Below are 51,654 nucleotides of genomic sequence, written 5' to 3' on the forward strand. Positions count from 1 at the left end.
TGGAACACTGCAGAACTGAGAATCAGATTGCAGACATCATGACAAAGGGAGTGCAGGTCGAAGTGTTCAGAAGGCTAAGAGCTATGATGAATGTAGATAGCTTAAACATAATGAATTAGGTTATGTGTTTAATTATAATTCCTTGTGTCGAAGCAGGTTGCTCGACAGAGCAATGAAGTGTCCAACCACCTAGTGTGTTAAGTAGTGTTAGCTATTTTGGGCTTTTATAATTTTGGGTTTTTATAGTTTTGGGCTTTGCCTTGAGGTCCAAGTTAACCTAAATCTATAAATAGAGGGAGTAACCCTTATTTTCATATAGAGGTGAATAGAGTATTCACTCCCTTATTTTGAGTATTCATAGTTTGTGGGCATAGAGAAACTCGGCAGAATTATATTACTCTTCTCATCGTTCTATACACTCTCTCTTTCTCCATTGTTCTTCTCTTTTCGTTATTATTGTGTGGATAATAACAATCTTGTTCATCAAGATCGATTGAAATTCTCCATAGATTTTGGAGGATTTCCAACAATTATTTCTATGATAATTCGTATTGTCTCGAATCTTGCAACTAGTGCAAAGAATTCATTAAAATCTAAATCACATTTTTGAAGAACCCTTTTTCCACTAGTCTTATCATATTTTGCCTTAGATTTATATTATATGTCCATTTTATATCAACTGGTCTCTAGTTGACTTGCCTCTAGTTGACGGGTTGTGCGTTAACTCCCAATTTTTTTTCAATTGTCTTGAGTTGATCCTTCATAGCTTCTACCCAATTTAAACCATTCAAAACTTTATCAAAATTGATTGCCACTAATTATGCAATCGTGGTGTCATTAATTAATCCACTATATGTTGTGATTTCTTGATCGAGAAACACATCTTAATCATCTATCTATAATAATAATAATAATAATAATAATAATAATAATAATTGTTAATTGCAATTAAATTCTGTTATTACCCTTCCAAAACTAACAGAATTTATTTGTAGAGTCACTTTAGTTGTATTTTTGAGTTGTATCATTTTATTCTCTCAATGTATAAATACTCTTGTAATATTCTCAATTCCAATTAATGCCAAAATTACTATTCATTCAATATTACTCTTTTCTCTCTAATTCTCTCTCATCTTCCCCAATTTTCTATCTTCCACCATTGTCAAACCTTCAATTTGAGTTTTATGTTCTAACATTTGGCATCAAAAGCCTTGGTTATCGATCCTAATCCGCTGCAACAATGGCAACCCTTTCCAATGATCGAATTCCCATCAATCTCCCGATTCTTGATTCGAAAAACTATGATAAATGGGCGAAACAAATGAGGGTCTTGTTTGGTTATCAAGAGGTGCTTGAGATCGTCGTCAATGGAGTTACACAATTAGGGGCATAGGCTACCGACATTCAAAGAGCTACACACAAAGAAGAGAAGAAGAAGGATTACAAAGCCCTATTCTTGATTCATTAGTGTGTTGATAACGACAATTTCTAGAAGGTTGGTGATTGTGAATCGGCGAAGCAAGCATGGGAAATCTTGGAGAAAGCATATGCCGGTGCCGTCAAAGCGAAGGTTGTAAGGTTACAAACTTACAAGCGACAATTTGAGTTAACAAAAATGGAAGACAAAGAAACGATCAACGACTACATTACGCGCATTACCCGGTTAGTTAATCAAATCAAATCTTATGGGGAAACGATTCTTGAGCAGAATGTTGTATCGAAAGTATTGCATTTGTTAACGTCGCGTTTCGACAACATAGTTGTGGCTATTGAAGAATCAAAGGATCTAACAACTTTGAGCAAGGATGAATTGCAAAGTTCGTTAGAGGCACATGAATAAAGGATGGATGAGAGAGGTGCCGACAAAGCCAAAGCGGAGATTGCTTTGCAAGCGCGTTTCAATGAAAAGAATAAGAGGTCGAAAGGAAAATTTGCGGCGAGAGGTAAATCAAATTTTCAGAATTTTGGTTCAAACGATTCGTAAAATTTAAAGCATTCGACGAGTGAAAAGGGTGAAAGTAGCTCCAAGGATAGTGGTCATAGCAATGGTTTTAAGAAGCGTGATGTGAGTAAGGTGCAATGCTACAAGTGTAGAAAGTTTGGACACTTTGCAAATTCGTGTCGTGGTAAATGAATGAGAATCACAATAATGAAGCCAAGGTTGCTAGGGAAGAGGTAGATGATGACGACACACTTCTAGTAATGATCACGAAGGAGAGTTATGGCATTACGGATGTCCCGGGCAGCAACTACAATAGTGACAGTTTGCGGGACAGCAACTGTATTATTCCAGAAAATAGCGAGAAAACGCATTCGGATCGAAGTGCATTGGTTACCGTTCATGATGGAGTCCAAGGGAGAGATGAGTGGTACTTGGATTCCGGTTGTTCAACACATATGACGGGTTGAAAAGATTGGTTTGTGCAAATCAATCAAGCGGCAAAAAGTAAAGTCAAATTTGCCGACGACACCACTTTAAGCGCCGAAGGGGTAGGAGATATTTTGATCGAAAAAAGGAATGGTGGACATTCAAGGATCAAAGATGTCTTGTATATACCGGGAATTAAGTGTAATCTTTTAAGCATTGGCCAATTACTTGAAAGAGGATACAAAATTCGTTTGGAGGACAAGATTTTACGCGTTTTGGATTCAAATGCTGTGTTGATTCTAAAAGCGCCGATGGCTGCCAATAGAACCTTTAAGGTTGAGTTAAAGGTTATGGAACATCGTTGTCTAGCTACTGCGGCAAGTAGAGATGAGTGGTTACGGCATTACCGTCTTGGTCACCTTAATTTTAGGGATCTAAGAAAGTTGCAACAAAGTGAAATGGTAACGGGGCTGCCACACATAAGTATTCCAACTGAATTGTGTGAGGAATGTGTGAAGGCTAAACAGCACAAGAATGTGTTTAGCAAAGACGCGGGTCGAAGAACCAAAGGCTTACTTGAGGTGGTATGTTTCGACGTTTGAGGACCGATGCAAGTAGAGACTTATGGTGGCAATCGATATTTTGTTACGTTCATTGACGGTTTTAGTAGGAAGCTTTGGACATACCTTATCAAGAGAAAAGATGAGGTATTTGGAGTTTTTAAGAATTTCAAATCCATGGTGGAGCGCCAAAGCGGTCGGAAGCTCAAAATTCTCAAAGCGGATGGTGGAGGTGAGTATACCTCTAGTGAGTTTGGGAAGTTTTATGATCTTGAGGGAATTGTACGTGAGGTGGTGCCTCCGTATACGCCTCAACAAAACGGGGCTGCCGAGAGGAAAAATCGTACAATAATGAACATGGTGCGTAATATGCTTTGTGGGAAAAATTTGCCTAAGGAATTGTGGGGTGAGGCCATGTCTACAGCCACCTACTTGTTGAATAGGTGTCCCACTAAGAAGCTGGAGAAACTCACACCGAAAGAGGCTTGGAGTGGCTTCAAACCGAATTTGAATCATTTGTACGTTTTTGGATCGATTGCATATCGTCATATACTGGACCAACTTCGGAAGAAATTGGATAATAAGGGTGAGAAGATGATATTTGTAGGATATCACTCTACTGGATGGTACAAGTTGTTCGATGGAAAAAATCAGAAGATCGTCATAACCCAGGATGTGACTTTTGATGAAGTTAAAAATGCAGAAAATGCAGCAGTAACCGATTACCCTAATAGCAGTAATCGATTATTCACAGAAAAACAGCAGCAGCAGTTTTTTGAAATCACTGATCCAGAGGCTTCCGACACCGCTGTACCAGCACCTAAAGTATCGCAAAATGATGTTGTTAATAATGGTAGACCAGTGAGGCAAAGAGCCTTGCCTCATAGACTCTGAGATTATGAAAGATTCCAAGATAACGAAGTGAACAACGATGGTGATTTTGTTCATTTCGCGCTTATGGTCGAATCCGAACCGGTAAATGAGGAAGAAGCCTTAAGTGATCCTAAGTGGATATGTGCAATGAAAGAGGATTTGGAATCTATTGAGAAAAACGGTACTTGGGAGTTGGTCGATTTACCACTTGGAAAGAAACCGATAGGTGTGCGATGGGTCTATAAGGTTAAAGCAAATCCCAAAGGTGAAGTAATCAAGCACAAAGCTCGATTAGTAGCGAATGGATTCTTGCAACGAGAAGGTATAGACTATGAGGAGGTATTCGCACCGGTGGCTAGATTAGAGACTATTCGTTTGTTTGTTGGTATTGCGCATAGCAACAATTGGATGGTTTACCAAATGGATGTCAAATCTGCGTTTTTGAATGGTCCTCTTGTTGAGGAAGTCTATGTGGGGCAACCACCCGGTTTTGTGATAAAAAATCAAGAGATGAAGTATTACAAGCTACACAAGGCGTTGTATGGTTTGAAATAAGCTCCAAGAGCTTGGAACAAACGTATTGACGGCTCTCTTATTGACATTGGTTTCAAACGATGTGTATCCGAACATGGAGTTTATGTGAGATCGGATACGAATGATGGTGTTATTATACTTTGCTTGTATTTTGATGATCTCTTGATTACGGACAGCCATGACAAAAGTGTTTCAAGGTTCAAAAGTGAGCTCATGAGAGAGTTTGAGATGACGGACCTTGTTGTCATGAATTACTTCCTTGGCATAGAGTTTCACAAGTCAAAAGTGGGGTTGCTTATGCACCAAAGGAGGCATGCTCTAGATATTTTGAAAAAGTGTGATATGGAGCATTGCAATGCTTCTATTAACCTTGTGAGGCTAGAGTGCAGCTGTCCAAAAGTGATAAGGAGGATGATGTCGATCCAACGCTTTACCGGAGCTTGATTGGATCGTTAGGGTATTTGTGCAATACGCGATCGAATTTGGCTTTTAGTGTCGGTATTGCGAGTAGATTCATGGAGAGACCAAAGGTGTCTCACTTGGCGGCGGTCAAGAGGATCCTTAGATATGTGAAAGGTACTCTTGGTTGCGGAATTCTCTTTCCCGCATCGGACACGGGGCGTAAGTGCAATTTACTTAGCTACACCGATTCTAATTGGTGCGGAGATAAAGATGACCGAAAATCGACGGTGGGGTACATCTTTATGTTTGGTAGTACACCAATCTCTTGGTGTTCGAAAAAGGAACCGGTTGTAGAACTCTCTTCTTGTGAGGCCGAGTACATTGCGGCGTCGTTAGGTGCGTGCCAAGCTATGTGGCTTATGAATCTATTGAAGGAATTGGGATGTGGTGATGATGTTGCCACCATACTGTTTGTAGACAATGTTTCCACAATAAATCTTGCGAAGAATCTGATTGCACACGGAAGGAGCAAGCATATTGAAATGTGGTTTCATTATTTGAGAGAATTGGTCGGTGATGGAAAGCTTAGATTGAGCTATTGCCGAAGCGAAGACCAAGTCGCGGATTTGTTGACAAAGGGTGTGACAAATGATGTGTTCAAGAGGCTGAAAAAGTGCTTGAGCATGGTGGACTTAGAGCAACTAAAGTGAGGTGGTGTGTTAATTGCAATTAAATTCTGTTATTACCCTTCCAAAACTAACAGAACTTATTTGTAGAGTCACTTTAGTTGTATTTTTGAGTTGTATCATTTTATTCTCTCAATGTATAAATACTCTTATAATATTCTCAATTCCAATTAATGTCAAAATTAATATTCATCCAATATTACTCTTTTCTCTCTAATTCTCTCTCAACTTCATCTTCCCCAATTTTCTATCTTCCACCATTGTCAAACCTTCAATTTGAGCTTTATGTTCTAACAACAACAATAATAATAATAATAATAATAATAATAATAATAATAATAATAATAATAATAATATATCTACTTGCATTAAACAACATCAAGGTTAATTTTAAAGAGAAGAGAAAAGAAAGAGAAGATTGGGAGTTTACCAAAAACTAGCTTGCTTACTAATGGGTTTGTAAATTTTTCTTGGTGGTTTTTATTTTTTAGGTTGATAAAAATGATGAAGATAAAATATTCTAATAGTTTTAAAACTAAATTAAAAATTTATTGGAAAATGCAAAGTGTGCGGTTTTTTAACATAAAATTTTAATTTATTATTTTGATTTTATTATAATGTTGATCTTTAAATATTTTCTTATATATGGATCTATTATTTCTATTTTAAATTAAATCAGTTTTGATTTTCTGTTAACTTAATATTGATGAAATATTTATATTTTAACAATTGTGTCACTTGTAAAATATAAGATGTAATTATATAAGTTTCTTTATGTAATGTGACATATTATTAATAGAAGTGACACGTGTTTGTCTCGTAAAAAAACATATTTCTTAGTAGTATAAGTTAACAAATTATAAAATAAAAAGTTTGATTTTCTAAATAAAATGAAATAAGAAGACAAAATTATAATTAATCATATTATTCATTAGTATAAGTTAATAAATTATAAATTGTCACATCATTAAATTTTTATGGAAGGTTATAAATAAATTTTGTTTTATGTTTAAATTGATCCGGAAGTCTTCTAGAAAGATAAAATTGGTATAAACTGTTTTGAAGCTATCATTTCTTTTTTTTTTTTTGGGATCATTATACAGTCCATATAGAGATGCACATGTTTCTTCTTTAATTTTAATCTCTAAATTTATTTCTTGTTAATTGTATCAAAAAATTTCCATTAGGGTGCCTCATATATAATTTGGATGGTTGATAAAAATGTCATATTTTGTTTTAATATAAACTGGGCAAATACTCGTTGTGATTGTGGTAATGTTTAGTCTTAATAAAATATGAAATAAATAATATTTTTAATTAAGAGTAAGTTACACTTCCCCCTATTCTCTTATATTAAAATAAATACTTTATGATCAAAACCATCTTTTACAAATTTGAAAGACATTTACTTAGTTATATATATATATATATATATATATATATATATATATATATATATATATATATATATATATATATATATATATATATATATATATATATATATATATATATATATATATATATATATATATATATATATATATATATATTCAATTAAGAGTTTTATTCTTATCGGAAAAATATTACTCTTATCACCTTGTGTTACTGCTATAACTAGAGTCCCCTTATATTTATCATACAATCAAATTCCATCAATTTTAAAGTACTTGCTTGCAATATGTAAAGCATGTGATGAAGATTTGCTGCCCATCAACAATAGTGTTGTCATTTGTATATGTAGGTAGTGCTCCATTTCTACCACTGTACTAGGGACAAATTTCTCAAATGCTAACAAGTAATATAGAAGTTCATTGTATAAATTTTCTCAGTTACCCTTAACAAAATATGGCCAATTACATTGGAGAATGTACACAGGTTGTTAGGTTTCCGTATAAATTATTTGGTAGTAGTTGAAAAAACAAATGTGGCATATCCTAAGGCTCAAGAACTATCGGGGATAGAATTAATCCATTCCATTTTCTATATGCGACCAAGTAAGTCTAAACAAATTATTTTTTTTAATATGTTTTTTCTAAGTATTTCCTAATAACTATTTATTTTTATGTGGTCCGCACATAAGATGGATTATAAAAAAACATCACATCATTGTTCTCCTGAATATCGGTTGTTCTTCGATCATTTTGAGGTAGATGATATATTCATTACTACAAAAAACACATTTAATATTGGTTGTATATAAGGTGTTACCTCGGTTTCAAATGCGAGGTAACAATGAGCGTTAAAAAAATGCACCAAATTACCTCTCAGTTTTAGTTCCATCGACGGGTAATTTGTAAAGAGATCATGGGTTCGATCGCATGGAGATTCTTTTTGGAATTTTTAAATGACGGAAATACATTTCCCCTCGGTATTAACATTTAAGTGACGGGGAATACGCGGTTGAATTTATTATATCTAATGGTGATTGCTTATTTCATAAATCCCTAACTGAACATATAACTTCTCAAATTGGTTTACAAAATAGTTATATGAATAATTATGTTCTATCTAAGGAACAACTTACACTAATCAATAATTTCTGAGCATCCTGTTACTCATCATTTATCTCACATTGTTTAATTGTTAGAATCTCTTCAATGTTTCAAGTTCTTGATTCAACACTTCTTTTTCTACTAAATCGTTCTTGAAAGCATAAAATTTGATATTTTGCAAATTGAACAAGTATGGAAGAAAGTTGAACAAAAACTAAAAATATTGAAGAGATTTTAACCATAAAAGAATATGAGATGAATGATGAGTTACATAATGCTTGAAAAACATTAATTAGTGTAATACGTGTTTCAAATACAATATTATTTCTCATATTATTATTTCCAAAATTAATTTAATAGGTTATATGCTCAAAGAGAGGTTAATGAAACAAACAATCTTCATTAGATATAATAAACTCAACTATATTTTCTTTCACAATAATATCCTCTTGACATGTTCGATGGAATAAGATGAGAGTTGCACAAATAATCACAAAAACGTAATCTCAAACACAAACTCAATAACAACAACTAAACTATAGCATATAGTTTTTCATAACTTTAAGAAGTATAACAACCAAACAACAACAATAACATCACCAACTCAAAAAAACAACTAACATTAAACAACAACTCAAAAAAACAATCTTTCAACAAAACTACAACATCATCAACAATAAACGTATACATCAATCTCAGTTTAAACAACTACAAGAAGAAGAAGATTAAACCTCTAGGATTCCGGGTCTCAACAACAACAACAAACAAACAAATAAACAAACAATAACAACAATAACAAACAACGACAACACCACCACCACCACCAATAACAACATTAATGTAACATGAGTAGTGAAGTTTGACATACCAGATATGTGAAGAAGAAGTAAAAAAATGATTTGGGTCTTTCATTCTGGAAAGTATCGAATGAGAATCCTTATCAGATATCATCTTCGTATTAAGGATAATATATATTTAGGGCTCTCGTTGTTTAGGATTCTTCGTTAGGGTTCTGTGTGCATTGTTTTTAGGTCAGTGAATATATATATATATATATATATATATATATATAATATATATATATATATATATATATATATATTATATATATATATATATATATATATATATATATATATATATATATATATATAAGGTCATAATCAAATGACATCAAGATGTCAAACTTAGTAACATGACACCACTGATAACTCTTTACCGTATATTTGTATAATAAAAATCATCTTTGGACTGAAAGTTATTATCATATAGCTCATGCTTATAAAATTTAATATAAATCGAAAATTATTTGACATGTTAGTGAGATACATAAAAACTAGTGTCTTGCAAAACTTCATGAAAATCTTTAATTTTTATCATTTTATTTAATATATAAAATGATTTTTGATTGATGTGCAATTTTATAGGCGTGATCTATATGATAATAGCTTTCAATCCAACTATAGATTTTGTTATATGGACATAGGATGAAGAGTTATCAGAAGTGTCATGTTACTAAGTTTGACACCTTGGTGTTGTTTGACCCTAACTCATATATATATATATATATATATATATATATATATATATATATATATATATATATATATATATATATATATATATATATATATATATATATATATATAACCGAAACACATCGCATATTTGGCTCGACTTGCACATGTTTTATTATCGTTTTGCTTTCATTTCTAGTATTATGTTGGTTTTTTGTCTGGATTTCAAGTACTTAACCATGTGAGAGCCGTACACGAAGAAACGAGGCAAATCAGATGAAAAATGGAGAAAAAGACGTGTTTTTCACTCACGACGTCCAGCATGATGTTCGCCATGGAGGTAGTCATGATGTGGCTGAGGTGTCCCATGATCCAACGGTCACAAAGACCGAGTCTCCACATTTTATGAAGGTGGCATTCGCCACAAGGGATATGACGGTCGTCATCCCTTATAAAAGCGAGGCATTCAAAATGGTTGAAGCATGGACTCCCCATTACTCCCTTTTTCCTCTCACACGAATCCAACCGTTGTGACTTGATTTTCAAGACTTTGTAGCACTATAAATAGTTACTGAAACTCACTTTTGAGATTATCCAAGTTTAGTACAACTTAAGCCATATATATTTATATTTTTGAGAGCTTTATTTCTTCATATAGGAGGATTATTACATTGATGTTGTTTTTGATTTTGGAGCACTTTACTTTATAGCATTAATCTTGTGAACATTACTTTCTCATTCAAGTTTTCCTTCAATTTATTCATGTACTTAGATTCAAGACTCTGTTTGGAGCAAGTTCTTATTATTATTAGTATTATTTATTTCTTTTGTTTATTTACTTTGCATGGTTGTTGTTTTCTTGCCTTACTTTAATTTCAAAGTTTAATTTATTCCATTGGACATTCGTTGAATCGCCCGATATGTTTAATTCTAACTTTCAATCTATCGCTTTATTATTTACTATGACCATGTCCGGCTAATCTACTAGTGCTGGAATGTGAGGACCGTCGATTTGACGATACTCAGTCGATTATTTCTTTAGGATTACTATCGGGGCTGTTTTGGTTTGTATCCCAATTTTTCGGAAATTAAATTGATTTGTTACTTCGAGAGTAGAACCGTAGATACATCGAGTAAGATCGAAAGTTGTTTGATACTTAAGATAAAATTGTTAAGTTTTTTATTAATAAACACCACGAGAGAACTTTGTTAATTAATTAGGAGAATTTGATATTTCTAGAAAGTGATTTTAAAATTATTCTTGAACGAGTTTATAAATTTAGAATCCGGTTATCCGAGCGAAAGCCGGGAACCCTTTAAAGTTAAAATTTCTAACCAAAACCACTTTTTAACTAAGTAACAGAATCTAATTTCTAAAAAAAGGTTTTAACTACTTTAACGCAAAACGCAACGGGCACGCGAGAGCGGGCGATATAAATTAGAGAGTAAAACCCGGTTCCAAATACGCGAGAGTGACGGTTCCTCTTTAATTAATTTTTTCAAGAAGAAAACATTGCCCCATAAGTAGTTCTACTTAGGAATAATAAGTATTATTGATCGATGAGAGTCACATTCCAGTATTACATATCTAAATTCATTCAAGTCTATTATTTTCACTTTGTTTTTCCTATTCTAGTTCTTTTACGATCGCCTTAGATAAACACCGTAGCAATAGAAAATGATAGATTGACCATTAGGTCTATGTGGGTTCGACAACCTTTTATATTACTCTTATACACTCCGTATACTTACGGAAAGTACCCATCAAGTTTTGGGCGCCGTTGTTGGGGACCAATTACGTCAAATATCATAACCTTGTTGTTACACCGTCTAGATTAAGGCACCCTTTTTTCTTCTCTTTCGGTAAATGCGAAGGACTCGTAGTACCAGAAATTTAGAAGACCCAATATTTGAACCAAAAAAGATATGCACGTGCACAACGTTTTCTTTAAAGAATTAAGAGAACAATGTTAGGAGAACAAGACCACAAGCCACTTAAAGACTTTACATTACCTTCTAAAGAAGAACCTCATCCAAGTATTGCTAACCCTGCAATCAATGCTAACAACTTTGAACTGAAACCCGCTTTGTTGCAAATCGTGCAACAAAACCAGTTTGTTGGTCTCCCAACAGAGAATCCAAACCATCACTTAAAAGTTTTCATTCAACTAGCTAACACATTGAAATCCAATAGTGTTCCTCTTGAGGCAATACTTTTACGTTTATTCCATTTCCCTTAGAGACAGAGCATGGTCATGGATAGACTCCCTCCCAACAAATTCAATCACTACTTGGAATGACCTAAAGACAGTATTCCTCGCTAGATATTTTCCACCAAGTAAGACTGATGTCCTGCGAAACCAGAAAACCAGATTTACTCAACAAGATGGTGAATCCCTTTTCGATGCTTGGGAAAGATACAAAGAGCTATTAAGATCTTGTCCATCCCATAGATTAGAACAATGCTTGATCATTCATACCTTCTACAATAGGCTTCTATATAACACGAAGATGACCATTGATGTTGTCGCCGATAGTGCGCTAAAGAACAAGCCATATCCTGATGCATGTGGACTCATAGAAGACATGGCACAAAACCATTACCAATGGGGAACATAATGTGCATATGTAGAGAAGAAAGAAACCAAATGAGGTATGTACGAAGTTAGTAGCCTGGACCATATGAACACCAAGATGGATGCCTTAGCATAAAAGGTCGAAAGCTTAGTTATTAACCTTACAGCTACCGTAGTTGCGGTACAACCCGGATGCGAAATTTGTGGAACCCCAGAACATATCACTGTCGAGTGCAGTCTTCTAGTTGAACCAAGCCCAGATCAGGTCAATTATGCCCAAGGAAACCCCTACTCGAACACCTACAACCCTGGATGGAGGAATCATTCAAACCTCTCTTATAATAATAATAACCCTACTCAAAATTATACGCCTCAGAGACCAGCAGGTTTCCAAGCTCAAAGACCGACATAGCCAATTCAAGTTACTCCTCAGAAATCAAACCTTGAGAAGATCATGGAGAGCTTCATTTCAGCTCAAACTCAACAAAATAAAGAATTCATGAACCAAAACATTCATATGAATGAGCTAATTATACAATTAGGCAACAAATTCGATTATGTGGTAACTCATAACAAGATGCTGGAAACCCAAATCTCTCAAGTAGCGCAACAACAAGCTGCTCAGGCTACACCAGGAGGATCATTCCCTAGACAACCTCAACCTAACCCTAAAGGGCATGCTAATGCTATCTCCAGGAAAAGTGGAACAACATATGAGGAAACCATAGATCCTAGGTTGAATAACAACTCACTAAGAAATCCAGAGCCACCAAAAGGAAATATTGTGAGTACACCAGAAAAACAAGCAGTAGAAAAACCTGTAGAACCAGTGAATCAAAGAGAAGAATAAGTTAAAGATAAATAAGTTGTGAATGATAGCCAAGTCTATGTACCACCCCCTGCTTATAAACGACCAATTCCATATCCACAAAGGCTTAAACAAACCAAACAAGATGCCCAATATAAGAAGTTTGTGAAGGTAATTGAGAAACTCCACGTCAAAATACCCTTCACTAAAGTTATCACCCAGATACCATCATATGCTAAATTCCTAAAGGACATCTTAACAAATAAGCACAAGCTTGACGATCCTAAACCATTGGAATGCAATTCAATTACTGAAAACAAACTAGCCAAGAAGGAGAATAATCCTGGAAGTTTTTCTATACCATGTGTTCTAGGAAGCCATGTTATTGATAAAGCACTACTAGATTTAGGCGCAAGTTTGAGTTTGATGCCTTTAGCTATTTGCAATAGGTTGAACTATGAGATATACATCCAACTAGGATGTCTCTTCAACTAGTTGATCAATCAGTTAAGTACCCAATCGGTATATTAGAAGACATCCCAGTTAGGATTGGTCAACTTTATATTCCGACCGACTTTGTCGTAATGGACATTAGGGAAGACGAAGATATCCCTATTCTTCTAGGTAGAACATTCTTATCAATTGTTGGAGCAATTATAAATGTTAAAAGAGGAAAGATGACTGGTGACGAGAAAGTCGAGTTTATCCTATCCAAATTTCTAAAAGTGCCTCCCATTGATGACTCGTGTTGTGCCATCAATATTATTGATGAGTGCATAAGAGAGTTGGATAGATAAGCACCTACCGAAATAATAAAACTTCCCTCAAAACCTATAATGGAAGACGGTGGATTTAAATCAATGACACCGTATGTGGATGACAGTCTTTACGAATGCCTATCACTCACCCCATACCACATGCCCAGTCCTAAGAAATTGTCGATAGAGCTCAAGGAATTACCTAAGAATCTAAGATATGAGTTTCTTGATAAGGAACTCAGTCGTCCAGTTATAGTAAGTGAGAATCTAAACAGTGACGAAACTAATCGACTCTTGGATGTCTTACGAAAATACCCTACAACCCTAGGTTCTAATATCTCTGACTTAAAGGGGATAAGTATGTTTGTGTGCATGCACCGGATAATGCTGGAGGAAGATTCTAAACCCCTCAGAGAACATCAAAGAAAGATAAACCCTATAATGAGTGATGTGGTCAAGAGGGAAGTAATTAAATTTCTTGATGATGGTATAATTTACGAAATCTCTGATACTAAGTGGGTTAGCCCTGTAGATATGGTACCAAAGAAGGAAGGCGTCACAATTGTACAAAACGAAAAAGGAGAATTTGTTGTGAAACGTATAGAAAATGGATGGTGCATGTGCTAGACTATCGGAAGATGAACAAAGTAACAAGGAAGGACCATTTCCCCTTCCATTCATTGATCAGATGCTCCAACGTTTAGCTAGACACTATTATTTCGGCTATTTAGATGGATATTTCGGATTTTTTCCAAATTCTTATTCACCCGGATGACCAAGAGGAAACAACCTTTACATGTCCATATGTAACATTTTCCTATCAACGAATGTCATTCGGACTATGCGATGCCCCTGCAACTTTCCAACGATGTATGATGTCAATATTTGCAGACTTCCTTGACGAGATCATGGAGGTTTTCATGGATGATTTCTCGGTGTGCGGATCCAGTTTTAAAAACTGCCTTGCTAACCTATAGAGAATTCTGGAAAGATGCATAAAAGTTAACCTAGTATTAAACTGGGAAAATGCCACTTAATGGTCACAGAAGGTATCGTCCCAGAACACATAGTTTCGGAAAGGGGAATTGAGGTTGACAAAGCTAAGATTGAGGTAATAGAAAACCTACAATCACCCATAACAGTTAGGGAAGTCCGAAGTTTCCTTGGACACGCCGGTTTTTACCGACGCTTTATCAAAGACTTTTCTAAAGTCATTAAACCTTTAACTGGTCTCTTAATGAAATACGTCAAATTTAGTTTCGATGGAAAATGTCTCGGAGCATTCAACCTCCTAAAACACGCATTAATCTCTACACCTATCATGCAACCACCAGATTGGAACCAACTGTTCGAGATTATGTGCGACGCAAGTGACTTTGTTGTTAGTGTTGTTCTAGGACAATGAAAGGACAAGAGACTACATGTGATATATTATGCTAGCAGAACTTTAGATGCGACCCAATTAAGCTATGCCACTACTGAGAATGAGCTATTAACTATAATATTTGCTATAGAAAAATTCCGCTCCTATCTAGTTGGAGCCAAAATTATTAGATACAATAATCACACTGCCATTTGATACCTACTGAGCAAAAAGGATGCGAAGCCTAGACTACTTCGCCGGATCCTTTTTCTACAAGAATTTGATTTGGAAATTCATGATAAAAAGGGGACTGAAAATATGGTAGCTGGCAACCTTTCAAGACTTGAATATCTGAAACCAACCCTTATTCCCATAAATGATGACTTCACATATGATAGATTAATAGCTTTAGTCGATAATAAGACAAGTCACGATGATGACCCTGGCGAGTTGGAATTACACATCGAAACTACCCTAATTGTAACGAATGTACCTTGTTACGCTGACTTCGTTAACTATCTCGCAGCCGATACTCTACCTCCTAACTTGACTTATCAACAGAAGAAAAAGTTCTTCCATGATGTAAAACAATTCTACTGGGACGAACCACTTCTCTTCAAGATATATATACACTAAAATGGATCATTCATATATGGTTAAACCCTAATGATTGCTACCAGATTTTGGAGATAAGTCTCCAGACGCATCCCAAACACACACAATCCATGTTGATTGTGAGCTAATGCCCAACTATTTGGTTGGATTAAATTCAGATATCTATCTCTGTAAACCTTACGGAGACGTATTTCTGGATCATACTGAACCAGAAACAATCATAAAAACAAAAACATACAGAATGAAAAATAAAATTAATAATTATAATATAAAACATGAAACATTAGATAGGTAATCCTTAACATAAATCGAATATTACACTTCAGCATACATGTGGACATTCCAACATCTTCATAATATTTTTGATAGATCTCATAATTTTCGCATCCAACTTGATTTGAGCTTTTATTTCGTAGCGAAAAAATGTATTCCATATAACCCTTAAATTTGCACCCGTCTTCAGCTCAAAGTTGTTAAACTCAATTCTCCCTTAGTTTCCAAAATCTACATCATTCACATCAACACGTTTGTCGTCCGTATACACGATAGATTTGGGAAAAACATCAAGGTGCACCATATCTAATGCAAACAATAACATAAAATATTTAAAGACAGTTTGAAAATGAACACAATACGAATGAGGAAATGTGTCTCCAAAGGAATTCATATAGAATCTAGAAATGCATTTCCGGAGACAACATAACTTTTATAGATAGAAAACAAGATTAATGTGAGCAATGAGGAATGAAATAAATGATCTTTTACTTGAATTTTAGCTTGTTTTGCTCCTTTTGATGTAACAAAACACAAGATTGAGATTTTGAAGTGCAAATCTTAATTGAGAATGGAAGACTTTTTTAAAGGGTTTTGAGAAAAAAATGGTTATGGAGTTTGATCATGTAGGATGTTGTTTTATTACATATTACATTTGATAGTTCCATAAATGCATATATGGAAATAATTGACTTACAAAGGTGGTAGACTCTCAAATTTTTGCTTCATAATTCCGAAAATGTACTTTCAGAAAAGGAACTGAATTTTTAAATTATAAATAAATTGTTAGGGTGAGTCATTTTGGAAGAAAAAAAATAGGGGACGAGACTCAATTGAGGTGTGTTTCAGTGAGGCACAAGGTGCGTCCGAAGATGCATTTCCGAAATCATATGGGCATTTTTGGATTTTATAGGGTAATTTTCCACCATATAGGGTGAGATTAACAATTCCCTTGAATTTTTTAGTAGGTCACGTTCAAGCTTGGCAAATCCTAACACGACCCAACCTATTCTCACCTTTACACTCGAGACTTTTTTAAAAGTACTTATATTTATCGAATATTTTGATAAAAATGAAAAATTTAGTAGTTTAACAAATATCGGCTTTTTCAAAGCAACCTTCACGTATTAGATTTTTCGTAGATTAGTAAAAAATCCGGTATTGTTAATTGAAGGGTTGAGATTTTGCCAACAACTTTGTACGGGTGTGCTCCAAGATGAACCCTAAGTTGTATAAATAGGGTTCATAAGTTGTTAAGAAAAAAGAAAAATTAGACCAGAGGTCCTTTAAGTTATTTTTATGTAACGTGTTGGTCCTTTAAGTTTTTTTTGTAATAACTTGGTTCTTTAAGTTACCAAACGTGTGCGTCGTTACTCTTTTTAACATAGTGAATGTGCAAATTATGGATGCAATTATTTTGAGTGGTATGAAAATGATAAAGTGCGACTAGAAATATAACAGTCACACATTTCTAAATGTTCAAAATATGAGAAAAATGATGTAGAGATCACCCTAAAGGATCAAATTGTTACAAAAAAAACCTTAAAGGACCAACTTGTTACAAAAAAATAACTTAAAGAATCTCTGATGTAATTTTGCATAAGAAAAACATCTTATAATACCTCAGTTTTTGGTCAAGGCATAAGTGTTCTTTATGGGGTGAAACCTCATGTAGAGTTTCGGCCCGCGAAGGGCACCACATGTCTCGGCATTCTGAGATCCAAGTTGAATAATATGTTGCCCAAAACCAAGAATAGAAAGGTTAGTAAGATCGAGTTTTGTGCAGACTAGATTGATACTTATGAAAAGGTGAAATATGACCTTATTGAGTTGAAGACCAATGAAGATTTGAAAGTTATGTGGAGAACATATCACCGTAAGCTAACTAAGGATCGATCGAGCTTGATGTGACAATTTCTAGATATATCGACGACATAATTAGAATGTTTAAATGTCCAAAATCATCTGGTAGTATTTAGATTTTCTTATTTATTATTGTTTTTCGTTAAGTTATGTAATCGTCTTTCTAAGTTAAGTAACCACTTGTCAAATGTTATGTTATATTCATCATGCATCAATGGACGTGCCATAATGTTATCTAATAAATGGTGTTATGCAAATATCTGAGTAATACTACACATGATATACAAATAATACAAAAATGATAGTAAGGTCTAAATAGGCCATATGGGCTATGTGTGTTGCCTGCGAGGCCAATGCATAAACATCACCATTTGGGTTCACCAAACATATGGAGTTATCCATAATGACAGTTATCATGTGTAGGCGTTGAGCATCATCTGTACCATGTGGAGACGGAGGCACTTCATCAATAAATAATCCACCAGTGAAAAGAGATTGAACTCCTCAATAATCTCTTTGACCTCCTCTGATATCAAGATATCTGAGAACTTCTTCACCTTCGGCAGTGATCGGTCTTGAAAAAAACAAAGTAAAAAACAACAATTACTTTCATCATATGAATAATAAATAAAATCACATAATCAACATATCATATACATACCTCTCTCTGCCATCATCTGGATGTCACGTGATCGATATATCCAGTGATCAGTATATCATATACTAGGCCCTCAAGGAAACCCTTCATTTGTGTGTAAATACGCCTCTATCGAAGTCGGAGCAGTGACCTCTGTCTCAACCAAAGCAGTGAGCTTTGTCTCAACTGGAGGAGTGACTCCATATCATTTATAGCAAGTGATTCAGTATTTATCTGCGGAGTAACCTCTGTAGTAGTCGGAGCCTTTGTCTCAAATGGATGTGGCACCTCTGTCGTCTTAGAAGGACGTGTCACATATAACTCCGCCACCATTTGCATATCATTCTCAACTACTTCTAGATATCCTAAGCAAACAGGCTCATTATCATGATATCTAGTCCATCCAACAACAATTCTAGATCTTCTACGTCGAGTACTGCAGGGTGCACGAAACTGATCGACCGCCAACCGCCTCTTGATAAAACCGGTTGGTTACTCTCCCTTCACGGAGATACAAGTCCTCTACTTTAACTCACCTCGCTCGAGTCGTAGCTGCAGCAAGTTAAGCTCTATCGCATTGCCGAAAAGCAATCGTGTCATCATATCCTTTGATACTCACTGGAAAAAATTCAAAAACATTTAACCTATCAATTTTTAAAAAAAAAATCCGGAAAAAACCAGTATATTACCGATTTTTATGAAAAAATATGTAAAAATTCATACATATTTCCGCTTTTTTTGAAGGATCTGATAGTAGGTTCCGTTTTTTCAAAATATCCAATAAAATGTATGCATTTTTATCGATTTTTTTCATTAAATTCGGTAAAAATCCATGCATTTCTATCGGCTTTTTCATTAAATCTGATAATAGATATGCATTTTTACCGGAGTTTTTAAAAAATCCAATAAAAATGCATTCAACACCTGGGTTTTTATCTCTTTTTTTCAAAAAACGCGATAAAAATGTACGGTTTCGTACTAAAATTGTTATTTACTAGTCATAAAATTCAAAAAAGTGCAATAGAATCTTTGAAAAATCCGATAATCTCTCAAGTTTTTCAAAAAATCGATATCTTTCAATACTTTGATGAAATGAATTATAATATTAAATTAAATGATAAAAAGTTTAGACTTAATATATGTTTTAGTCCATAAACTAAATTTAATATTCCGCGTTATTCTTTTAACTAAAAAATATTACAAGTTAATCCTGTAACTTCAATTTCATTACTCTATTTGGTTTTTTTCATCTATTTATAAAAGAAAAAAATGTTAAAAATTATGGTGATGTGGCGTGACAGCAAGATTATTGGTACAAATCTGAGTCAATATATGTAATTAAAAACGGATACACGGTTTAAACTGTGGGTTTTGTTTTCAACCTCTGAAAACAATAATCCATGTATCAGTTTTTAACTATATATGTTGACTCAAATTTGTCTCAATGACCTTGTTGTCACGTCATGTCACCAGAATTTAACCTCTTTTTTTTTGCCGAAATTGACGGAAGGATCAACTATGGTATCATAAGTGAAATTAAGAGATTAACTTATAACATTCTTTTAGTTAAAGGACTGAGAATTTTTTATAGCCAACTTTTTCAAATTATATACCAAAATAACCACATTTTCAATTTATTTATCAAACTAATCATGTTTCAGTTGGACGACAAAAGGAGGCGTCAACCCTTGTGGCACATGTTTTGATTAGTTACACATATGCGTCATTCATCATGACGCATGCATATACCTTGTAGGAGCATGTGCCACTGCATGTGATTATTCCTTTATTTTTTTACATTTACTTAGGCTATGTTTGGATTGATGGAACATAACGGAGCGGAGCAGAATGGAACATGACGGAGCGGAATAGAATATAGATCTCACTCCATTGTCTGGTTATTTTATTATAAATGTCTCATTCCATCACATACACCATAAATTGGATGGAACAAAAAATAGAGATTTGGATGGAATTGAATGAAATGGATTCCATCATATTTCATTCCATTTCACCCATTATTTACAAATCCAAACAATGGAATCTCATTAATTACCACTCAATTTCATTTCATCCCATACCACCAATCTGAAACTCTTAGGGTATGTTTGAATTAGTGGTATGAGATAGAATGGAATGGAATGGAATAGAATGAAATGGAGTAGAATGATAACTAATGAGATTCCATTGTTTGAATTTATAAATAATTGACGGAATGAAATGAAACCGGATGGAATCCATTCCGTCCAATTCCATCCAAATCTCTACTTTTTGTTCATCTAAATTGGAATGTATATGATGAAATGAAACATTTTAAATGAAATAAGGAGTGACATCTATATTTCATTTCACTCCCTCATATTTCATTCCGCTTCGTTCTGTTATGTTCCATCATTCCAATTATAACCTTAAGGAATCTGAACTGATCCCGTTACAAACTCACCTTTGATTAAATCGTTTGTTTTCGTTATCTAACTTGAATAAAGGTTTAACAAATTTTCCTTTGATTTTTACAAGTCTTTGGAACGCAACAACGCGGTTTCTACCAAAGTGTTAACAACGAATAACAACCAGAAAAGAAAAGTGAAAGATCCTTCGTTTGTTGACGATTGAAACATAGCGATGAACATCTTCACTAAAAAAAAAGAATTCGGTAGTATATTTGAAAGATCTGGTGTACCACATATTTCAAAAATCCATAATGTTATGGAGCATACCCATTTTTTTTAAAAGTACTTATATTTATCGAATATTTTGATAAAAATGAAAAATCCAGTAGTTTAACAAATACCAGGTTTTTGAAAGCAACCTTCACGTATCGGATTTTTAGTAAATTAGTCAAAAATCTGGTATTGTTAATTGAAGGGTTGAGATTTTGCCAACAGTTTTGTACGGGTGTGCTCCAGGATGAATCCAAAGTTGTATAAATAGGGTTCATGTGTTGTTAAGAAAAAGGCAAAATTAGACCAGAGGTCCTTTAAGTTATTTTTGTGTAACATGTTGGTCCTTTAAGTTTTTTTGTAACAACTTGGTTCTTTAAGTTACCAAACATGTGAACCGTTACTCTTTTTAATATAGTGAATGTGCAAATTATGGATGCAATTATTTTGAGTGGCATGAAAATGATGAAGTACGACTAGAAATATAACAGTCACACATTTCTAAATATTCAAAATATGAGAAAAATGATGTAGAAATCACCCTAAATGACCAAATTGTTACCAAAAAAAATTAAAGGACCAACCTATTACAAAAAAATAACTAAAAGGATCTCTGATGTAATTTTGCATAAGAAAAACATCTTATAATACCTCAGTTTTTGGTCAAGGCATAAGTGTTCTTCATGGGGTGAAACCTCCTGTAGAGTTTCGGCTCGTGGAGGACACCACATGTCTCGGCATTCTGAGATCCAAGTTGAATAATATGTTGCCCGACACCGAGATTAGAAAGGTTAGTAAGATCGAGTTTTGCGCATACTGGATTGATACTGATGAAAAGTTAAAATACGACCTTATTGAGTCAAAGACCAATGAAGATTTGAAAGTTATATGGAGAACATATCACCGTATGCTAACTAAGGGACCGATCGAGCTTGATGCGATAATTTTTAGATATGTCGACCACATAATTAGAATGTTGAAATGGCCAAAATCATCTGGTAGTATTCAGATTTTCTTATTTATTATTGTTTTTCGTTAAGTTACGTAATCGTTTTTCTAAGTTATGTAACCGCTTGTCAAATGTTAAGTTATGTTCATCATGCATCAATGGATGTGCCATAATGTTATCTAATAAGTAGTATTTTGCAAATATCTGAGTAATATTACACATAATATACAAATAATACAAAAATGATAGTAAGGTCTAAATAGGCCCCATAGGCTATGTATGCTACCTACGAGGCCAATGTATAAACATCACCATTTGGGTTCACCAAACATATGGAGTTATCCATAATGACTGTTATCATGTGTAGGTGTTGAGTATCATTCGCATCATGTGGAGGCGGCAACACGTCATCAACGAACAATCCACCAGTGAAAAGATATTGCAATCCTCAATAATCTCCTTGACCTCCTCTGACATCAAGATATCTGAGAACTTTTCACCTTCGACGGTGATCGGTCATGAGACAGACAAAGTAAAAAACAACAGTTACTTTCATCGTATGAATAATAAACAAAGTCACATAATCAACATATCATATACATACCTCTCTCTGCCATCATCTGAATGTCACATGATCGGCATATCTAATGATCAACATATCATATACTAGGTCCTCTAGGAAACCCTTCATTTGTGTGTAAAGACGACTCTATCGAAGCTGGAGCAATGACCTCTGTCTCAACCAAAGCAGTGAGCTTTGTCTCAACCGGCGGAGTGACATCCATATCATTTATAGTTGGTGCTTCAGTATTTATTTGCGGAGTAACCTCTGTAGTAGTCGGAGCCTCTGGCTCAGATGGATGTGGCACCTCTATCGTCTAAGAAGGATGTGGCATATATAACTCTACCACCATTTGCATATCATTCTCAACTATTTCCTAGATATCCTCAGCAATATGCTCATTATCATGATCTCTGGTCCATCCAGCAACAATTTTATATCCTCTACGTCGAGTACTGCGGGGGTGCACGAAACTGATTGACCGCCAACCGCCTCCTGATAGAACCGGTCGGCGCTACTCTTCCTTCACAGAGATGCGAGTCACTTTAACTCGCCTCGCTTAAGTCGTAGCTACAATAACTTAAGCTCTATCATGTTGCCGAGAAGCAATCGTGTCATCATATCCTCTGATACTCGCTGGAAAAAATTCAAAAACATGTAACCTATCGAATTAAATTTTTTTTGGAGAAAACCAGTATATTACCGAATTTTGGGAAAAAATATGTAAAAATTCATACATATCTCCGCTTTTTTTGAAAGATCCGATAATAGGTTCAGTTATTTCAAAATATTCAATAAAATGTATGCATTTTTATTGATTTTTTTCATAAAATTTGGTAAAAATACATGCATTTCTATCGACTTTTTCATAAAATCCGATAATAGATATGCATTTTTATCGATTTTTTTTTAAAATCCGATAAAAATGCATTCAACACCTGGGTTTTTATCGGTTTTTTTCGGAAAACACGGTAAAAATGTAAGGTTTTGTACTAAAATTGTTATTTACTAGTCATAAAATTCAAAAAAATGCAATAGAAGCTTTGAAAAATCCGATAATCTCTCAAGCATTTCAAGAAATCGATATCTTTCAATACTTTTACGAAATGAATTATAATACTAAATTAAATGATAAAAAAATTAGGCTTAATATATGTTTTAGTCTATTAACTAAATTTAATATTCCGCTTTAATCTCTTAACTAAAAAATGTTACAAGTTAATCTTTTAACTTCACTTACATTACTTTATTTGGTCTTTTCCGTCTATTTATGAAAGAAAAAAACGTTAAATTATGGTGATGTGGTGTGACAGGTAGGGCATTGGTACAAATCTGAGTCAACATATGTAATTAAAAAATAGATACACTATTTAAACTGCGAGGTTTTGTTTTCAACCTCCGAAAATAAAACATCTGCAGTTTAAATAGTATATCAGTTTTTAATTATATATGTTGACTCAAATTTGTCTCAATGACCTTGTTGTCACGCAACGTCATCAGAATTTAATTTTCGCAGAAATTGACGGAAGGATCAACTATGGTAACAAAAGTGAAATTAAGAGATTAACTTATAACGTTTTTTAGTTAAAGGACTAAAAAACTTCTATAGCCAACCTTTTCAAATTATATACCAAAATAACCACATTTTTAATTAATTTATCAAACTAATCATGTTTCAGTTGAACAACAAAAGGAGGCGTCAACCCTTATGACGCGTGTTTTGATTAGTTACACATATGTGTCATTCATCATGACGCATACATATACCTTGTAGGAGCATGCACAACTGCACGTGGCAACTCCTTTATTTTTCTACATGCATGCGCCACTGCATATGACTACTCATTTATTTATTTTTTACATGCATGCACCAATTACAATGACGCATATTTCTATATTTGCATGCATGCGCCAATTGCAATGGTGTTTGTGTGTAAAAATCTAATGCATACGCCGTAAAAGTTGACACCTTCTCTTAAAACATGATTATGATTTGAAAATTTTATTTATTTCAAAAAAAAAATTGAAAGGAATAGAGCTACTTATTAGTTATGCCAAAATTTTACTTAAGGAATCTGAACTGATCCCGCTATAAATTCACCTTTGATTAATTCGGTTGTTTTCTTTATCTAACTTGAATAAAGGTTTAACAAATTTTCCTTTCATTTTTACAAGTCTTTGGAACGCAACAACGCGGTTTCTACCAAAGTGTTAACAACGAATAACAACCAGAAAAAAAAAGTGAAAGATCCTTCGTTTGTTGACGATTGAAACATAGCTATGAACATCTTCACCAAGAAACCCACCGCCAAAGGTTCTTCTTCTCTTCTTCTATCGTTAATTTTCAATTACGCTTCCAATTATGCTTATCGATTTTCCTTCAGAGGCTCTTCGGGAGAGTAAACGGGAAATGACAAACGCCACTAGAGGTAATCATGATCATAATCAAATTGATTATTCAATCATCTCGTGATCATGTAACTTAACAGTTTTTTATTATTGATAATAATTTAGGTTTCTTTATTTTTCATATGCTTCTTTAGGTTTAGAAAGGGAAATTGCATCATTACAATCGGAAGTATGTCAAACTGTTGCTTAATACTTAATTCATTATTATCCTTTTTTATTTAGTCGATTTATTTATATAAGCATTTGATGTCACTTTTGTTAGGAAAAGAAATTAGTTGCTGAGATTAAGAGAACTGCTAAGACAGGAAATGAGGTATGATATATGTATTTGATCATAATCATCATCTATGAAGCACGAATACTGGAAACATGACACCGACACATTGATACTGCTAATAATTTGAAAAGGTGTCGGTTTCGGATACACCTTTTTTCAATGGTGTCGGTCATAGTCATAGGTTTACTTTTTTTCTGCTGAGTTATGTAGACTTGAGAAGGTGTCACCTCGATCTACTATCCGCAGGTTTGAAATTCGATGTTTTATTCTCAGGCAGCAACTAAAACTCTAGCTCGGCAGTTGATAAGGCTTAGGCAACAGATCGGTAATCTTCAGGGTAGTCGAGCTCAAATGAGAGGCATAGCAACTCACACGCAGGTTGATTGTTGAATAATTATGTGTTATTTTTGTGTTTGAGATGGTACTTGCTCTATGACCGTTGTCTTAGTTATGGTTGCTTGTCGTTTTTGTGCAGGCAATGCATGCCCATTCTTCTGTTGCGGTTGGCATTCAAGGTGCTACCAAGGCAATGGCAGCTATGAATAAGGTATGGTGTTTGGGCTAACATTCTAAATATATTTTATGTCCGTTTTTCATAATGTAAAGGGTGGGCCTACTGTACAAAGTTTCCATAAAATGGAGTCTAGATCAGAGGGTAAATTTGTGCAGCCTTACCTCGACAAGCAAAGAAAAGTTGTTTCTAGGATTTAAACATGTGAATCTAGGTCGCAAGACAGCAATGTTATCGCTGTACCAGGGGTCTCGCCCTCATGTTCATTCATAATATATTGTTCCAAAATTTGATTGGGGTATGATATCAATGTTTTGTTCGGTTTTAACTCAAAAAATTACAAAATGAAAAGAAAATTCCTTTTTTTTTCTGGGGGTGGGGGCAGAGTTTTGATGAATTTTGCAGCAATGCACAGAAGATATTTAAGGGTTTCTATGGAGATTGTCAAGTTGTTCATTGGCTAAATATTATGGAAGATACGCAGAAAGGGAATTTAGAAAGAAGAAAAAATGTATGGTGTCGAAGTATATAGTGTCAAGGAGAAATTAAAAGGAAAATACTATCAGGAAACAAGCCTTGATAATAGCAGTTCTTAAACTTCCTAACCTTGAGTTAAATAAAACACTGATATAGGAGTCCATAAATAATTTCTTCACCATTTTTTAGTTTTTTACCTTTTGCTAAATTGTTGGATTCATTGCAGCAAATGGAACCAGCAAAGCAAGCCAAAGTTATGCAGGAATTCCAGAAACAATCGGCACAGATGGATATGACTGTAAGATGTTGCTTTTGTTTTAAGAATTCTACAAGTTAGAGAAAAACAAGAAAACGTTGTTTTCGTTTGAACAGATTTTGGACTTCAATGGTATATGATTTTCTGTGCAGACTGAAATGATGTCAGATGTCATAGATGATGCCTTGGATGATGATGAAGCTGAAGAGGAGACTGAAGAGCTTACAAATCAGGTACACTTTCAATTACCTTTTATTGCAACATTTTTTGGAAAAAATCATGTTGCTCTATTTACAGAACTCCCTTAATATTTTTTCAAATAATTAAAAGGACTTGTAGTTTACGAGAATGACTAACATGTATATCTTGTGTCATAATCTTTGAGGATTAGCAATGCCTGGAATCATAGGTCCTATCCTATTAATTATCCTAACTTCAGTAATAACAACAGTGGGAAAATCAAGAATCAAAACTACTACCAAACGAAACCTATTAAGAAATGTGATTGGACTTAACTCACCCCTACAAAATCGGCTTGTAAAATGAGGATTGTCTCCGCTTATAAGCACATGTTCAGGTCATATATTGTCTGATGTGGGACTCTTAACGCATTCCACGTCTTTTCCACGTCTTGGACTGCACATCTGTAGCGTGAAAATAAATGGTGGGTGTTCTGATAGCGGAAAACTTATAGCAGGTGGTCCAATGGATTTTAAACAAGACTCCGATACCGTTTTAAGAGTTGTTGTTGAGCCTAACTCATTCCTACTAAACCGGCTTGTAGGGTGAAGATTGTCTCTACTTATAAGTAAATGTTCAATGTTTAGGTCATATGTTGTCCCCACTTATCCTACTGGGTGAAGTTATTTAGAGTGTATTTGGATTGACTTATTTGAGTTTATATGTTGACATAATAGCCTGGGAGACAGTTTGGAAGAGTTTATGAAGGCAGCTCATGATATGTCCATAAGCTCTTCAAGATAACTTAAGAAAATAACTAATAACTTATTCGAATATAATTTGACTTTATGCTAACTTTTGTTATGGAAATAGCTTATGCATAAGCACTTTATGATAAATTAACTTATAACTTATTTGAATATAATTTGACTTTATTATAACTTTTGTTATAGAAATAGATTCTGCACAAGCACTTACATGATCAACGTTATGAACGCTTAATTAAGTTGTTTATTAAAAAATGGCCTTAGAATAGTTACATGAGCCATGTCATTGCGCTATCGACAATCTGTTGGAGATAATTTAGGGAGTAATCAATGAAAAGCTTAGGTTTTCTTCATAACCATCTAATATAAAAATAATATCAAGAGAAAGGTCTGGCTTTTTTACCATCATGTTTCCTTATGAAGACCTGAAACTACTTTTGAAATTCAGAATGCCGTGATTTCTTATGACTTTGTGACTTAGTTTACAAGGTTTAATGAATGATTTCTGATTCATAAACGAGTAACATTAGCTTTTGAGTGGAGAGATCCCCGACCTTATTATTTGAGGGTGGCATTAGCTTTTGAAATTTCAAAAAAATACTTGTAGTAATTTCACTTGTCCTTTTCTTGGCAGGTGCTTGATGAAATCGGTGTGGATGTTGCCTCGCAGGTAATAATGAGCTGCTATTAATCTCTGCACTTGTATCATTTGGCATTTGGCACAGCTCTATTTGGCAGTGCTTTTGGTCAAGCTAACTTTTGTTGTATTTGAACTCTTTGGCAGTTATCAGCAGCTCCCAAAGGGAGAGTTGCAACAAAGAATACAGAAAGTGTTGGCAGGTATGATCTGTGTAACTCTTTCTCTTTTCTCTAAAAACAAAACGAAAATGAAGGAAAGTAATTTATAAACTTTTACACATGCAACTCATGAAGAATTTGGCTGATTGTGTGTTCATAAATAAACAAGTTAAGATTTCTGAAGTGGTTTGCATTCTTTGCAAGTATTAATGGTCTTTCAAATATGATGTTGATGCAGCTCGGGCATTGATGACCTTGAGAAACGTTTGGCAGCTCTAAGAAACCCGTAATTTTGACTGTGGTTATATTGTTCACGATCTCGAAGATTCAAACTAAAATTCTTTCCTTAAGTTTTACGTGTATATACTATAAACTATATACGACATGAAATTGCTATGTAAATGAGGGAGGGCCAAGTCAATTTGTTATGTCATTGCCTATATGATGTTTGGGGGGACTGAAGTTATGCAAGGGGAGAACAGTAGTAGATTGAACATATTAAATGCCAAGATATATCACTATTTATTTTTTAAATCTTCTATTTCCATCTGCTTGTTCTCCTACTAAGAACTTGAAAGCGGACTTTATAGTTTTTTTTATACTCTAGCGAATAGTTCATTGTTCATGTAAACCTTGTATTATCAGGATTGAGGAATTACTTTTAGAAAACTAACCCATAAATAAGTTATAAGCATATTGTGGATGGCCAAATGGAAGCATGGGACACTCGTAGCTTAGATTTGATCCCTGATATATAAAATGTAAATTTTAATTAAACGCACTTTTAATCCTCTAGTTTGGAGGTTTTAAATAATTGGTCTTCTTATTACAAAACCAACTATTTTTGTCCCTGTCTTTGCATTTTTTTGTCCTCCTTCAATTTTTTTTGTCCTCCTTATTACAAAAATATTTTTAATTACATGGAATCATTAATTAAGATAATTTATTTTAATACTTTTTTAATGATGATTGGGATAATTTATTATTTAATCTTTTTTACATAATTAATTAATAATTTTAATTAAGTCTTTTTAAAAATTAATTAAGTTAAGTTTTTTTTTAAAAAATTGGTCATCAATAAGATATATAAACATTAATTATATTTATTAAAAAATCAATGTGGAGTTTTAATCCATATGGGGTTTTAACGAGAAATTAAACTCATACATAATCTTTATCTTGATAACAAAAACACTTAGTAGTTTGATTAGGACCACTTCAGTGTTGGTAGCCTCTAAAAAGGTAGACTGGTATTGGAATAAACATGCAAGAAGTCATTTTAAGAAAACAAAACTATGGTAGTCATGGAGAGATTTGTAAAGGACCAATCCGCCTCCTGCTTTCATAAAAGATCAAAAGAAAGATTCGCCTCCTGCTTTCATAAAAGATCAAAAGAAAGATTGTACCACACCTAGAGCTATTACTCGATATCACGCAAAGTTCATAACACAATTTAATTGCTTTAACCTAGCTATGAGATCAACCATATTCTTAGAAAGTAGGAACATCCACTAGTCAAGTCAATTTATCAGTAGCATCATAAAAATCAGACAAGAAAATTGTGATGAAATCAATCTAACCTCCTTGATAGGGTGTCCAGGCAAAGGCATCATAAACTCAGAAGAGTAGGGGTAATTAACCATTGCCAAATAACTATATGCAGGCTCCAACCAACCCAATAAATCCTCGGTGCTCTTTTATTTCCTTCAAGCAGTTAACTAAATCAACACATTTGAAATAATTTAGATATTATTACAATTCACGATCATGTAATGCAGAAATAGAGACACAATTTTTAGAAAAAATGGCTTACTGACAAAAGTTGAATGTTTTGGTCAGAAATTCAAGGTCATCACTTGTTTGACCCTTAGATTCTATTTCATCCCATGACTGTTCTATATAATTAAAGTATGTGGAACTTTTGCGCAATTGATACAAACAAAGAGACTATAATTGTTAGTGCAATGAACAAATTTATAATACGTACAACTAACATAAAAACGAACGTCGACAACCTCACTTGCGTACTAACTAGCCTTAAAACCATTGGAAACAATGTCATAGAAAAGCTTCTAGTGGCACAATGTCTTCAAACTGAAGAATTGGAGCTGAAGATGCTAGTGCTCCAATAGCAATATGAGGATACTTTAATCTCATCCATGCTGCTATCATAGAATGTCCACACAACTCAGAAATAAACCAACAAACCTTAAGCCTTTAATAACGATGTCAATGGTGCAGAGTCAACAAACTCTGCCAAACACATTGGACGTCTTCCTTCAATCTATAAGTTAATAACTAGAGTGCTTGCATATAAAAAATCTCTTTCCACACATCAAAACCTTCTCCACACAATGCATCTAATATATGTTGAGCTCGCAATCAATCTCTACCACGTGATGTCCCTTTGTAAAATGATTTAATTCACTTGAAGATAGTATCAACTACCGACACTATGAGAGCTTTGGGCAACAAGGTGGTCGGCATGGAAGGATGGGGATTGTACGGTTGCTTAGCCTCCAAGAATTTCATTGTATACCATTATAGAGGGTCACTCTGGACGACCCCGACACTTTTACAGTTGTTGTGACATTGACATTTGCAACCTTGCGAAGGCATTGTTTGATGTTAGAGCTCGTATTTTTATCTTTCCATTCAAAATGAACTCCCTCATGACCTAAGTTATTTTTTTCGGAGTTGCCCAACACACCATCAAATAACTTTGCAAGATCATTTGTGCCTCTTTAAGTAGTTAATCACTCCAAAATGTGATGTTGTTGTAAGGACTTTCGATTTTCAGATCTGCGATCCGGCTTATTTTAAGATTTAATCACTTGTAAAGTACAACGAGAAAAAAGTAACAATAAAACTCAATTATCTACTGAAATTGGCTCAACAACCATCTTATAAAGAGGGTCTTTAAATGTCTTGGAGAAAGCAAGGTGACACTTAAGAGGTATACTCTTCACGGTGAAGATAGGTGTTATAAGGACTATCTCTAACAATCTTGCATCCACAACAAACTCCTCGTTCATTTCGAGGTTATTTGAGTTTTTTAGTTGGTTTTACAATACCCACGATTAGGGTTGGACAATCGGTCGGTTTGGATTGGACTCGGACCCAATATATCAAATCGGTTGAAGCCATGAATTCATTTGTTAAGTCCAATTCCGACTGAAATTGAATGCCATTTGATTGGGATCCATAAATTGATTCATAATTTTTTATAAATCATTCCTACCAAATTTCATAGATCTTCAACTTCCATCAAATTGTAAATAGACCATTAAAACATTCATGATAAATTAAACTTCAATATGGTACAAGGCCACTCATTTTTGTGCAACATAAGATCAAAGCAAGTCACTAATAGTTATAAAATAATATCAGAACACAACCTCTAAATATAATGAGCTGAATTATACAAGGCAAGTTCTTGGGGTATTATTCAATTACCTACACTAATAGCATTCAATTCAGCCTTTCTCCAAAAGTGGTGATCCATAACTACATGAAACACCATAACACTTAAATCAATACTTAGAACTCATGTACCGGATGACATGTTAGTTTAATTTCTACAATTATTATCATCAAAACATAAAAAAAAAAAAAAAAAAAAAAAAAAAAAAAAAAAAAACTTGGCATTGAAGGGTCAAGAGCTATTGCAAAAACAAGGTATGCTAAATTATCCAAGAGAAACACGCATTCGATGGAATATAGAATAGCTTGTGAAGCATTTGACATCTTTAGATACAGAACATGCAGAATCTACAACACTTTTATAAAGAAATTTCAACAACCACAAGATTTCCACTTAGTAAAAGATACCAAACACTAGTGAATGCTATTGTCCTATATTTTCCATTGTGAATTTTTGTAAACCACCAATGGTGCAAAATCATGGATTTCAAATACAATTAATTACACTAAAGGCAATGGTGTCTTACCCAATAGCACATTGCGTCCCACACGTCAAAATGAGTTTAAAGAAATAGGCTTGTGTTCTTGAGTTCTAAAGTGACACTAAAATATCCAAAAAGAAATCAAATATGCATATAATAATATAAAGTTTATAATATCAATAACTCAAGTTTATAATAGAAGTTTAAAATTATTGTTCAATATTGTCTTTGAAACAACTCAGTCATTGCATTTGAGGGACGGAGAACAAATATTGATAGCCATTAACCAACCCAAATGAATCTGATCCCATTAATACAATGTCAAAAAGATGAAATCCGTTGATTTCACAAATTAACGACTAAAAATCATTCTTTCTTTTCAAACAAACTACTAAATATCAAAACCATGCTAGGAATAAAAAAAAAAGTGTTAAAGGATCTCCAAATCCTTCTTTTTCTTAAAAAATTTCACCTCCTACATTCTCAACTAATTTGACTTTGTGAAAAATATAATTCAGTCCCGCTAGAGATATGTTTCCAACCAATTGAGAATAAGGATTGTTGTCTTTAAATCTGTGTTTCAACACTGTGATGCTATGACCAAATGATGTATGTATCTCATTATGCTAATTTTTGATCATTTGGTTCACAGAGTCTCAATCTCTACACAAATCACCCTTATAATTTTCCAATCAATTATTCAATGTAGCATGGGCAGACTCAACTCGGTTTGTTAGATTTCCAAGGTGTCTAACTTGATCGGTCCAAGCATAGACAATTTTCTTCTTGACCTGGTCCAAAATTGTATTTTTCAACATATTTCAACAAATCTGGATATTTCTCACACACTTTCCTGAAATATATAATTGCATCGACATATAACTATTTTGTAGAACAATTTATTATAACATTCCATGCATCCAATATTCTTTCCACTATCATGCCCGCCTTGACCATTTTTCTGTCTTCGGTCTTTATCTGTTTCACCCCTACCGCGAGTTTAATCAAACCTCTCACATTCTTTGTTATGTGGTACCGACACACTAATGAGTAATAAGTATGAAAGACCTTTGCAACCGAATTAATCAAAGTGGTATCACGGTCAATGACATTTACTTTTGGCATGTGTTCTTTGTCCTTCAACATTTCCTAACACTCTAAGTAATAGTGGAAGTCTGTACTTGGTCTTATACATTGAATCAATGATGAGCACAGGAGAAAATGTGTTGAACAACTTTATAGAATTTGGATGAGTCCAAAATATATCTCTAATGGTTACTTCATCCATGTACATTCGGTACCCAGATACATAATTTTTATCATCCAAAAGTTTCAGGAGTTATTGTATTTCAATTCAATCCTCCCTCAATGCTTTGTTATTTTGGGCCCGAATATTGTAGACTTGATTGATATTTGCAATATTTCCGATTATTTTACATTTCAAAGTTGCAGGTATACTTTTCGGCTGCACCATATTCAATGGCATGTCTCAAAGGCATTATTTCTCTTCCGGCATGAGGCGACGTGCAACTAGATGACCAAATAACTTTTCACACATGTCATGGTTATGTAAACGACGTATCACATTAAATATACATTTGTTATTTTCCAATAGATAACCATACAACTTAAAGAGACAATCACATTTTCTTGGACAAGTGTCATCTCCTTTTAAATTCCAGAGAAGAGTTTTATACTTCCCACTTATTTCGCATGTCACTGTCACAAATGCACCTCTTCAATATGAACCATTATCGGGCCTTTTGATTACAACACCAAACCCCAATTTGAATGCCTCAGTATGAATCTTTTGAATTATGTGATCACGAAATTCAAACTCTTGTCCACTTGTAAATTTGTTGCCAACATATACCTCCTTCACAACAACACTTTTGCATCCAGAGACATAATACGTTTGGGGAAAACATTGGGGTGAACCATATCTAATGAAAACAATAACATAAAATATTCAAAAACAAATGAAATTGAAAATATATTGATGGAGAATGAAAATAGATAGACTCCGAAAATGCATTTCCGTAGGAATTCATACAGAATCCAAAAATACATTTTCGGATACAACGTAAGGTTTTTCAGCTGCAAAACAAGATTAATATGAGCAATTAAGCTTGAAATAAATGATTTTTCACCTTAAATTCCAGTTTATTTTGCTCATTTTGATGTGATGAAACATAATAATTAAGGTTTGGATGAAAATCTTGATTGAGAATGAATTTTTTTTGAAAGGGTTTTGAGCAAAAATGGATATGGAATCTTATCATGCAAGTGGTTGTTTTATTAAAATTGAACCTTTTCATTCTACCGTTATATACATAGTTTGAATTGTGCAAACTTATTCCATGGAAGCTTAAATCTCTAAGTTGATTCACTTATTTGAGTTTGCTCATTAATTATATTGAGGTTTGGTTTTTAATGTTAACTCAATTTTCATGATTCTATCTCTTTTCTTACAAACCTTAGTCTTTCAATTATAATTTTTGGTTGTTGGTTAACACATATATTTTTATCGCTCTAATCGTTTTTGAAAAAATTGGTTAATCTTTCAAACTAGAATCAAGATTATTTGGATTAATCTAAACGGTTGTTGATGTTAGTACGAACAAGGTTGTTAGAATCTATCATAATAGTTGTAGAGTTTGATTGAGTTATGTTTCTAAATTAATTATATTTTTGTAACGGTTGTGCAAGAATTTCGTTTAATCATAACTTATGACGGATTAACGGTTGTAATCTGTCTCAGTAGGAATTCTTATAAGATTCAGCATCGTTTGATTGGTTATTCTTATAATCAAACATGATTAGGATCATAGAACAATTCTTTGAACCGATGAAGTATCCCAAAAACATCATCAAAATCAGTGAATCAATATTTTAATTTGATTATTAATTTCTTTAAATTACTCACCGTTTTCTCCAAACAAAACTCCCAACTCTACATTATTGTTATTGTTCTTATTTTGGTCATTATTAATTAAGAAACGACCAGGTTAATTACCTTGTACTATATTTTCCATAAAATATTGATTGTGCTCGACAACGATTAGATATCAAGCGATTCTTGATAGACCCGTGAAGCTCAATTGAAATCATATTCTACAATACCTTCCAGAAGCTTCATCTTGATCCCGGCAACATCAAAGCATTACAAGGCTCACTAGTAGGCTTGTCATCCAAACGGGTCGAATCTATACACGCATTTACGTGTAGCTAGCACCCCCTACCCAAGATATAGCCAATCCAAGGGACTTGAATGGTGTAGCCTAAAAACATCCACATTGATCCGAGTCATACCTCGGGGAAGGGACGGGGATCCTCTACTCTTGGTCTGGTAATGTAAATAAAGAGGCATGATCGCATCTCGCCAAACGAGAACAAAATGTTAGGTTGACAGCCAAATTTCTAAATACAGCAAGATATATAAAAATACAAAACAACCACGTACAACATTATATATACATGCAGGTACTTTGTGACATAGTACATTATAGAGTAATTAAAGAGGTCGGAATGAGGCACGGAAATCAAGGAGTTCTGAGGAGAGAGATTCCAATTGATGCAGGACACTTTGGCAGACGTCCTTTTTCAAGAGGTCTATATTAGGAACATTTTATGCAGTTTGTTAATCTCGAAGAGTTTTTTTCTCCTTTTGCCATGATTTCCTCCCATCCAGACAACTTTTCCACAGCACCCCAGAGGCTGAGGAATACCAATCCTACCTCAAGTTTACCGCGATGGATGTCTTCTTCAGTCTTTCTAAGCTGGTCTTCAAGATCTTCCACCATCCATTACAGTAGGGAAACCATTGAGACGTTTTTCTTCAGACATAATAGACCCACATTTTACATGACTATGCATTTTCATACACGTTTTCTCAAGGCCTACCTTCTTTGTCTCAGCAAGGTCGCAATGAGTCTTTGATGATTGCATCTTATGGGGTCGAACACAAAACATTAGAAACTCTTTAGGGTCGGCATATAATTGTTTAAGAAGCGGTTCGACCCTCAGTACACTAATAGTTATTTCCTTTACCAAATCACGCTGAGCAGAAATCAAAAGTTGGCCAAGGAAAGCATAATCTCTAGTGGGGACGAGATTATTTACTCCCACATGCACATAGATGGAGTTTCGTACCAGTACCGGATAAAGCCCGATGCACAGAGATGGAGTTTCGAAGGGGAAACACAAAGGTCGTCCAGAACCTCTTTCTCGAAAGAAGTTAGCGGAAGACGAACACCCAAATCCTGAAGCATAAAAGAGGATGGAACACCCTTCAAACAGGTGAAATATATTAATTTTTTTGCCTGAATCGATTGAATTTACCAATCGGAGGAAACCCCTATTTTTAATGGTCCAAATGGCATTTCTTTCCCCCGAACAAAACCAGATTGTTGGGATAAATATGTTGATTCAACCCAAGAATAATCCTCCATTACGATCACCTCCAGCAAACCAATGGATTAAGTGAGTATAGAAGATTCACGAAGAAAAATAGGGTGGTACAAATGAAATATACTGGTATATGGTAACAGCGCAAAAATAAAATGAGAAGCAACGCCCAAACCCTTATGAAAAGGAGGCGAAATATGAATCAATTATACATATTAAACAACTCGAGGGTAACATGCCTCTTGTCCATCGACCCACATGAGAGTAGGAAAACACTTAAGTATCCTAGGTAGGTTAATCGATTCCTAACCCATTCATCTAAAGATGACGTGCTTGCAATTAAGAAACACATTAAACCGGTGACAAAGAAAGTCTTAAATGTGCTCATTGTTTCTGCAAAATACATCAATCATTTCAAATTTCAATATAACTCTCCTAAACTACTAAAAGACTTTTCGGCCCCCGGGAGTCCCGGTAAGTCTTGGGGGAAACTGTTTTGGGTTGGGTATATCCCCCTCGATTCGGCCACGTCTTTGTTTGTCCATTCACCCCGGTTGTAAACATGTCACTTCAGCTACTTCTAGAATAGTCTCCTGACGACCAGAATATCATATGCCCATCTACAGAAGATCCATGCCATAAGCACATCCAACGGTCCTCCTCTTTTCACGCCTGAAAGATAGCGAGGCAGTTATTCTTCTCCCCTATATATATGAAATGGTCCCATATCATGTAACAAGTTTCACACACAATTTAAAAGTTCACTCATTATTCACATACTGATTTGAGTGTCAGAGTGCTAACCTAGTAGGTACATCCCTATTTCGTCGTGTCGGAAGCTCTCCTCTGATGCAGCTTCCATAACTCTTCCATTTATGTTTCCGCAATGGAAAAAAAGTATAAACCCATGGGTCAAAACTTCATAGAAGACCTTATGCTTAAACTCTTTAGTACGAAGAAGGAGGGGTATAATCTGACACTGATATATCAGAGTCTCTCCACCTTCAGCATTGAGGCGGGCGATATCTACACCCTGGGAACCACCTCATACTCAAGTTCGATGTCACCCATCCTAAGATCCCTATAGGAAGATGAACACCTTCAGGATGAAAGGGAGGCAAAGAAGATCTGGAAGCAACCTTCAAAATATAACCTTCAGGCGAGAAAACTCTACATGATGGGGAAATCCACCTCAATGATGCGATGTCTTTAGGAGTGCGAAATTGCCTTGGTCCTCACTGAGGCTCATCATGGGTCATGCGACAGTCACATTGGTGGCATGGCCCTCGCCCAAAAACTACTTAGGGAAGGATACTATTGGCCTACCTTGTTAAAAGACATTACGGCATTCATTAAGAAGTGTGACAGATGTCAAAGACACGCCGACTTGCATCACGCTCTAGTTGAGCTACTTCACTCCATGATATTGACATGGATATTTTACCAGTGGGGGTGGACATTATAGGCCCATTCTTTATGGAGCTTGAGCAATTGAAATTTATGATTGTAGGAGTTGACTACTTCATAAAGTGGATAAATGCGGTGGTTTTTGCCAAGATTACAACAGAGGGAGTTTGTTGCTTTTACTGGAAAAATATCATGTGTAGGTTCAGTCTTCCAGACGTCTTTGTCTCAAACAACTAGACACAATTTGCTAGTACCATAACCATTGACTTTTATGGCAAGTTAGGAGTATAAGTGAAGTTCATCTCTTTCATCCATCCCCAACCCAATGGACAAGACGAATCAGCAAACAAGGTGATCTTAAAAGGGATCAAGAAGAAGTTGGACAACATCAAGGGGTCATGGGTTGAATTACTCCATGAGATAGTATGGTTATACCATACCACTATGCATTCAACTACTAATAAAACCTCCTTACACCATGGTATACAAGGCATATGTTATGTTATACCCATAGAGATCGATACGCTTTTATGGCGGCGTTCTCAGTTAAACCAGAAAGTGAGTGAGTCATGGCTAAGGTGTGTCGTCGATCTAGTCAATGAAGTAAGAGATGTCACCCACATTCGGGAGTCCGCCGCAAAGAAAATAGCGTCCATAAGATACAACTCTAAGGTAATTCCAACTGAAATGCATGAGGGTGACTTGGGGTTAAGGCAAGTAGTTTTGTTTGCACAATAGTGAAAATTGCAGCCTAACTTGGAAGAACCATACCACATATTCTAGAAGTTGCAACATGGAGGATATAATATGGAAGAATTTGATGAGAGACTCGTCCCCAAGACTTAGAACTACATCCCTTTAAAATATTATTACAGTTAAACTATTTACGAATTTTCATAAAGGGTGTGTTTCCCGTCTATGTACGAATTTTGAGTATTTATGAGCAAGAAGAATATTTTGGTTTTACTATCATATATGATAGGCTTCCACCGGAAGATTCTTTCCACCTTTCGAAGCAATCAAAGTAAACTACACTTCCACAGGAATATCCTCGCCGCTTCTTAAGGCTACAAGGACATGTTAAACTTCAACATGAATATCCTTACCACCTCTCAAGGAAATCCGAGTATGCTGGACTCCCACGGGAAGATACTTTCATCCATTAAAGACAATACAAATAGGTTATGTGTATAGTGGATCACCTTCTCTAAATGTCTCATCTTATGGACTAAGAGTCTCATCAGACATAATCATTTAATGCTTCGTCTAAGGGACTAAGAGTCTCATTAGGCAGGTTCATCTAAACGCCTCGCCTGAGGGACTAAGAGTCTCATCAGACATACTCATATAAACGTCTCGCTTGAGGGACTTAGAGTCTTATCAGGAAGGCTCAACTTAAAGTCTCGCCTAAGGGACTCAACCAAATTTTGGCGTGAGAGACTTACTTAAAGTCTTATCTGGGGGATTCAACTGAAGTCTTGCCTAAGAGTCACATCTGAGGGACTAAGAGTATCATCAAACATGCTCATCTAAATGGCTCGCATGAGGTATTAAGAGTCTCATCGTACAAGCTCATCTATATGCATATCCTGAGAGAATAAGAGTCTCATCAGGCAGGCTCAACTTAAAGTATCGCCTAAAGGGACTCGACCAAAGTCTAACTCGAGAGACTTAGCTTAAAGGCTTGTCTGAGGGATTCAACTGAAGTCTTTCCTGAGAGACTCAACGCCACATTTGAGGGATAAGAGTCTCATCAGACATTCTCATCTAAACGCCTCGCGTGAGGGACTAAGAGTCTCATTAGATAGACTCGTCTAAACGCCTCGTATAAGGGACTAATAGGCTCATTAGATATGATCATCTAAATGTCTCTCCTAAAGGACTAAGAGTATCATTAGACAAGCTCATTTAAACACCTTGCTTGAGGGACTAAGAGTCTCATTAGACATGTCCGTCTAAATGCCTTGCCTAAGGGACAAAGAGTCTCACCAGACAGGCTCATCTAAATGTCTTTCCTAAGGGACTAAGAGTCTCATCATACAGACTCATATACACTCCTCATATGAGGGATTAAGACTTTCATCAAACAGACTCGTGTAAATGTCTCACCTGAGAGACTAAGAGTCACACCGGATATGATCAAACTTAAGACCTCTCCTAGAGGCGTTGACTTAGAGTCTCATTAAATAGACACCCCCAACACATAGTCAATTAAGCATTTCTCCCTTCACCGAGTCTTTGTGCTTGAGAGGTTGTGTAATGCTAAATTTGTGAAAGGCCCACTAAGGGCGAGGAGACCATGCCACCAACAAAGGTCAACAAAATCTTGTCGTCCACGAAGGAGATAACCTCGCCTGCGACATTCCTCACTTTCCCAATATAGGAAAACGTGGGAATGACATATCTTGGTCATAGATAATCTAGAAAAATAATTAAGGATATAACACATGTCTCCCTAGGAAATATGGATTCAATGGTCCACTACCATGACTAGGTGACAGTTGCAATTCCCAAGAAACCTCAAAATTAGGCTCATGGACCTCTATAAATACCTCAACATGAGAGTTGAAAGATATATTCTAAATACACAGAGAATACCTCTAAAATACATAGCTTCTCACTACATGTAAGCTTGTTCTCACCTCACCAAAATCATCTCAAAATAGGGTATCTCACTCCATATGAGTTTGCTCTAAACCACCGAAAATCTTCAAAGCTTCTGATCACCCTTATCAACATAAGGGTGTCACGCATATGTACTTTTTAGCAAGTACATTACCCAATAAAGTTTAATTACAATTTCCATTTCTATATTTACTTGGCTTCTTTATATTTTTAAACTAAAATAATAATGATATATATGATTTAAATAGCGTGATATCCAAATGGAATGATAAAAAATTATTATTTACGGAAGGGTGTCTTTGGTTCGGGGTAAATGGAGGGGAGGGGAGGAAATTTTCTAATTAAATATGTTTGGTTCAGATTTTAGGAGAGGATGGAAGGGTAAGGGAGGAGAGCAAATTCCCTCCAAAATGTAAATTTTGCGTCTATTCGAATTGGGGAAATTTATAAGGGAGAACACGGAATATGATTCTTTATATTTTAAAAATTATTATATTTATTAAAATATATTTTGTTTAATTTTAAATTTTTAAAATTATTTATTTTCTTTCGTGTTATTGTTTCTATTTTGTCTGATTTTTTTCTCTATTGGTTCTAGTCAACTTATTATAAATCTTCTCCACTTTCAAACTATTTTTAAATTTTTGTACTTAATATAAATTATATTCACTTCACTCTTTTTTTTTTTAATTTTTTAAATGTTTACTCATGTTTCGCTTTTTTTTCTAATTTTCTTTTCTGTTATATTTTTTATATCAAATTTTAAATTATTCATTTTATTTTATTTTATTAAACAAATTAAATCATTAATATTTAATAATAAGTTATGTTAGGTATTTTTTTTGTTAGATGATTCATTTTAATTTAAAAGTTATTATCAATACATACTTTAATTTGTGTCAGAGAGTTATAATATAAATCAAATGTATTCAATTTTTTTAATTAATGTTATACGGTAAGTTATAATTTTTTTTATCACTCAATATTAAAAAATTTATTACCAAAATAATATATATATATATATATATATATATATATATATATATATATATATATATATATATATATATATATATATAATTTTTATCTTTAAATATCATATCATTTATATAAGATTACAAGAATAAAAATATATATTATTAATAAAAATTCTCCGTTTCCTTCGTGAAACAAACCTATTTTTAATTAAAATTTCTCTGTTACCATCTCCTCTTCTATTTTGAACCAACATATCTAGTATTAAAAAAAATATCTCACATCCTCTCTCCTTTCTTTCCCTTCAATAAAATTTCTTATCTCCTCTCCCTCTCCTTTGAACTAAAAAAATCCTTACACAATACGAAGGCGAAAATAATAACATATATACTCGTAGATTAAAATTACTAAAATATTCCATTATTTAATTATAAATATTGTATAAAAGAAATTTTAACATAATTTTTTAATTTCTGCTTAGTATTTGATTAATAATTTTGTTATCAAGATAAAAAAAACATATCAATATTCTTATGTATTGATTCTCATTTTCTTTGGTAAAAAGGAGAGAAAAAATTTACATAATTATTTTAAAAAAATATTGTTTACGTCCCAATATCTATGAATACACGAAGACCCATCAAAATTCTTTAAATATCATCTAATAGATTTTCTCACGAATATGAAACAAATACTCAAGAGATAGATAATGGATGATTAATATCCCGCATATGAATATACATGTCATTTTTATATATGATATGGTGTTGTAAAAACGTTGCTTAATTATTTACCAATCACTAATTAAATTATGAGTAAATAATTTTTATGTTGAAATTGGAGTTTAATATGGGTTTTTTATTTTTGCAATTTCTTTAGTAGATTATTTTGTATCATCATACCATTTCACATATGACATATGGCATTTAAAGCATTTTACATCAATTCTAAAAATATGAAGAAGTGATCAAACATGGATGGTTGTAAACGGATAAAAATAAGAAACTCAGAAGTGTAATTAAATCTATAGAAAAAAATTAAAGCATGGTAAAGCTTTAACATAATGCAAAAGAATTATCCCAAAAAAAATTAAAAATGGCCAAAAGGAATAATAGAATACATCTAACATCAACATTTTTGGAAAGTTGTTTATCTCATCTTAAATGATTGGAAACAGTATAAAAATTTGAAAAATAAAAGTGCATTTTCAAAAGCATCTTAATCACACCAAAACACATTTAAATTGAGTTTTCCTTCATTCTTTTTTCCAAAATTTAATCCGAATATACATTTTCAAATTAACTCTATATGCATCTCATTTTTTTTAATTGAGATATCTTCATTTTATAAAAATAAATTCAAAAATATACTTCGGAAATGATTCCGGAAGTACACTTTCATAATCGGTCTCTTCTTCACTTCATAAAAGTACTCACTAATAATGGTTTTTGATATTTAAAAGCATTACAACCACTGGAATATATTGATTCAACTCCAAAGAGTTTATGTCAAAAATATTGAGAATAACAAGTGTGAGTTAGAAACTTTGAGAAACAAAGTGTGGCGAAATCTCATATTGATTAGAAAAGTTGAGACTTGAACATTTATAAGTGAGAGAACTCATACACCTATCACCTTAAGATTTTGGGTGAGTACGTGGTGTGTCTCTCACAATGTGTGTTGCTTAAAAAAAAGACCCCAATGAAAAATGTTCCCTTGTGTTGACCCCGGATCCCGGATAGCCCCAACAATGGTATGATGAACTTTTGGTTCGAGTGAATGGACCGACTCACTTGTATCAAAATTCTCTATTGGGTAGGAGGTGATCCGTTGAAAAATATCAGCGGCATTACAAGTGTATGTGGATGAAAAAGCTTCCAATTAAGATTGGGCATTGTGGATAGACTCACACTTGATGGGGAGTATTGAGAATAAAAAGTGTGAATTGAAAACTTTGAGAAATAAAGTGTGGCAAAGTTCCACATTGATTAGAAAAGTGAATACTTGAATATTTATAAGTGAGAGAATCCACACATCTATCACCTTAAGATTTTGGATGAGTATGTGGTGCGTCTTTCACAAGGTGTGTTGCTCATAAAAGAAAGACCCCAATAAAAAATGCTCCCTCGTATAGACCCTCGAATAACCCCAACAAAAATGTAAATCGATTTTAATATTTGTAAAAGTTTGGGAAAATGATTATCCAATAATATTCTATATGAAAGAGTGTGTTATGAATTCCTACACATATTTTTCAAAGAGTTTGTGATTCTTCCAATAGTGAAGAGATAGGGTGGAAGTTGCTATCAACAGTTATGTAACATGGGTAACTGCGTGCCATTGTATATGGAATTGAAGAAACCAAAGATTACATGCAGATGAATCTAATATACCTCATATCGGTAAGACAAACAAAAGAGAAGTAGTGTAACTCAAACAATAAAATAGCAGGTTGCGGAAGCTCTTTGGGTGACGGTAAACACGAATGGGGTTGTCTCTCATGACTTCAAGGTCGGATGTGGAGGGATAATCGGGGACACCATATGCATATGGATTGGTGGATACACGAAGATGTTTGGCATATGTAATGTGTTTAATGTTGAGCTTTGGGGAGTTCTTGAAGGCTTAAAACGGGTACACAAAAAGAAGCTTGATCGTGTAGAGGTTCAGCTGGATTTAAATGAAGCTATAAGGTCATAATGCAGGATAACTATGACATGGGGACAAGAGTGAGTCTGATGAAGATGATCCACCAAGAGATGAACAAATTGAAAGTTGTGTGCATCAAACATGTGTTTAGGAGGCAAACAAATATGTAGATGGATTGGTGAAAATAGAAATAAAGAATAACCAATGTATAAGTAGTATAGATTAATGTTTTAGAGAGGTGTACAAATTGTACATTAATGACATGAGGGATACCTCCACTAGGAGGATTGTAACTTTCAAATCTTTGGGGCTTTGGACTCTTTACTCGCACCAAAAAAGGAATTTCTTAATACACCATATATGTTTCTTACGCATCACACGAAATTTTTAAAATACCCCTAGTTTTCAAAAATGCATCTCCAGACGCATCAAATACACACTCGACACAAGTTATTCTGAGTGGCGTCCTATAAGTTGGGTTTCTTTAATCCCAAAAATGCATCTCCGCTATATTCCAAGAAATATGTTCATAATTGATCAGTTGAATAGACTTTATGAAGATGTATCTCCAAACACTTGGGCAGGATTTTAAAATATTTTGTCACATTTGCATGTCCGATATTTCTGGAGATGCATCTCCAGAATAATCTGATAAAAGTCACAGTTGTGTGATCACATAGTCATTGTTGCCATTATTGTTTTCCTCTACAAACCCTCACCAAAAACCCATCCATTTTCAATCCATTTTTTCACTCCAAATCTCCAATCTTGTGGTTCATCACATAAAAGGGAGCAAAAAAAGTTAGAATTTCAGGTAAAGATCATTTATTTCACACTGCATTTCTCACATTAGTCATGTTCTTAGTCTGAAAAAACATGTGTTTGTCCGGAAATGTATCTCCGAAACAAGCATGAACTTTTTCGGAGATGCATTTCTGGAAGTAGTTTGTGTTCATTTTCCAATTTTGTTTCCAACAATGACGCTTATAAACTGCTATGTTGTAATTATTTTCATTAGATAGGATGCATTCCAATATTTTCCCCAAATAAGTTGTTTCTCCAAATGTCTAAGGTGTTATTGTGAAGGCGGTATATGTTGGAAACCAATTTTAAAATGAGCAAGAGTTTGAATCTTGTGATCAAATGCTTCAATGGATTTGTATGGACGCCTCCAAACTTGGATTTGGTGTGGTTATTGGAAGGTCCGACAACTGTCCGGATAGAAGATGCGCTTTTGTGACAATGAGGTGCGAAAGAAGCGGGAAATATATAACTTCTCTCTGGAATCTTAAAGGAGACGACACTAGTTCAAGAAAATGTGAGTGTCCCTTTAAGGTGTGTGGTGACATGTTGACAAATAAAACTTAGAAATTTAATGTCATATGTGGTTTGCATAACCATGATTTATGTGAAAAATTAGCCAGTCATCCTAGTGTGTGTCGGCTCATGCCGAAAGAGAAGGAATGTGTTGCTGACATGACATTGAATTTGGTTCAACCAAAAAATATGCTTGCAAAATTGTGAAATTCTAGTTATCAGACTTTAGATGTCACACGGGTTGTTATGACATCCAATTCTGCACAGACAGGAATTATGCAGAACTTAAACGTAAGTGCAGTAAATAACACAAGTAATTGTTTACCCAGTTCAGTCCAACATGACCTACATCTGGGGGCTACCAAGCCAGGGAGGAAATCCACTATTAGTAGTATTAATTCAAAGCTAAACTCACCCGTTTACAACTTATCACTTAATCCCTACCCAATGCAATTTCAATCTTACACTAAGATCAGAGTTCCTACTCACTCCCCCTCAATCACCTCAGTGATTACTACCTTTAATCAATATTAAAGACAATTTGAAGTCACACTTCAAACAACTCTTGATTGTGCTTCACAGCTTTAATCAAGATACACAGCACTCACGCTTAAAAGCTTTGAGCGACACAACACTTACAACTCAATGAACACCCTATGCCACAACAATCATCTACTTGATAATGGCTTGGCTTACAAGATACGTCTAATACAAGACTCACAAAAATACAGCAGTGAAGTATGATGGACACACAAAATCTTCACGCCTCAAATCCCCGAAATTGAATGAAGGAACGCCTTCCTTTTATATTGCAGTACCTGGGCTTTTACACCTGTATTCTCCTAAATTTAAGGTCACGCGAGTTCCCATAAATTCAACATTTAGGTTACTAACAAATAGGCTATTTGTTAGGTTCATTAAATGTAGCTTGATTGTTGATTTCCTGGATTTTCTCTCAGCTGTTGAATCCCTGAAGAATAGCCTGAGAAAAAGCTGAAACAGAAAACTGAACAACCTACAATATAGCATATGCTGTCAGGAATGAATGTCACGACATTCAGCTTGACATCAAGGTCCATATGCTGAGTCTGTTTTTCCAGAAAACAGACTGTACAATTTTGCTGACCTGTACATGATCAAAATGACCATACTACAGTAACAGCTTACATTAATAAATGTCAAAGTGTCCAATTTAACATTTACACATTTGGCCTTAAGTTAGTTCTGTTATTCTCTTGAAAAACAGACTAAGTAACATGCTGAAGTATAGCAGAACACCACTCTGTCTAATGTTCAGTAGTTGCTGTCAATGATGAATGTCATAACATCCAGTTTGACATTCAGTCAGTAGGCCTTATGCCAGGTCTGGTCTTTCCTTGATAACCAGACTGGAAATAAATACTAAGTTCTAACAGAACACCAGCTGTTCTATTCCTTAGTATCTGCTGACAGGTATGAATGTCACAGCATCCAGTTTGACATTCAATAAATCCTGTGTTAGCTAATCCTGCAGTAACTACTCAAGTGTGTCATGACATCAGTCAAGACATCAGAGTACAGTTAGATATTCTAACCTACAATGTAGTCACACATACATACCATGTCATGACATCAGTCAAGACATTAGTAACCAGCTAGTGTTTTACCATATAATGCAGCCAATTAAGCACCTACAAACTCCCCCTTTGGGCAAATTTTTGGCTAAAACACTTTGATCCCCATAACAGAGTTCATAGCAGCGGAATCACACACCTAGCAGGAAATAAGCCTAGCTAATACACTCAGAGTGGCAGCACACTCACACACATGGAAGTTAAATAAAAACTCCACAAAGCAGCACACATACAGAAGTTAAATCTAAAATCTAAACTTCAACACACAGCAGCTGCAGGGGAGGGAATCTGTCACGAGAGTCTGTTGTAGAGACACACTCTGTTTGTCAGGGGTGGTGGTTATTACTCCCCCTTTTTGTCAAAAATGTTGCCAAAGCCAACAACAAAACCATAGAACAATGACAGAGTTACAGACTTGGTTTTACTCCACAGTTTCAACCAAGTTAGCATCCACTTGATCTTGCTTCACAGCTTTGATCAAGTAATCACCCACTTTTGCTTTACAGTAGGTACCACCATATCAGATGCCATGATTTTGTTTCTGACATCCAGAACCACTCCTGCATGAACAGCATCCTTGAACTCCTGCAGGTACATTGGCCTTCTCACGGTAGGGTGTCTCCTTACCCTCTTGTAGCCACACTTGTTGCAAGTAGCATAGCTATGATCTGTTGACCAATCAGAGCATAGAACCAATTGTTTAATAGGCAGAGATATTAAACAATACATCCCAAACATCAGTGGTTGCTATAAGGTCTCAGAGAGACATATTCCCAGTTTGCTCCTTAAGTTTTCAAACTGAGTAGCATCCAGAGCCTTTGTAAATATGTCAGCCAGTTGAAGGTCCGTGGCTACATGTTCCAAAGTGATCACCTTGTCTTCCACCAGATCTCTGATGAAGTGGTGCCTAATGTCAATATGTTTGGTCCTGCTGTGTTGGATGGGATTCTTGGAGATATTAATGGCACTGAGATTATCACAGAACAATGTCATGACATTTTGAGTGACATTGTACTCAGTGAGCATCTGTTTCATCCAAACCAGTTGGGAACAACTACTTCCAGCAGCTATGTATTCAGCCTCTGCAGTGGACAGAGAAACACAATTCTGCTTCTTGCTGAACCAAGATATGAGATTGTCTCCTAAGAAGAAACATCCACCTGATGTGCGTTTTCTGTCATCAGCACTCCCAGCCCAGTCAGCATCACAGTACCCAGATAGGACAGGCTCAGACCCATGTGAATACAGCATCCCATAGTCACAAGTCCCATTGATGTACTTGAGAATCCTTTTGACTTGATTCAAGTGGCTCACCTTAGGCTCTGCTTGGTATCTAGCACATACTCCAACTGCATAAGAAATGTCAGGTCTACTTGCAGTTAGGTAAAGTAGGCTTCCTATCATGCTTCTATACAAGCATTGATCAACACCAGGCCCTCCATCATCTTTGGTTAACTTCAGATGAGTAGGCGCAGGAGTCCTCTTGTGCCTAGCATTATCCATACCAAACTTCTTAACTATGTTCTTGGCATACTTGCTTTGGGAGAGAAACATAGAGTCCTCCATTTGGTTTACTTGCATTCCAAGGAAATAGGTCAGTTCTCCAACTAGACTCATTTCAAACTCGGATTGCATCTGGTGAACAAATTGTTAAACCATTTGTTCTGACATTCCACCAAAGACTATATCATCCACATAGATTTGAGCAATCATGATTTTGCCGTCTTCATCCTTCACAAATAAGGTTTTATCTATTCCACCTTTTCTGTATCCATTTGAGGTCAGAAATTCGGTCAACCTTTCATACCATGCTCTAGGTGCTTGTTTCAACCCATACAAGGCTTTCCTCAACTTGTATACATGCTTAGGTTGGTTAGGATCACAGAACCCTTTAGGTTGTTCCACAAAGACTTCTTCATTCAAGTAGCCATTCAAGAATGCACTCTTCACATCCATTTGGAATAGTTTAAACTTCAGGATGCATGCTACCCCTAACAGCAATCTGATGGACTCAAGCCTAGCCACAGGAGCAAATGTCTCATGAAAATCTACCCCTTCAACTTGAGTGTATCCTTGAGCAACTAGTCTTGCTTTATTCCTAGTAATTACTCCTTTCTCATCAGATTTGTTTTTGTAGATCCACTTGGTACCAATGATGTTGGTCCCTTCAGGTCTTGGAATTAGCTCCCATACTTCATTCCTTTTGAACTGCTCAAGTTCCTCTTGCATGGCAATGATCCAGTATTCGTCAGTCAGGGCTTCTTTCACATTCTTTGGTTCAACCTTTGATACAAAGCAGGAATTTGAGCTTATTCCCCGTGACCTGGTAGTCACACCACTATTGGGATCCCCTATGATAAGATCCTTAGGGTGGTCTTTCTGAATTCTGATAGATGGCACTTTGGTGGTTGCATCTACTTCACATTCAGGAGGAGGTTCCTCTACTTCTTCAGACTTGACTGGAATGTCAGTTGAACTGTCAAGGAATGTTTCAACATCCTCCATGACATCGGTTCCTTCCTCTTTATCGTCCACAATAACATTTATGGATTCCATCAGGACATTGGTCATGTAGTTGAACACTCTGTAGGCTCTGCTGTTAGTGGAGTATCCCAGAAATATACCCTCATCACTTTTGGGATCTAGCTTCCTTCTCTGTTCACGATCTGTGAGAATGTAGCATTTACTTCCAAAGATATGAAAGTACTTCACAGTGGGTTTTCTGCCTTTCCATATTTCATACAGAGTGGAGGAGGTTCCTTTTCTCAAGGTGACTCTGTTGTGAACATAGCACGCGGTATTCATTGCTTCAGCCCAAAAGTGCATGGGGAGCTTCTTTGCATGAATCATTGCCCTGGCAGATTCTTGAATAGTTCTATTTTTTCTTTCAACTATTCCATTCTGCTGAGGGGTTATAGGGGAGGAGAACTCATGACTTATTCCTTCAGAAGAGCAAAACTCATCAAACTTGGAATTCTTGAACTCCGTACCATGATCACTTCTAATCCGGACCACACAATTGTCCTTTTCCCTTTGAAGTCTTATGCACAGGTCTTTGAAGACATCAAATGTATCTGACTTCTCTCTGATGAAGCTTATCCACGTGTATCTGGAATGGTCATCAACCACCACGTAAGCATATTTCTTCCCACCAAGGCTTTGAACCTGCATAGGTCCCATTAAATCCATGTGCAGCAGTTCCAGAACTCTGGAGGTTGTGGGATGTCCCAGCTTCGAATGTGACATCTTGGTTTGCTTGCCCACCTGGCATTCTCCACAGACTCTTCCTTCATCAATAAGAAGCTTTGGAATTCCTCTGACTGCTTCCTTGGATATAATCTTCTTCATTCCCCGTAAGTGGAGATGTCCAAGACGTCTATGCCACAGCTTCACCTCCTGTTCTTCCTTGGTTGAGGAGCATATTGTTGATAAGTTAGAGACTTTAGGTTCCCACAGATAACAGTTATCTTTGGACCTGGTTCCTCTCATAACTTCCTGATTGTCACCATTAGTCACAATGCATAGCTCCTTAGTAAACTGAACATGAAACCCTTGATCACACAGCTGACTTATGCTGATGAGGTTTGCAGTTAGTCCTCTTACTAACAGCACATTATTCAGTTTTGGAACTCCAGAGCAGTCCAGCTTACCCACACCTTTTATTTTTCCTTTGGCACCATCACCAAAGGTCACATAGCTGGTATTGTGAGGTTGAATATCCACCAGTAGATTTTCCATACCAGTCATATGTCTTGAGCATCCACTGTCAAAGTACCAGTCTTCTCTGGTAGAAGCCCTTAGAGCAGTGTGTGCTATCCTAGCATACCATTGTTGCTTCTTGATGGGAACATAGCGCTTATATGGTTTATGCTTAGGCCTGACATGCGAGGCTTGGTTAGGGAAACCATGAATCCAGTAGCAGAAGGCTTTTATATGACCAAGCCTACCACAGTGGTGACACCTCCACTCCTGGTATTTCCTCTTCTGATGATCATTCATCCTAGTTCCTCGATGTTGAGACATTGGCTTTGACTTCCGCTTGAACTTCTGAACTTTAGCCTTTGGGCGTTTGTGTTCAGCTGAGGATCTTTTCCCAAATCCTAGGCCAGATTTGGTTCCAGACTGCTGTCCCACCTTTAGAATCTCTTCCAAGGTGTCAGTTCCCTTATTCATCATTCTGATGGATTTAGTCATCTGATTTAGCTTGGAGGTCAGCAGGGCTATCTCACCATTTAGACCCTCTATGACAGACAGTTGCTTATGTCTCTCATCTTCCAGTTCCTTGATGAGTTTCTTCTGCTTTTCTCCTTGTGCAGGCACTTCTGCACTAGTGGTACACAGCTTCTTATAGGCTGCAGCAAGTTCATCAAAGGTCAGTTCATCTGCACTTGAGTCATCATCAGAGGCACAAACACTGGTTAGTGCAGTGACATGTTTGGCAGATTCTCCTTCATATTCACTTTCAGAATCTCCTTCAGACCATGTGATAGTTAGCCCCTTCTTTTGCATCTTGAGATAAGTAGGACATTCAACTCTGACGTGTCCATACCCTTCACAACCATGACACTGGATTCCCTTGCCT

General features: G+C 35.1%; 2 protein-coding genes across 2 annotated transcripts; both read left to right on the forward strand.

Annotated features, from left to right (window-relative positions):
- Positions 1–13,298: 13,298 nt before the first annotated feature.
- LOC127130251 (uncharacterized) lies at positions 13,299–13,616 on the forward strand. Its single transcript, XM_051059295.1, has one exon. The coding sequence runs from the start codon at positions 13,299–13,301 to the stop codon at positions 13,614–13,616; it is 318 nt and encodes a 105-aa protein (XP_050915252.1).
- Positions 13,617–24,571: 10,955 nt separating this feature from the next.
- LOC127126026 (vacuolar protein sorting-associated protein 2 homolog 3) lies at positions 24,572–28,708 on the forward strand. Its single transcript, XM_051054888.1, has 11 exons — positions 24,572–24,813; positions 24,884–24,928; positions 25,043–25,077; positions 25,171–25,221; positions 25,459–25,563; positions 25,661–25,732; positions 26,400–26,471; positions 26,582–26,662; positions 28,011–28,046; positions 28,161–28,216; positions 28,413–28,708. The coding sequence occupies exons 1-11, from the start codon at positions 24,780–24,782 to the stop codon at positions 28,462–28,464; spliced, it is 639 nt and encodes a 212-aa protein (XP_050910845.1). The 5' UTR covers positions 24,572–24,779; the 3' UTR covers positions 28,465–28,708.
- The last annotated feature ends 22,946 nt before the right edge of the window (positions 28,709–51,654 follow it).

Source organism: Lathyrus oleraceus, chromosome 3 (genome assembly GCF_024323335.1).
Source record: "Lathyrus oleraceus cultivar Zhongwan6 chromosome 3, CAAS_Psat_ZW6_1.0, whole genome shotgun sequence".
Lineage (NCBI taxonomy): Eukaryota > Viridiplantae > Streptophyta > Magnoliopsida > Fabales > Fabaceae > Lathyrus > Lathyrus oleraceus.

Bases quoted from the DNA above. Each gene is read 5' to 3' on its own strand.
- LOC127130251 (XM_051059295.1), top strand. From the start codon at position 13,299: ATGTCTCTTCAACTAGTTGATCAATCAGTTAAGTACCCAATCGGTATA.
- LOC127126026 (XM_051054888.1), top strand. From the start codon at position 24,780: ATGAACATCTTCACCAAGAAACCCACCGCCAAAG. The intron at 25,222-25,458 runs GTATGATATATG...TTTTATTCTCAG, and splicing joins CTGCTAAGACAGGAAATGAG to GCAGCAACTAAAACTCTAGC. The intron at 26,472-26,581 runs GTAAGATGTTGC...TTTTCTGTGCAG, and splicing joins CGGCACAGATGGATATGACT to ACTGAAATGATGTCAGATGT.